This window comes from Cryptomeria japonica, chromosome 2 (assembly GCF_030272615.1).
Source record: "Cryptomeria japonica chromosome 2, Sugi_1.0, whole genome shotgun sequence".
Lineage (NCBI taxonomy): Eukaryota > Viridiplantae > Streptophyta > Pinopsida > Cupressales > Cupressaceae > Cryptomeria > Cryptomeria japonica.
This window is the reverse complement of record NC_081406.1, coordinates 177,389,580-177,461,668: the sequence shown is the minus strand read 5'-3', so window position 1 is coordinate 177,461,668 and position 72,089 is coordinate 177,389,580. Positions and strand designations below refer to the sequence as shown.

Here is a 72,089-nt window from a genome sequence, read left to right as displayed (position 1 = left end):
TTACTTTAAGTATAAAAACGTTGGATCCTAAAAGGTGAGTGAGTAATGAACCAATCTGTCCTTTGGTTTATGAGAAGCCTCTTATTTCTCAAAATATTGGTCAGTGGGAGGGCAATGAGGTATTTAAAGTGACATTTTTAGAGGAGCGAGTTTCAAGATATCTCTCATAGCTTCAAAGCAGGGCTCTTATTGGTAAGATCTGGAATTTCTCTCCAAATATTAATAAGCTTTCAAATTGGGGTTAATGATATTTTTTATAACGATAATGGTAATGGATTTTTTATTATGATATTTTCTATTAAGTCTGATCAAGATTGTACTCATAGATGCAAATCTTGGTTTTTTGAGGGTCTTGGCTTGTTTACTCAATCATGGGTACCTAATTTTAACCCCCATTTAACCATAATAAATTTTTCCCTCTTCTGGGTATTTTGGCACTCTCTCCCATCGGAATATTGAGATTTGGACATCAATCAAACATTAGGAAATCAGATGGGAATTTTTCTGAGATGCGATCTCCATCAGTTAGAACACGCAAATATTCTACTCTTGTTTTGTCTTCTTCTTGATCTATATAAAATTCTTTTCAATCTATTGTTATTAAATCTAAATATGATTGTTGGGTTCAACAAATTGTGATAGAAATAAGTTAACTATAGTGGATGAGCATATGGATAATCTGGGTCATTTCACCTTAGCCTATCATGCCACCCACAATGAAGAAATAAGGATGTTTAACGATTCGTTCTGTAACTCTAATCTATGTTCATTTGCATCAAATTTAGCCTGTTTCTCTATAATGAAATACATAAATATGTCTCTTGTAATGTTTGAAGAAGCTCCTTCTTAGAGGCCAACCAAGAATTCTCAATTGGTAGTCTTCACAGTGTCCTTTTTCGATTCCCCTTCCCTCAAATCTAATCTTAGAAGGTTTCTTTCAAGCCAAAGCCTTCTTCTAGGGTCTTCAATTCAAGTAACTGTTCCAAATTTTTCTTGTAACCAAGCTGTTACTTTGACCTAATCTCAGTCATGCTTCTGAGATAGAGTTCTCAGCAAGGATGGCTTTCCCCCATATTGTTTTGATTAATAAAGGTGGGATAGGCCTGTACCAATGCATAACCACAAAGCGACACCAAGAGTGGATGAAGGATGCACAACCAACCAAAAAAAACACTACCAAACACAACAAAAAACCTAGTAGGGAGAACAGACAACCAACACCTAAACTAAAAAACCAACATGTAGAAGAAAAAAATTAAAAAAATGTAGGTCCACCAAAACACAAAACATCTCTCTCGCACAGGCACCAAGTGATGGCCTACTACTTGGGGGTATCCTTGTCCTGCCAATCTTGACACAAACTAAGCACTTTATCTGAAAAAATAATTTTTTCACTTGAACTAATCCCAGAACCATTTAGGAGAGCAACGCAGAGTCACGGCTAGCCTTAATCATCAATGCAATGGGGCCGGATCCCATGGGAAAGGAATCCATGTGCCATCACTCTTTCACCCTTCTCATTTCTATCTCATCATGGATAGCCTATAGGGAGGCATTGTCCTTGCTAGCCACATCTCTGCAAGCATAGTTGACCTCCTCAATTTTGTTTTTAAGTCCCCCCTAGGTTTTGTTGACCTCTTCAAGCTCATGCTTGCTACTCGGATTCTTTATCGTAGAGTCCGTGTCAGTAAAATTTCCACCCACCATTTCCCACTACCCCATAATGCCCATAAGATCATTACCAATTTTCCAAACTCTATCCCCATCCAACTCATCAACCCATGTGTTGTCCCTAGCCTCAACCTTGGCTGTCGCCTCAAGCCCATTGTTCTTATTCATGGCCACATTCATTTGCACGAAGAGACATTCAATCAACTCTTCCTAAATTTGAGCGTCCTCATGCAGGTGCTTCACAATTTTTTCTACAGTTGAAGTGGTGCTCTTAAGGTTGGAATTACTAAGGAAGGTTTAAGGGGGAGGACTAGGGTTTCCTTCAATATTAGCAAGGGACGAATCTGCCCTTAAGCTATCCGAGGAGCCTAAATCCTCCGAGGATAGAGACTTAAAGCAAGAATGAACAATCCCATTAACCACATCTCGTTGTATCTGAAACTGGACACCCACATCTTGGTAGTAACAATGCCCCTAAATTTGGAAGTAACAATGCCCCTAAATTTGGCTATTATAGCAGGGTTTTTACTATTGGGAAACTTAGAACTAGAGTGAGGCATAATCTACTCTACAAAATTAGAGGGGGTAACAATAAGGTAAATATCCAGATTCGGATCAGAGGTAGACCCGGCCGCAATGGAAGGGACCCCAATAGAGGGGGATAAAGGCAAGTAGAAACTATACACACTCCATATACCACCATCGTGGAGAGGGGGTTTGCCCTTTTTCATGGATTTACAAATAGATTGAGAAAAATAGGACATAACCCAGAAGGGGAAATTCATTCATACCCAATACTAGAGATGATAGCATCAAAAAAGTCTACATATGGAAGCTTCTTTTCTTACCGTCCAAGGTGAAGTAATTCATTACCATCAAAGCCACATCCTTCCTAATGTAGAGGAGATCGTCCCTGTTGTAGCCACTTTGTTGCTTGGAAACTCCCTCTCTCCGTTCAAAAAGCTAATCAAAGTCATTCTCATAATTCCCTTTGGGATTCTTTGGGAAGGACACATCGTCAAGGTCCAACCTTGTCACCTTCCTAGAAGTCCTTGTCAAAACCACAAAAGTAACACTACCATTGTTCACGTTTCTATTGTCCCAAGCATTAACAAAATTAGGAGAGAGCTTAGACTCATGGCTAGTCATCCATTCAACATAGTTATATAGGTTCCTTTTAATCACCCTATCGCACGCCTCCTCATTATTTTTGAATTTGGAGCAATTGTCAGGTTCAGTCTAAATCAAATAGCCACCCATAGTTGTAAGATATAAAACCAAGTTGAGGAATTGGCAAGCTTGGGGAATATAGTGGTAGGTAGTACCATCAATGATTTTTAAATCTCACCAACTTAACCAACAAGGAAAGGAAATGGCAAGGTGGAAAAGTTCAAAAAATCCAACTTTGAGATTATGCATCATTAATTGATGAGTCCTTCAAGATCATGGCACGAGCCTCCACCGATATTTTGTGCAAGTGGATGCATATTTTAAAATTATTAACATGCGCGCCCATCCCCTAACACTTATCTTCCACACAGTTGCCTTCCCACCTCATGTCACAAAACCTGACGTCTCCCAGAAAGGGAAGGAGCTCGTGACACTTGGCAATGAGAGAATTAATTTTCCAATCCGGTTTTGTTTCCTTTCTAAGCATCATGATGGTATTTCTTAAGTCACCTTCAATAATGGCACACTTAAGTCCCTTTTTCCAGGCCATGATCAACCCATAATAAACAACTGCCACTTTAGCCATATTGTTGCAACTAAATTTTTGAAGTGTTTATGGAATTGTAGATCCCTAAATGTGGTTTGTTATTATGGTAAATTCCTATATCTCTTTTTTACGAAAAAACCAATGAAACGTGAGTCATGTGAGACACAAACAACACTTTATCACGAAAACGTAAAGTATTAAAATTTGGGGTTATTAAAAAATAATTATTTGGCAGCATTTAAAACATATATAGAAGGCCCAAACCTATACGAGTGAGATACACAAATGGCCATAAACATATATAATTTCAAGAAAAGCGCAAGCTAAGAGTGTCAAATTAAAATAGATTTTTTAATATCTCTTGCTTCCCAAAAACCAACGAAATCTAAGCCATGTGAGACCAAAAAAATGCTTTTTCATGAAAATATGAAGTATTACAAATTGAGGTTATTCTCCCCAACCTGATCGACGAGAGACTTGTCCCTAGAAAGTTTTGTTCATCAAATCTGAGAAGACACGGACCCATCAGTATCTTTACTGAGTAAGCTTTTCTTTTGAGAAGGTGATTAATGACATAAAAGACATCTGAGATCTTATCCGCCGCAACTGGGGATATTATTTATGAAGACAAACCTAATTCTCCTTCAAAATATTTATGATTACCATTTTCCAAATTAATTTTCATGGTGTCAACAACTTTGTGTGAAGGTTAAGGCAATGCATTTAACATTTATTCCTTAAAACTACAACAATGAGTGCCACCAGGTGATAAGTGCTCCCAACAGAAAGGTGGATGCCATCTACAATCCTCCTATATGAACATTTTTGACATCATCTATGAAAGCACGGGATAATGGAATGAAGAGCAAAATCCAACAAATCTGCAAAAACAAGAAAGCTAGATAATAATTAATTTGACATGTCCCGAGCCAAAGCCAAAGCTAGGTCGATTTCCTCATTAGCTTCAATATGATTGAAGAAAATATAACCTTCAAGAAGTCTACAACCCTTATTCACCAAGGCATCTACCACGGTTTTGACTTCTCTAAAATAATGTGATATAGTTTATGCTTCAAACACTAGTAATAAACTCTAGGACTCGTACTTAATACACCTAATTTTCCAGCTTGGAGCGTCTAGCTTTTTAAGTGCAAAGATCATATACATAAAGTCCCCCTCTATGTTAAGATTCCTAACTCTGTATTTGATTGCCAATCTTCTCCCAAACACTAAATCAAGAGCCTTCGCCCCGTTGTTAACATTATTTTGGGTTTCTTAAATGTGTAGAAAATTTGTATCTCTTAAGCTACCTCGGAAGTCAATTCTAATAGGGGGTAAATTGAGAAAATTAAGGTTGTTAGGCAATTTTCGATATCCCAACCAATGTGCCTTTGGTTGCATTTAGGACACTTGAGGTAAAGGTTAAAAGGGGTGTTTTAATTTTTTTGAGGGGTTGGATGGATGCTTTGTTACAAAGTGAAGGAAGAAAGAAGGATAAAAAGAGGGTTGCATACCTTTTTTATAGCTACGCAGCACACTCTTAGAGGTAAACCCTATTAATTTTATTTTGTTGATCTTCAATTTATTAGTTCTATTAACAATCGTGTGGCTATTCAAAATTAATCTAAATACAAGTACTTAATTCTACAATGTTCCAACAACTAAATGTATATTTAAATTCGATGAACATCATATATATATATATATATATATATATATATATATATATATATATATATTTCGTGCAAGTGGATGCATATTTTAAAATTATTAACATGCGCGCCCATCCCCTACAACTTATCTTCCACACAGTTGCCTTCCCATCTCATGTCACAAAACCTGACGTCTCCCAGAAAGGGAAGGAGCTCGTGACACTTGGCAATGAGAGAATTAATTTTCCAATCCGGTTTTGTTTCCTTTCTAAGCATCGTGATGGTATTTCTTAAGTCAACTTCAATAATGGCACACTTAAGTCCCTTTTTCCTGGCCATGATCAACCCATAATAAACAACTGCCACTTTAGCCATATTGTTGCAACTCAATTTTTGAAGTGTTTGTGGAATTGTAGATCCCTAAATGTGGTTTGTTATTATGGTAAATTCCTATATCTCTTTTTTACGAAAAAACCAATGAAACGTGAGTCATGTGAGACACAAACAACACTTTATCACGAAAACGTAAAGTATTAAAATTTGGGGTTATTAAAAAATAATTATTTGGCAACATTTAAAACATATATAGAAGGCCCAAACCTATACGAGTGAGATACACAAATGGCCATAAACATATATAATTTCAAGAAAAGCGCAAGCTAAGAGTGTCAAATTAAAATAGATTTTTTAATATCTCTTGCTTCCCAAAAACCAACGAAATCTAAGCCATGTGAGACCAAAAAAATGCTTTTTCATGAAAATATGAAGTATTAAAAATTGAGGTTATTCTCCCCAACCTGATCGACGAGAGACTTGTCCCTAGAAAGTTTTGTTCATCAAATCTGAGAAGACACGGACCCATCAGTATCTTTACTGAGTAAGCTTTTCTTTTGAGAAGGTGATTAATGACATAAAAGACATCTGAGATCTTATCCGCCGCAACTGGGGATATTATTTATGAAGACAAACCTAATTCTCCTTCAAAATATTTATGATTACCATTTTCCAAATTAATTTTCATGGTGTCAACAACTTTGTGTGAAGGTTAAGGCAATGCATTTAACATTTATTCCTTAAAACTACAACAATGAGTGCCACCAGGTGATAAGTGCTCCCAACAGAAAGGTGGATGCCATCTACAATCCTCCTATATGAACATTTTTGACATCATCTATGAAAGCACGGGATAATGGAATGAAGAGCAAAATCCAACAAATCTGCAAAAACAAGAAAGCTAGATAATAATTAATTTGACATGTCCCGAGCCAAAGCCAAAGCTAGGTCGATTTCCTCATTAGCTTCAATATGATTGAAGAAAATATAACCTTCAAGAAGTCTACAACCCTTATTCACCAAGGCATCTACCACGGTTTTGACTTCTCTAAAATAATGTGATATAGTTTATGCTTCAAACACTAGTAATAAACTCTAGGACTCGTACTTAATACACCTAATTTTCCAGCTTGGAGCGTCTAGCTTTTTAAGTGCAAAGATCATATACATAAAGTCCCCCTCTATGTTAAGATTCCTAACTCTGTATTTGATTGCCAATCTTCTCCCAAACACTAAATCAAGAGCCTTCGCCCCGTTGTTAACATTATTTTGGGTTTCTTAAATGTGTAGAAAATTTGTATCTCTTAAGCTACCTCGGAAGTCAATTCTAATAGGGGGTAAATTGAGAAAATTAAGGTTGTTAGGCAATTTTCGATATCCCAACCAATGTGCCTTTGGTTGCATTTAGGACACTTGAGGTAAAGGTTAAAAGGGGTGTTTTAATTTTTTTGAGGGGTTGGATGGATGCTTTGTTACAAAGTGAAGGAAGAAAGAAGGATAAAAAGAGGGTTGCATACCTTTTTTATAGCTACGCAGCACACTCTTAGAGGTAAACCCTATTAATTTTATTTTGTTGATCTTCAATTTATTAGTTCTATTAACAATCGTGTGGCTATTCAAAATTAATCTAAATACAAGTACTTAATTCTACAATGTTCCAACAACTAAATGTATATTTAAATTCGATGAACATCATATATATATATATATATATATATATATATATATATTTCGTGCAAGTGGATGCATATTTTAAAATTATTAACATGCGCGCCCATCCCCTACAACTTATCTTCCACACAGTTGCCTTCCCATCTCATGTCACAAAACCTGACGTCTCCCAGAAAGGGAAGGAGCTCGTGACACTTGGCAATGAGAGAATTAATTTTCCAATCCGGTTTTGTTTCCTTTCTAAGCATCGTGATGGTATTTCTTAAGTCAACTTCAATAATGGCACACTTAAGTCCCTTTTTCCTGGCCATGATCAACCCATAATAAACAACTGCCACTTTAGCCATATTGTTGCAACTCAATTTTTGAAGTGTTTGTGGAATTGTAGATCCCTAAATGTGGTTTGTTATTATGGTAAATTCCTATATCTCTTTTTTACGAAAAAACCAATGAAACGTGAGTCATGTGAGACACAAACAACACTTTATCACGAAAACGTAAAGTATTAAAATTTGGGGTTATTAAAAAATAATTATTTGGTAGCATTTAAAACATATATAGAAGGCCCAAACCTATACGAGTGAGATACACAAATGGCCATAAACATATATAATTTCAAGAAAAGCGCAAGCTAAGAGTGTCAAATTAAAATAGATTTTTTAATATCTCTTGCTTCCCAAAAACCAACGAAATCTAAGCCATGTGAGACCAAAAAAATGCTTTTTCATGAAAATATGAAGTATTAAAAATTGAGGTTATTCTCCCCAACCTGATCGACGAGAGACTTGTCCCTAGAAAGTTTTGTTCATCAAATCTGAGAAGACACGGACCCATCAGTATCTTTACTGAGTAAGCTTTTCTTTTGAGAAGGTGATTAATGACATAAAAGACATCTGAGATCTTATCCGCCGCAACTGGGGATATTATTTATGAAGACAAACCTAATTCTCCTTCAAAATATTTATGATTACCATTTTCCAAATTAATTTTCATGGTGTCAACAACTTTGTGTGAAGGTTAAGGCAATGCATTTAACATTTATTCCTTAAAACTACAACAATGAGTGCCACCAGGTGATAAGTGCTCCCAACAGAAAGGTGGATGCCATCTACAATCCTCCTATATGAACATTTTTGACATCATCTATGAAAGCACGGGATAATGGAATGAAGAGCAAAATCCAACAAATCTGCAAAAACAAGAAAGCTAGATAATAATTAATTTGACATGTCCCGAGCCAAAGCCAAAGCTAGGTCGATTTCCTCATTAGCTTCAATATGATTGAAGAAAATATAACCTTCAAGAAGTCTACAACCCTTATTCACCAAGGCATCTACCACGGTTTTGACTTCTCTAAAATAATGTGATATAGTTTATGCTTCAAACACTAGTAATAAACTCTAGGACTCGTACTTAATACACCTAATTTTCCAGCTTGGAGCGTCTAGCTTTTTAAGTGCAAAGATCATATACATAAAGTCCCCCTCTATGTTAAGATTCCTAACTCTGTATTTGATTGCCAATCTTCTCCCAAACACTAAATCAAGAGCCTTCGCCCCGTTGTTAACATTATTTTGGGTTTCTTAAATGTGTAGAAAATTTGTATCTCTTAAGCTACCTCGGAAGTCAATTCTAATAGGGGGTAAATTGAGAAAATTAAGGTTGTTAGGCAATTTTCGATATCCCAACCAATGTGCCTTTGGTTGCATTTAGGACACTTGAGGTAAAGGTTAAAAGGGGTGTTTTAATTTTTTTGAGGGGTTGGATGGATGCTTTGTTACAAAGTGAAGGAAGAAAGAAGGATAAAAAGAGGGTTGCATACCTTTTTTATAGCTACGCAGCACACTCTTAGAGGTAAACCCTATTAATTTTATTTTGTTGATCTTCAATTTATTAGTTCTATTAACAATCGTGTGGCTATTCAAAATTAATCTAAATACAAGTACTTAATTCTACAATGTTCCAACAACTAAATGTATATTTAAATTCGATGAACATCATATATATATATATATATATATATATATATATTTCGTGCAAGTGGATGCATATTTTAAAATTATTAACATGCGCGCCCATCCCCTACAACTTATCTTCCACACAGTTGCCTTCCCATCTCATGTCACAAAACCTGACGTCTCCCAGAAAGGGAAGGAGCTCGTGACACTTGGCAATGAGAGAATTAATTTTCCAATCCGGTTTTGTTTCCTTTCTAAGCATCGTGATGGTATTTCTTAAGTCAACTTCAATAATGGCACACTTAAGTCCCTTTTTCCTGGCCATGATCAACCCATAATAAACAACTGCCACTTTAGCCATATTGTTGCAACTCAATTTTTGAAGTGTTTGTGGAATTGTAGATCCCTAAATGTGGTTTGTTATTATGGTAAATTCCTATATCTCTTTTTTACGAAAAAACCAATGAAACGTGAGTCATGTGAGACACAAACAACACTTTATCACGAAAACGTAAAGTATTAAAATTTGGGGTTATTAAAAAATAATTATTTGGCAGCATTTAAAACATATATAGAAGGCCCAAACCTATACGAGTGAGATACACAAATGGCCATAAACATATATAATTTCAAGAAAAGCGCAAGCTAAGAGTGTCAAATTAAAATAGATTTTTTAATATCTCTTGCTTCCCAAAAACCAACGAAATCTAAGCCATGTGAGACCAAAAAAATGCTTTTTCATGAAAATATGAAGTATTAAAAATTGAGGTTATTCTCCCCAACCTGATCGACGAGAGACTTGTCCCTAGAAAGTTTTGTTCATCAAATCTGAGAAGACACGGACCCATCAGTATCTTTACTGAGTAAGCTTTTCTTTTGAGAAGGTGATTAATGACATAAAAGACATCTGAGATCTTATCCGCCGCAACTGGGGATATTATTTATGAAGACAAACCTAATTCTCCTTCAAAATATTTATGATTACCATTTTCCAAATTAATTTTCATGGTGTCAACAACTTTGTGTGAAGGTTAAGGCAATGCATTTAACATTTATTCCTTAAAACTACAACAATGAGTGCCACCAGGTGATAAGTGCTCCCAACAGAAAGGTGGATGCCATCTACAATCCTCCTATATGAACATTTTTGACATCATCTATGAAAGCACGGGATAATGGAATGAAGAGCAAAATCCAACAAATCTGCAAAAACAAGAAAGCTAGATAATAATTAATTTGACATGTCCCGAGCCAAAGCCAAAGCTAGGTCGATTTCCTCATTAGCTTCAATATGATTGAAGAAAATATAACCTTCAAGAAGTCTACAACCCTTATTCACCAAGGCATCTACCACGGTTTTGACTTCTCTAAAATAATGTGATATAGTTTATGCTTCAAACACTAGTAATAAACTCTAGGACTCGTACTTAATACACCTAATTTTCCAGCTTGGAGCGTCTAGCTTTTTAAGTGCAAAGATCATATACATAAAGTCCCCCTCTATGTTAAGATTCCTAACTCTGTATTTGATTGCCAATCTTCTCCCAAACACTAAATCAAGAGCCTTCGCCCCGTTGTTAACATTATTTTGGGTTTCTTAAATGTGTAGAAAATTTGTATCTCTTAAGCTACCTCGGAAGTCAATTCTAATAGGGGGTAAATTGAGAAAATTAAGGTTGTTAGGCAATTTTCGATATCCCAACCAATGTGCCTTTGGTTGCATTTAGGACACTTGAGGTAAAGGTTAAAAGGGGTGTTTTAATTTTTTTGAGGGGTTGGATGGATGCTTTGTTACAAAGTGAAGGAAGAAAGAAGGATAAAAAGAGGGTTGCATACCTTTTTTATAGCTACGCAGCACACTCTTAGAGGTAAACCCTATTAATTTTATTTTGTTGATCTTCAATTTATTAGTTCTATTAACAATCGTGTGGCTATTCAAAATTAATCTAAATACAAGTACTTAATTCTACAATGTTCCAACAACTAAATGTATATTTAAATTCGATGAACATCATATATATATATATATATATATATATATATATATATTTCGTGCAAGTGGATGCATATTTTAAAATTATTAACATGCGCGCCCATCCCCTACAACTTATCTTCCACACAGTTGCCTTCCCATCTCATGTCACAAAACCTGACGTCTCCCAGAAAGGGAAGGAGCTCGTGACACTTGGCAATGAGAGAATTAATTTTCCAATCCGGTTTTGTTTCCTTTCTAAGCATCGTGATGGTATTTCTTAAGTCAACTTCAATAATGGCACACTTAAGTCCCTTTTTCCTGGCCATGATCAACCCATAATAAACAACTGCCACTTTAGCCATATTGTTGCAACTCAATTTTTGAAGTGTTTGTGGAATTGTAGATCCCTAAATGTGGTTTGTTATTATGGTAAATTCCTATATCTCTTTTTTACGAAAAAACCAATGAAACGTGAGTCATGTGAGACACAAACAACACTTTATCACGAAAACGTAAAGTATTAAAATTTGGGGTTATTAAAAAATAATTATTTGGCAGCATTTAAAACATATATAGAAGGCCCAAACCTATACGAGTGAGATACACAAATGGCCATAAACATATATAATTTCAAGAAAAGCGCAAGCTAAGAGTGTCAAATTAAAATAGATTTTTTAATATCTCTTGCTTCCCAAAAACCAACGAAATCTAAGCCATGTGAGACCAAAAAAATGCTTTTTCATGAAAATATGAAGTATTAAAAATTGAGGTTATTCTCCCCAACCTGATCGACGAGAGACTTGTCCCTAGAAAGTTTTGTTCATCAAATCTGAGAAGACACGGACCCATCAGTATCTTTACTGAGTAAGCTTTTCTTTTGAGAAGGTGATTAATGACATAAAAGACATCTGAGATCTTATCCGCCGCAACTGGGGATATTATTTATGAAGACAAACCTAATTCTCCTTCAAAATATTTATGATTACCATTTTCCAAATTAATTTTCATGGTGTCAACAACTTTGTGTGAAGGTTAAGGCAATGCATTTAACATTTATTCCTTAAAACTACAACAATGAGTGCCACCAGGTGATAAGTGCTCCCAACAGAAAGGTGGATGCCATCTACAATCCTCCTATATGAACATTTTTGACATCATCTATGAAAGCACGGGATAATGGAATGAAGAGCAAAATCCAACAAATCTGCAAAAACAAGAAAGCTAGATAATAATTAATTTGACATGTCCCGAGCCAAAGCCAAAGCTAGGTCGATTTCCTCATTAGCTTCAATATGATTGAAGAAAATATAACCTTCAAGAAGTCTACAACCCTTATTCACCAAGGCATCTACCACGGTTTTGACTTCTCTAAAATAATGTGATATAGTTTATGCTTCAAACACTAGTAATAAACTCTAGGACTCGTACTTAATACACCTAATTTTCCAGCTTGGAGCGTCTAGCTTTTTAAGTGCAAAGATCATATACATAAAGTCCCCCTCTATGTTAAGATTCCTAACTCTGTATTTGATTGCCAATCTTCTCCCAAACACTAAATCAAGAGCCTTCGCCCCGTTGTTAACATTATTTTGGGTTTCTTAAATGTGTAGAAAATTTGTATCTCTTAAGCTACCTCGGAAGTCAATTCTAATAGGGGGTAAATTGAGAAAATTAAGGTTGTTAGGCAATTTTCGATATCCCAACCAATGTGCCTTTGGTTGCATTTAGGACACTTGAGGTAAAGGTTAAAAGGGGTGTTTTAATTTTTTTGAGGGGTTGGATGGATGCTTTGTTACAAAGTGAAGGAAGAAAGAAGGATAAAAAGAGGGTTGCATACCTTTTTTATAGCTACGCAGCACACTCTTAGAGGTAAACCCTATTAATTTTATTTTGTTGATCTTCAATTTATTAGTTCTATTAACAATCGTGTGGCTATTCAAAATTAATCTAAATACAAGTACTTAATTCTACAATGTTCCAACAACTAAATGTATATTTAAATTCGATGAACATCATATATATATATATATATATATATATATATTTCGTGCAAGTGGATGCATATTTTAAAATTATTAACATGCGCGCCCATCCCCTACAACTTATCTTCCACACAGTTGCCTTCCCATCTCATGTCACAAAACCTGACGTCTCCCAGAAAGGGAAGGAGCTCGTGACACTTGGCAATGAGAGAATTAAGTTTCCAATCCGGTTTTGTTTCCTTTCTAAGCATCGTGATGGTATTTCTTAAGTCACCTTCAATAATGGCACACTTAAGTCCCTTTTTCCTGGCCATGATCAACCCATAATAAACAACTGCCACTTTAGCCATATTGTTGCAACTCAATTTTTGAAGTGTTTGTGGAATTGTAGATCCCTAAATGTGGTTTGTTATTATGGTAAATTCCTATATCTCTTTTTTACGAAAAAACCAATGAAACGTGAGTCATGTGAGACACAAACAACACTTTATCACGAAAACGTAAAGTATTAAAATTTGGGGTTATTAAAAAATAATTATTTGGCAGCATTTAAAACATATATAGAAGGCCCAAACCTATACGAGTGAGATACACAAATGGCCATAAACATATATAATTTCAAGAAAAGCGCAAGCTAAGAGTGTCAAATTAAAATAGATTTTTTAATATCTCTTGCTTCCCAAAAACCAACGAAATCTAAGCCATGTGAGACCAAAAAAATGCTTTTTCATGAAAATATGAAGTATTAAAAATTGAGGTTATTCTCCCCAACCTGATCGACGAGAGACTTGTCACTAGAAAGTTTTGTTCATCAAATCTGAGAAGACACGGACCCATCAGTATCTTTACTGAGTAAGCTTTTCTTTTGAGAAGGTGATTAATGACATAAAAGACATCTGAGATCTTATCCGCCGCAACTGGGGATATTATTTATGAAGACAAACCTAATTCTCCTTAAAAATATTTATGATTACCATTTTCCAAATTAATTTATATGGCGTCAACAACTTTGTGTGAAGGTTAAGGAAGTGCATTTAACATTTATTCCTTAAAAGTACAACAATGAGTGCCACGAGGTGATAAGTGCTCCCAACAGAAAGGTGGATGCCATCTACAATCCTCCTATATGAACATTGTTGACATCATCTATGAAAGCACGGGATAATGGAATGAAGAGCAAAATCCAACAAATCTACAAAAACAAGAAAGCTAAATAATAATTAATTTGACATGTCCCGAGCCAAAGCCAAAGCTAGGTCGATTTCCTCATTAGCTTCAATATGATTGAAGAAAATATAACCTTCAAGAAGTCTACAACCCTTATTCACCAAGGCATCTACCACGGTTTTGACTTCTCTAAAATAATGTGATATAGTTTATGCTTCAAACACTAGTAATAAACTCTAGGACTCGTACTTAATACACCTAATTTTCCAGCTTGGAGCGTCTAGCTTTTTAAGTGCAAAGATCATATACATAAAGTCCCCCTCCATGTTAAGATTCCTAACTCTGTATTTCATTGCCAATCTTCTCCCAAACACTAAAGCAAGAGCCTTCGCCCCGTTGTTAACATTATTTTGGGTTTCTTAAATGTGTAGAAAATTTGTATCTCTTAAGCTACCTCGGAAGTCAATTCTAATAGGGGGTAAATTGAGAAAATTAAGGTTGTTAGGCAATTTTTGATATCCCAACCAATGTGCCTTTGGTTGCATTTAGGACACTTGAGGTAAAGGTTAAAAGGGGTGTTTTAATATTTTTGAGGGGTCGGTTGGATGGTTTGTTACAAAGTGAAGGAAGAAAGAAGGATAAAAAGAGGGTTGCATACCTTTTTTATAGCTACGCAGCACACTCTTAGAGGTAAACCCTATTAATTTTATTTTGTTGATCTTCAATTTATTAGTTCTATTAACAATCGTGTGGCTATTCAAAATTAATCTAAATACAAGTACTTAATTCTACAATGTTCCAACAACTAAATGTATATTTAAATTCGATGAACATCATATATATATATATATATATATATATATATATATATATATATATATATATATATATATATATATATATATATATATTTCGTGCAAGTGGATGCATATTTTAAAATTATTAACATGTGCGCCCATCCCCTACAACTTATCTTCCACACAGTTGCCTTCCCATCTCATGTCACAAAACCTGACATCTCCCAGAAAGGGAAGGAGCTTGTGACACTTGGCAATGAGAGAATTAATTTTCCAATCTGGTTTTCTTTCCTTTCTAAGCATCGTGATGGTATTTCTTAAGTCACCTTCAATAATGGCACACTTAAGTCCCTTTTTCCTGGCCATGATCAACCCATAATAAACAACTGCCACTTTAGCCATATTGTTGCAACTCAATTTTTGAAGTGTTTGTGGAATTGTAGATCCCTATAGGTGGTTTGTTATTACGGTAGATTCCTATATCTCTTTTTTATGGAAAAACCAACGAAGCCTGAGTCATGTGAGACACAAACAACACTTTATCATGAAAACGTAAAGAATTAAAATTTGGGGTTATTAAAAAATAATTATTTGGCAGCATTTAAAACATATATAGAAGGCCCAAACCTATACGAGTGAGATACACAAATGGCCATAAACATATATAATTTCAAGAAAAGGGCAAGCTAAGAGTGTCAAATTAAAATAGATTTATTAATATCTCTTGCTTCCCAAAAACCAACGAAATCTAAGCCATGTGAGACCAAAAAAATTCTTTTTCATGAAAATATGAAGTATTAAAAATTGAGGTTATTCTCCCCAACCTGATCGACGAGAGACTTGTCCCTAGAAAGTTTTGTTCATCAAATCTGAGAAGACACAGACCCATCAGTATCTTTAATGAGTAAGCTTTTCATTTGAGAATGTGATTAATGACATAAAAGACATCTGAGATCTTATCCGCTGCAACTGGGGATATTATTTATGAAGACAAACCTAATTCTCCTTCAAAATATTTATGATTACCATTTTCCAAATTAATTTTCATCGCGTCAACAACTTTGTGTGAAGGTTAAGGCAGTGCATTTAACATTTATTCCTTAAAAGTACAACAATGAGTGCCACCAGGTGATAAGTGCTCCCAACAGAAAGGTGGATGCCATCTACAATCCTCCTATATGAACATTGTTGACATCATCTATGAAAGCACAGCATAATGGAATGAAGAGCAAAATCCAACAAATCTGCAAAAACAAGAAAGCTAGATAATAATTAATTTGACATGTCCCGAGCCAAAGCCAAAGCTAGGTTGATTTCCTCATTAGCTTCAATATGATTGAAGAAAATATAACCTTCAAGAAGTCTACAACCCTTATTCACCAAGGCATCTACCACGGTTTTGTCTTCTCTAAAATAATGTGATATAGTTTATGCTTCAAACACTAGTAATAAACTCCAAGACTCGTACTTAATACACCTAATTTTCCAGCTTGGAGCGTCTAGCTTTTTAAGTGCAAAGATCATATACATAAAGTCCCCCTCTATGTTAAGATTCCTAACTCTGTATTTGATTGCCAATCTTCTCCCAAACACTAAAGCAAGAGCCTTCGCCCCGTTTTTAACATTATTTTGGGTTTCTTAAATGTGTAGAAAATTTGTATCTCTTAAGCTACCTCGGAAGTCAATTCTAATAGGGGGTAAATTGAGAAAATTAAGGTTGTTAGGCAATTTTTGATATCCCAACCAATGTGCCTTTGGTTGCATTTAGGACACTTGAGGTAAAGGTTAAAAGGGGTGTTTTAATTTTTTGGAGGGGTCGGATGGATGGTTTATTACAAAGTGAAGGAAGAAAGAAGGATAAAAAGAGGGTTGCATGCCTTTTTTATAGCTACGCAGCACACTCTTAGAGGTAAACCCTATTAATTTTATTTTGTTGATCTTCAATTTGTTAGTTCTATTAACAATCGTGTGGCTATTCAAAATTAATCTAAATACAAGTACTTAATTCTACAACATTCCAACAACTAAATGTATATTCAAATTCGATGAACATCATATATATATATATATATATATATATATATATATATATATATATAGAGTTGGATCAAAATTTCATGATAGTTTACTAGTGTATACATATAGAGAACTTCTTGTAAATAGAAATTTTCTTGTATTACTATATTGTGAAATTAGGAGAAGCTACAAAATAATTTCATTTATCCTAAAGACTAAAATAGGCATCATTAACCATGTTTATATCAATTTACTCGACTTCAAATGCTAAAGACTAAAATATATAGTGCGCATGATTCATCTTAATAGGAATACCTGGCATCAAGGTAATTTTTAAGGAAACACGTAACTGTCCCACTTTATCCGTCAAATAAAATTGAAACACGACACATAGTGTAATTCGGCAAAATATTTTTTACCAGATAGCCGACGGCTAGGAAACGAAAAAGACCCGAGAACAGTGTAATGTCACATTAAACATACTTTAATTTAAATTCTCGATGATGATAAGGTGGAGACGTGAAAAGAAAGGTTTGTTTATGGCATTTTCGGGCTGCTCGCAGACCGATGGATAATGATTGTTTAACATGTTTTTATATAGAGCCATGTACCATGTGCTCGTAAGCTCCATCTATCCTCTATATATGCATAGTTATTGTAGGGGCAAATTCAATATAGCTAATTCCTTGTAAGTCTGTCCATACATTCTTCCAATTCTTGCAATCGATGTCGAATCAGGAGCTTCTTCCAATCGATGTCTCGGGGGACGTGGGTGCTAGAATCCTGAGTGTCGATGGAGGAGGAGTACGGGGTCTTATTCCTGTGCAATTGCTCAAATTCTTAGAGCACCAGTTGCAGGTACAGTTTATAAATTGTATTCTTTAGCTGCACAATTCATATAGTTTTATTTGCACAAATGTATTACTTACTGAAATGCTTCGTTTTTATCAGAAATTGGATGGGGAAGATGCCAGACTAGCAGATTATTTCAATATAATGGCAGTTACCAGCACTGGAGGTCTCATCACCACAATGTTAGCCACTATAGACCCGAATGACCACAAACACAATCGTCCTTTTAGTACCCAGAAAATTGAAGATTTCTACTTGAAGAATGCGAGTTTGATATTTCCTCAACCAAGGTTAGTAGCAAGTGATTGCAATATTTGGAGTAAAATTCTCTTGCAATAAGTATTTGTTGTGTTTACGCAAAACTTCTCTTGTTGTTGGACTCGTAGCAAATGGAATATTTTTCACGGCATTTTTGGTCCCAAATACAATGGCAAACATCTGGTCGATATCTTAGAACAAGAGAAATTTCACGAAAGACGGCTGTGTGATACGGCTACTAACCTGGTGATACCCACCTTCGATATCAAGACGCAGTTTCCTACAATTTTCGCCAGTCATGAGGTATTTCATTTTATTTTATAGGATGATCTTGAGTTATGAAGATGAAGAATAGACGAGGATGATTCTTACGATGATATGTGCAGGCGAAAGTAGATCCGCTGAAGAATCCACATCTAATGGACGTATGCCTCTCCACAACTGCAGCTCCTACCTATTTTCCATCTCACCAGTTTACAACAAATTCCAGTGACGGAAAGACCCAAGTTTTTAACTTAGTAGATGGAGGAGTAGCGGCTAATAATCCTGTAATGCCTGCTTGTATTATGAGTAGAGATTTTGATCAGATTTTTATTTCACATCAATAAACTATTATAAGGTTCTCACAACAATTTTCTAATTATGCAGACCTTGATAGCAATGAACTTAGTCACTCGAGCAGTTCATCAGGATACAAGAATAGTAGACAAAAAGGTATTGTATTGTATTGTATTTTGATACTATTTAGAATAAACATCTCATATAAAACGAATGCTTGATGCTGGGAAATATTAATTAGAAGCTCAACTATGTTAACCAGAGGTTGTTATTTACAGGAGCACCTTGACCACTTTATTGTACTTTCTCTTGGAACGGGATTAGAAGAGGGTATTGAATGGGGCGCAAAAAAGGCTGCCACATGGGGAAGCTTGAAGTGGATTACTCACGATGGAAGAACGCCTCTCATAGAATCTATCATGAATGCAAGTTCAGACATGGTCAACATTCATACAGCTTTGATGCTCCATCATGTCAAAGAAAACTATCTTAGACTCCAGGTCTTTTTCATAGTTTCCAATAATGTTCCTTGAAACGATAAGGCCTCTAGATCTATAATTCTACAGACCATGTTTCTGCTGTAATTTTCTGTATGGTTAACATGTGCGCTTTCATACTGTAGGAATGGCAACTAAAAGGAAGCGAAGCAAAGATGGACCTCAGTACGGATGAGAACCTGAGGAATCTTGTGAAGAAAGGCCAGGAACTATTGGATAAGCCTGTTAGAAGTTTAAATTTGGAGACTGGGCGTCCTGAGACAGTGAAGAACGACTACACAAACAGGATGGCATTGACTAAGTATTTCCCATAACTCTCTAACTCTTCCTTGTATTTTCAGATCCTAGTTTCCTTTCATTTTGTTCTCACCATAACTATCATTTCCACTTGCCAGAATGGCTGAACGACTCTCCAAGGAGAAGAAGTTGACGGATAAACGGAGCGCATCTTCTGCACTTTCTATGAATGGCCATAGTGTTGGAATAAACATCTGAACTTCTTTCTTCCATTCCAATCACACCTTACGCTAGAATTTTGTGTAGACTTTTTAATTAAAAAACATATCCGGGTGTTGGTGAGCCACACAGCTGATTTATGTAGTGGTAAACACAGCAATTCAAGATTTAGCTGTGTTTTTGCCAACTAATAGATTTCATTTCGTTGTGTTTTTTTTTTATAGCTAAATTATTATTTTATGTTCTCCAAATATTAATAGCATTGCAGTTGTGGACAACAAGGCAATGTAAGTTTTATATTCATTCCAAAAGTGCTTGGAGTGGATGCATAAACGTTCCCTACAGCACTTAGTTGGGCATCTTCAAGGAATTGTCTTATTATTGTATTCTTTACTGATAACACTGTATTCGTGGAATGGTTTGTATTATCGTTGGATTAAAGAGTATAGATGTTATTATGATTTTTGTTTGGTTTTTAATAGTATTTTTAATTATAGAAGATTTGAAGTCAGTATTATTTGGATGCCTAAAACATTTAATACTTGATCAATCAATTATGATAAGAAATCAGAAATTGAGGGTATCCAGTCTTATCCTTATTATGTTCATTCAACTAGTTTTATAAATAATAGATTCATTTAAAACGATTCAAATTTGACAAACAAAAAAATTAAAATTTCTTATTTTATCCAAATTTTTTAATCAACAGAAAGCTTAATGTCAATCACTTAACATCAGATCATTCATGTTCAGTCCGCAGTGCAGAGCTATTGAATAGTGATGATTCCCCTCTACCATCTTGGAAACATATTTGTTTGCTTGCAAATTCCTTTCGTAAAATCTCGGAAGCAAAGTGGCGGGAACAACAATAATGGGGAGAAATATTTCGAGATGAGAATGTTAAGAAAACAGAAAAAAATTAAGCTTACAGCAGATTAAACAGAAAATACAAATTGCATAGAGATAACGAATCACATAATGAAGAAGTTGAGGGATAAACAGAGCGCATCTTTTGTACTTTCCGTGAATGACCATTCCAATGGCCATGGTGTTGGAATAAACATCTGAACTTCTTTCTTCCATTCCAGTCACACCTTATGCTAGAATTTTTGTGTAGAGCTTTTAATAAAAAAACATTTCGGGGTGTTGGTGAGCCACACAGCTAATTAGTGTAGCAGCAAACAGCACAATTCATGCCATGTCGCTCTGTCTTCTTTTCAGCTAAATGATAACTTTATGTTCCCAAAATATTAATAACGTTGATTAATTAGAGATTGACCAGCCAATATGGTAAGGTTTATGTTCATTCCAAAAGTGCTTGGAGTGGATGCATAAACGTCCCCTACAGCACTTAGTTGGGCCTCTTCAAAGAATTCTGTCTTATTATTGCATTATTCAGTGACAACATCGTACAAGGGGACTGGTTTGTATCGTCGTTGCATTGATTGAATGTGTGACATGATTCTTCCATTTATAATGCTCCTTACAAGCTACTCATGGCATAGATGTTACTATTGTATTTAAAATCATTTTAATAGTTGATCAACCTATCTTGTTCGATTAATTGAAATGAATTATTGTTTGACTTTAGTAATGCTTAGATTTTACTCTATCTCATTTATTTTTATAATATTTAAATTTTTTAATTTTATGGAATCAAAATTAATGAGGATTAAAATTAAGATGAGGCATAATTAGGTAGAATAAAGATTAAGAGCAAAGTTGAAAATAGTTCAAATATATTTATAATCTTTTTAGATAATTATAATAAAATATTATATTTAAGAATAAATTTATTGTTATAATTATAGTTAGAGAGATTAAGTTGGAATCATAATTATTTTATATTTTTAATTAAGATATGATTATAAAAATAATTAATTAGAAAGCATTAAATTAATTTAAGAGCTATTTATTTTTTTATAACCAAAATTATATAATCTTATTTTAACTATATAATGATTCAATTTAGGATTGAAAATATATAAAATACAATACATATAATATTTATTACTAATCAAAATTTTAAAAAACTATAAACTAGCTTTAAATATTTCAATTAATCATAATATAACTTGAATTTTAATTAATATTTAATTTAAGTATAAAAACGTTGGATCTTAAAAGGTGAGTGAGTAATGAACCAATCTGTCCTTTGGTTTATGAGAAGCCTCTTATTTCTCAAAATATTGGTCAGTGGGAGGGCATTGAGGTATTTAAAGTGTCATTTTTAGAGGAGCGAGTTTCAAGATATCTCTCATAGCTTCAAAGAAGGGCTCTTATTGGTAAGATCTGGAATTTCTCTCCAAATATTAATAAGCTTTCAAATTGGGGTTAATGATTTTTTTTATAACGATAATGGTAATGGATTTTTTATTATGATATTTTCTATTAAGTCTGATCAAGATTGTACTCATAGATGCAAATCTTGGTTTTTTGAGGGTCTTGGCTTGTTTACTCAATCATGGGTACCTAATTTTAACCCCCATTTAACCATAATAAATTTTTCCCTCTTCTGGGTATTTTGGCACTCTCTCCCATCGGAATATTGAGATTTGGACATCATTCAAACATTAGGAAATCAGATGGGAATTTTTCTGAGGTGCGATCTCCATCCGTTAGAACACGCAAATATTCTACTCTTGTTTTGTCTTCTTCTTGATCTATATAAAATTCTTTTCAATCTATTGTTATTAAATCTAAATATGATTGTTGGGTTCAACAAATTGTTATAGAAATAAGTTAACCATAGTGGATGAGCATATGGATAATCTGGGTCATTTCACCTCAGCCTATCACGCCACCCACAATGAAGAAATAAGGGTGTTTAATGATTCGTTCTGTAACTCTAATCTATGTTCATTTGCATCAAATTTAGCCTCTTTCTCTATAATGAAATACATAAATATGTCTCTTGTAATGTTTGAAGAAGCTCCTTCTTAGAGGCCAACCAAGAATTCTCAATTGGTAGTCTTCACAGTGTCCTTTTTCGATTCCCCTTCCCTCAAATCTAATCTCGGAAGGTTTCTTTCAAGCCAAAGCCTTCTTCTAGGGTCTTCAATTCAAGTAACTGTTCCAAATTTTTCTTCTAACCAAGCTGTTACTTTGACCTAATCTCAGTCATGCTTCTGAGATAGAGTTCTCAGCAAGGATGGTTTTCCCCCATATTGTTTTCATTAATAAAGGTGGGATAGGCCTGTACCAATGCATAACCACAAAGCGACACCAAGAGTGGCTGAGGGATGCACAACCAACCAAAAAAAACCCTACCAAACACAACAAAAAACCTAGCAGGGAGAACAGACAACCAACACCTAAACTAAAAAACCAACATGTAGAAAAAAAATATTAAAAAAATGTAGGTCCACCAAAACACAAAACATCTCTCGCGCACAGGCACCAAGTGATGGCCTACTACTTGGGGGTATCCTTGTCCTGCCAATCTTGACACAAACTAAGCACTTTATCTGAAAAAATAATTTTTTCACTTGAACTAATCCCAGAACCATTTAGGAGAGCAACGCAGAGTCACGGCTAGCCTTAATCATCAATGCAATGGGGCCGGATTCCATGGGAAAGGAATCCATGTGCCATCACTCTTTCACCCTTCTCATTTCTATCTCATCATGGATAGCCTATAGGGAGGCATTGTCCTTGCTAGCCACATCTCTGCAAGCATAGTTGACCTCCTCAATTTTGTTTTTAAGGCCCCCCTAGGTTTTGTTGACCTCTTCAAGCTCATGCTTGCTACCCGGATTCTTTATCATAGAGTCCGTGTCAGTAAAATTTCCACCCACCATTTCCCACTACCCCATAATGCCCATAAGATCATTACCAATTTTCCAAACTCTATCCCCATCCAACTCATCAACCCAAGGCTGTCGCCTCAAGCCCATTGTTCTTATTCATGGCCACATTCATTTGCAAGAAGAGACATTCAATCAACTCTTCCTAAATTTGAGCGTCCTCATGCAGGTGCTTCACAATTTTTTCTAAAGTTGAACTGGTGCTCTTAAGGTTGGAATTACTAAGGAAGGTTTAAGGGGGAGGACTAGGGTTTCCTTCAATATTAGCAAGGGACGAATCTGCCCTTAAGCTATCCGAGGAGCCTAAATCCTCTGAGGATAGAGACTTAAAGCAAGAATGAACAATCCCATTAACCACATCTTGTTGTATCTGAAACTGGACACCCACATCTTGGTAGTAACAATGCCCCTAAATTTGGAAGTAACAATGCCCCTAAATTTGGCTATTATAGCAGGGTTTTTACTATTGGGAAACTTAGAACTAGAGTGAGGCATAATCTACTCTACAAAATTAGAGGGGGTAACAATAAGGTAAATATTCAGATTCGGATCAGAGGTAGACCCGTCCGCAATGGAAGGGACCCCAATAGAGGGGGATAAAGGAAAGTAGAAACTATACACACTCCATATACAACCATCGTGGAGAGGGGGTTTGCCCTTTTTCATGGATTTACAAATAGATTGAGAAAAATAGGACATAATCCAAGAGGGGAAATTCATTCATACCCAATACTAGAGATGATAGTATCGGAAAAGTCTACATATGGAAGCTTCTTTTCTTACCGTCCAAGGTGAAGTAATTCATTACCATCAAAGCCACATCCTTCCTAATGTAGAGGAGATCGTCCCTGTTGTAGCCACTTTGTTGCTTGGAAACTCCCTCTCTCCGTTCAAAAAGCTGGTCAAAGTCATCCTCGTAATTCCCTTCGGGATTTTTTGGGAAGGACACATCATCAAGGTCCAACCTTGTCACCTTCCTAGAAGTCCTTGTCAAAACCACAAAAGTAACACTGCCATTGTTCACGTTCCTATTGTCCCAAGCATTAAAAAAATTAAGAGAGAGCTTAGACTCATGGCTAGTCATCCATTCAACATAGTTATATAGGTTCCCTTTAATCACCCTGTCCCACGCCTCCTCATTATTTTTGAATTTGGAGCAATTGTCAGGTTCAGTCTAAATCAAATAGCCACCCATAGTTGCAAGATATAAAACCAAGTTGAGGAACTGGCAGGCTTGGGGAATATAGTGGTAGGTAGTACCATCAATGATTTTTAAATCTCACCAACTTAACCAACAAGGAAAGGAAATGGCAAGGTGGAAAAGTTCAAAAAATCCAACTTTGAGATTATGCATCATTAATTGATGAGTCCTTCAAGATCATGGCACGAGCCTCCACCGGTATTTCGTGCAAGTGGATGCATATTTTAAAATTATTAACATGCGCGCCCATCCCCTACAACTTATCTTCCACACAGTTGCCTTCCCATCTCATGTCACAAAACCTGACGTCTCCCAGAAAGGAAGGAGCTCGTGACAATTGGCAATGAGAGAATTAATTTTCCAATCCGGTTTTGTTTCCTTTCTAAGCATCCTGATGGTATTTCTTAAGTCACCTTCAATAATGGCACACTTAAGTCCCTTTTTCCAAGCCATGATCAACCCATAATAAACAACTGCCACTTTAGCCATATTGTTGCAACTCAATTTTTGAAGTGTTTGTGGAATTGTAGATCCCTATAGGTGGTTTGTTATTATGGTAGATTCCTATATCTCTTTTTTACGAAAAAACCAACGAAACGTGAGTCATGTGAGACACAAACAACACTTTATCACGAAAACGTAAAGTATTAAAATTTGGGGTTATTAAAAAATAATTATTTGGCAGCATTTAAAACATATATAGAAGGCCCAAACCTATACGAGTGAGATACACAAATGGCCATAAACATATATAATTTCAAGAAAAGGGCACGCTAAGAGTGTCAAATTAAAATAGATTTTTTAGTATCTCTTGCTTCCCAAAAACCAACGAAATCTAAGCCATGTGAGACCAAAAAAATGCTTTTTCATGAAAATATGAAGTATTAAAAATTGAGGTTATTCTCCCCAACCTGATCGACAAGAGACTTGTCCCTAGAAAGTTTTGTTCATCAAATCTGAGAAGACACGGACCCATCAATATCTTTACTGAGTAAGCTTTTCTTTTGAGAAGGTGATTAATGACATAAAAGACATCTGAGATCTTATCCGCCGCAACTGGGGATATTATTTATGAAGACAAACCTAATTCTCCTTCAAAATATTTATGATTACCATTTTCCAAATTAATTTTCATCGCGTCAACAACTTTGTGTGAAGGTTAAGGCAGTGCATTTAACATTTATTCCTTAAAAGTACAACAATGAGTGCCACGAGGTGATAAGTGCTCCCAACAGAAAGGTGGATGCCATCTACAATCCTCCTATATGAACATTGTTGACATCATCTATGAAAGCACGGGATAATGGAATGAAGAGCAAAATCCAACAAATCTGCAAAAACAAGAAAGCTAGATAATAATTAATTTGACATGTCCCGAGCCAAAGCCATAGCTAGGTCGATTTCCTCATTAGCTTCAATATGATTGAAGAAAATATAACCTTCAAGAAGTCTACAACCCTTATTCACCAAGGCATCTACCACGGTTTTGACTTCTCTAAAATAATGTGATATAGTTTATGCTTCAAACACTAGTAATAAACTCTAGGACTCGTACTTAATACACCTAATTTTCCAGCTTGGAGCGTCTAGCTTTTTAAGTGCAAAGATCATATACATAAAATCCCCCTCTATGTTAAGATTCCTAACTCTGTATTTGATTGCCAATCTTCTCCCAAACACTAAAGCAAGAGCCTTCGCCCCGTTGTTAACATTATTTTGGGTTTCTTAAATGTGTAGAAAATTTGTATCTCTTAAGCTACCTCGGAAGTCAATTCTAATAGGGGGTAAATTGAGAAAATTAAGGTTGTTAGGCAATTTTTGATATCCCAACCAATGTGCCTTTGGTTGCATTTAGGACACTTGAGGTAAAGGTTAAAAGGGGTGTTTTAATTTTTTTGAGGGGTCGGATGGATGGTTTGTTACAAAGTGAAGGAAGAAAGAAGGATAAAAAGAGGGTTGCATACCGTTTTTATAGCTACGCAGCACACTCTTAGAGGTAAACCCTATTAATTTTATTTTGTTGATCTTCAATTTATTAGTTCTATTAACAATCGTGTGGCTATTCAAAATTAATCTAAATACAAGTACTTAATTCTACAATGTTCCAACAACTAAATGTATATTTAAATTCGATGAACATCATATATATATATATATATATATATATATATATATATATATATATATATATATATATATATATATATATATATATATATATATATATATATATATATATTTCGTGCAAGTGGATGCATATTTTAAAATTATTAACATGTCCGCCCGTCCCCTACAACTTATCTTCCACACAGTTGCCTTCCCATCTCATGTCACAAAACCTGACATCTCCCAGAAAGAGAAGGAGCTTGTGACACTTGGCAATGAGAGAATTAATTTTCCAATCTGGTTTTGTTTCCTTTCTAAGCATCGTGATGGTATTTCTTAAGTCACCTTCAATAATGGCACACTTAAGTCCCTTTTTCCTAGCCATGATCAACCCATAATAAACAACTGCCACTTTAGCCATATTGTTGCAACTCAATTTTTGAAGTGTTTGTGGAATTGTAGATCCCTATAGGTGGTTTGTTATTATGGTAGATTCCTATATCTCTTTTTTATGAAAAAACCAACGAAACGTGAGTCATGTGAGACACAAACAAAACTTTATCATGAAAACGTAAAGAATTAAAATTTACGGTTATTAAAAAATAATTATTTGGCAGCACTTAAAACATATATAGAAGGCCCAAACCTATACGAGTGAGATACACAAATGGCCATAAACATATATAATTTCAAGAAAAGGGCAAGCTAAGAGTGTCAAATTAAAATAGATTTATTAATATCTCTTGCTTCCCAAAAACCAACGAAATCTAAGCCATGTGAGACCAAAAAAATTCTTTTTCATGAAAATATGAAGTATTAAAAATTGAGGTTATTCTCCCCAACCTGATCGACGAGAGACTTGTCCCTAGAAAGTTTTGTTCATCAAATCTGAGAAGACACAGACCCATCAGTATCTTTAATGAGTAAGCTTTTCTTTTGAGAATGTGATTAATGACATAAAAGACATCTGAGATCTTATCCGCTGCAACTGGGGATATTATTTATGAAGACAAACCTAATTCTCCTTCAAAATATTTATGATTACCATTTTCCAAATTAATTTTCATCGCGTCAACAACTTTGTGTGAAGGTTAAGGCAGTGCATTTAACATTTATTCCTTAAAAGTACAACAATGAGTGCCACCAGGTGATAAGTGCTCCCAACAGAAAGGTGGATGCCATCTACAATCCTCCTATATGAACATTGTTGACATCATCTATGAAAGCACAGCATAATGGAATGAAGAGCAAAATCCAACAAATCTGCAAAAACAAGAAAGCTAGATAATAATTAATTTGACATGTCCCGAGCCAAAGCCAAAGCTAGGTTGATTTCCTCATTAGCTTCAATATGATTGAAGAAAATATAACCTTCAAGAAGTCTACAACCCTTATTCACCAAGGCATCTACCACGGTTTTGACTTCTCTAAAATAATGTGATATAGTTTATGCTTCAAACACTAGTAATAAACTCCAAGACTCGTACTTAATACACCTAATTTTCCAGCTTGGAGCGTCTAGCTTTTTAAGTGCAAAGATCATATACATAAAGTCCCCCTCTATGTTAAGATTCCTAACTCTGTATTTGATTGCCAATCTTCTCCCAAACACTAAAGCAAGAGCCTTCGCCCCGTTGTTAACATTATTTTGGGTTTCTTAAATGTGTAGAAAATTTGTATCTCTTAAGCTACCTCGGAAGTCAATTCTAATAGGGGGTAAATTGAGAAAATTAAGGTTGTTAGGCAATTTTTGATATCCCAACCAATGTGCCTTTGGTTGCATTTAGGACACTTGAGGTAAAGGTTAAAAGGGGTGTTTTAATTTTTTTGAGGGGTCGGATGGATGGTTTGTTACAAAGTGAAGGAAGAAAGAAGGATAAAAAGAGGGTTGCATGCCTTTTTTATAGCTACGCAGCACACTCTTAGAGGTAAACCCTATTAATTTTATTTTGTTGATCTTCAATTTGTTAGTTCTATTAACAATCGTGTGGCTATTCAAAATTAATCTAAATACAAGTACTTAATTCTACAATGTTCCAACAACTAAATGTATATTCAAATTCAATGAACATCATATATATATATATATATATATAGAGTTGGATCAAAATTTCATGATAGTTTACTAGTGTATACATATAGAGAACTTCTTGTAAATAAAAATTTTCTTGTATTACTATATTGTGAAATTAGGAGAAGCTACAAAATAATTTCATTTATCCTAAAGACTAAAATAGGCATCATTAATCATGTTTATATCAATTTACTCGACTTCAAATGCTAAAGACTAAAATATATAGTGCGCATGATTCATCTTAATAGGAATACATGGCATCAAGGTAATTTTTAAGGAAACACGTAACTGTCCCACTTTATACGTCAAATAAAATTGAAACACGACACATCGTGTAATTCGGCAAAATATTTTTTACCAGATAGCCGACGGCTAGGAAACGAAAAAGACCCGAGAACAGTGTAATGTCACATTAAACATACTTTAATTTAAATTCTCGATGATGATAAGGTGGAGACGTGAAAAGAAAGGTTTGTTTATGGCATTTTCGGGCTGCTCGCAGACCGATGGATAATGATTGTTTAACATGTTTTTATATAGAGCCATGTACCATGTGCTCGTAAGCTCCATCTATCCTCTATATATGCATAGTTATTGTAGGGGCAAATTCAATATAGCTAATTCCTTGTAAGTCTGTCCATACATTCTTCCAATTCTTGCAATCGATGTCGAATCAGGAGCTTCTTCCAATCGATGTCTCGGGGGACGTGGGTGCTAGAATCCTGAGTGTCGATGGAGGAGGAGTACGGGGTCTTATTCCTGTGCAATTACTCAAATTCTTAGAGCACCAGTTGCAGGTACAGTTTATAAATTGTATTCTTTTGCTGCACAATTCATATAGTTTTATTTGCACAAATGTATTACTTACTGAAATGCTTCGTTTTTATCAGAAATTGGATGGGGAAGATGCCAGACTAGCAGATTATTTCAATATAATGGCAGGTACCAGCACTGGAGGTCTCATCACCACAATGTTAGCCAATGAAGATGAAGAATAGACGAGGATGATTCTTACGATGATATGTGCAGGCGAAAGTAGATCCGCTGAAGAATCCACATCTAATGGACGTATGCCTCTCCACAACTGCAGCTCCTACCTATTTTCCATCTCACCAGTTTACAACAAATTCCAGTGACGGAAAGACCCAAGTTTTTAACTTAGTAGATGGAGGAGTAGCGGCTAATAATCCTGTAATGCCTGCTTGTATTATGAGTAGAGATTTTGATCAGATTTTTATTTCACATCAATAAACTATTATAAGGTTCTCACAATAATTTTCTAATTATGCAGACCTTGATAGCAATGAACTTAGTCACTCGAGCAGTTCATCAGGATACAAGAATAGTCGACAAAAAGGTATTGTATTGTATTGTATTTTGATACTATTTAGAATAAACATCTCATATAAAATGAATGCTTGATGCTGGGAAATATTAATTAGAAGCTCAACTATGTTAACCAGAGGTTGTTATTTACAGGAGCACCTTGACCACTTTGTTGTACTTTCTCTTGGAACGGGATTAGAAGAGGGTATTGAATGGGACGCAAAAAAGGCTGCCACATGGGGAAGCTTGAAGTGGATTACTCACGATGGAAGAACACCTCTCATAGAATCTATCATGAATGCAAGTTCAGACATGGTCAACATTCATACAGCTTTGATGCTCCATCATGTCAAAGAAAACTATCTTAGAATCCAGGTCTTTTTCATAGTTTCCAATAATGTTCCTTGAAACGATAAGGCCTCTAGATCTATAATTCTACAGACCATGTTTCTGCTGTAATTTTCTGTATGGTTAACATGTGGGCTTTCATACTATAGGAATGGCAACTAAAAGGAAGCGAAGCAAAGATGGACCTCAGTACGGATGAGAACCTGAGGAATCTTGTGAAGAAAGGCCAGGAACTATTGGATAAGCGTGTTAGAAGTTTAAATTTGGAGACTGGGCGTCCTGAGACAGTGAAGAACGACTACACAAACAGGATGGCATTGACTAAGTATCTCCCATAACTCTCTAACTCTTCCTTGTATTTTCAGATCCTAGTTTCCTATCATTTTGTTCTCACCATAACTATCATTTCCACTTGCCAGAATGGCTGAACAACTCTCCAAGGAGAAGAAGTTGAGGGATAAACGGAGCGCATCTTCTGCACTTTCTATGAATGGCCATAGTGTTGGAATAAACATCTGAACTTCTTTCTTCCATTCCAATCACACCTTACGCTAGAATTTTGTGTAGACTTTTTAATTATAAAACATATCCGGGTGTTGGTGAGCCACACAGCTGATTTATGTAGTGGTAAATACAGCAATTCAAGATTTAGCTGTGTTTTTGCCAACTAATAGATGTCATTTCACTGTGTTTTTTTTTTATAGCTAAATTATTATTTTATGTTCTCCAAATATTAATAGCATTGCAGTTGTGGACAACAAGGCAATGTAAGTTTTATATTCATTCCAAAAGTGCTTGGAGTGGATGCATAAACGTTCCCTACAACACTTAGTTGGGCATCTTCAAGGAATTGTCTTATTATTGTATTCTTTACTGATAACACTGTATTCGGGGAATGGTTTGTATTATCGTTGGATTAAAGAGTATAGATGTTATTATGATTTTTGTTTGGTTTTTAATAGTATTTTTAATTATAGAAGATTTGAAGTCAGTATTATTTGGATGCCTAAAACATTTAATACTTGATCAATCAATTATGATAAGAAATCAGAAATTGAGGGTATCCAGTCTTATCCTTATTATGTTTGTTCAACTAGTTTTATAAATAATAGATTCATTTAAAACGATTCAAATTTGACAAAAAAAAAAATTAAAATTTCTTATTTTATCCAAATTTTTTAATCAACAGAAAGCTTAATGTCAATCACTTAACATCAGATCATTCATGTTCAGTCCGCAGTGCAGAGCTATTGAATAGTGATGATTCCCCTCTACCATCTTGGAAACATATTTGTGTGCTTGCAAATTCCTTTTGTAAAATCTCGGAAGCAAAGTGGCGGGAACAACAATAATGGGGAGAAATATTTCGAGATGAGAATGTTAAGAAAACAGAAAAAAATTAAGCTTACAGCAGATTAAACAGAAAATACAAATTGCATAGAGATAACGAATCACATAATGAAGAAGTTGAGGGATAAACAGAGCGCATCTTTTGTACTTTCCGTGAATGACCATTCCAATGGCCATGGTGTTGGAATAAACATCTGAACTTCTTTCTTCCATTCCAGTCACACCTTATGCTAGAACTTTTGTGTAGAGCTTTTAATAAAAAAACATTTCAGGGTGTTGGTGAGCCACACAGCTAATTAGTGTAGCAGCAAACAACGCAATTCATGCCATGTCGCTCTGTCTTCTTTTCAGCTAAATGATAACTTTATGTTCTCAAAACATTAATTACATTGAATAATTAGAGATTGACCAGCCAATATTGTAAGGTTTATGTTCATTCCAAAAGTGCTTGGAGTGGATGCATAAACGTCCCTTACAGCACTTAGTTGGGCCTCTTCAAAGAATTCTGTCTTATTATTGCATTATTCAGTGACAACATTGTACATGGGACTGGTTTGTATCGTCGTTGCATTGAATGTGTGACATGATTCTTCCATTTATAATGCTCCTGACAAGCTACTCATGGCATAGATGTTACTATTGTATTTAAAATCATTTTAATAGTTGATCAGCCTATCTTGTTCCATTAATTGAAATGAATTATTGTTTGACTTTAGTAATGCTTAGATTTTACTCTATCTCATTTATTTTTATAATATTAAATTTTTTAATTTTATGGAATCAAAATTAATGAGGATTAAAATTAAGATGAGGCATAATTAGGTAGAATAAAGATTAAGATCAAAGTTGAAAATAGTTCAAATATATTTATAATCTTTTTAGATAATTATAATAAAAAATTATATTTAAGAATAAATTTATTGTTATAATTATAGTTAGAGAGATTAAGTTGAAATCACAATTATATTATATTTTTAATTAAGATATGATTATAAAAATAATTAATTAGAAAGCATTAAATTAATTTAAGAGGGATTTTTTTTTTATAACTAAAATTATATAATCTTATTTTAACTATATAATGATTCAATTTAGGATTGAAAATATATAAAATACAATACATATAATATTTATTATTAATCAAAATTTTAAAAAACTATAAACTAGCTTTAAATATTTCAATTAATCATATTATAACTTGAATTTTAATTAATATTTACTTTAAGTATAAAAAAGTTGGATCTTAAAAGGTGAGTGAGTAAGGAACCAATCTGTCGTTTGGTTTATGAGAAGCCTCTTATTTCTCAAAATATTGGTCAGTGGGAGGGCAATGAGGTATTTAAAGTGTCATTTTTAGAGGAGCGAGTTTCAAGATATCTCTCATAGCTTCAAAGCAGGGCTCTTATTGGTAAGATCTGGAATTTCTCTCCAAATATTAATAAGCTTTCAAATTGGGGTCAATGAATTTTTTTATAACGATAATGGTAGTGGATTTTTTATTATGATATTTTCTATTAAGTCTGATCAAGATTGTGCTCATAGATGCAAATCTTGGTTTTTTGAGGGTCTTGGCTTGTTTACTCAATCATGGGTACCTAATTTTAACCCCCATTTAACCATAATAAATTTTTCCCTCTTTTGGGTATTTTGGCACTCTCTCCCATTGGAATATTGAGATTTGGACATCATTCAAACATTAGGAAATCAGATGGGCATTTTTCTGAGGTGCGATCTCCATTCGTTAGAACATGCAAATATTCTACTCTTGTTTTGTCTTCTTCTTGATCTGTATAAAATTCTTGTCAATCTATTGTTATTCAACCTAAATATGATTGTTGGGTTCAACAAAATGTGATAGAAATAAGTTAACTATAGTGGATGAGCATATCGACAATCTAGGTCATTTCACCTTAGCCTATCATGCCACCCACAATGAAGAAATAAGGGTGTTTAAGGATTCGGTCTGTAACTCTAATCTATGTTCATTTGCATCAAATTTAGCCTCTTTCTCTATAATGAAATACATAAATATGTCTCTTGCAATGTTTGAAGAAGCTCCTTCTTAGAGGCCAACCAAGAATTCTCAATTGGTAGTCTTCACAGTGTCCTTTTTCAATTCCCCTTCCCTCAAATCTAATCTTAGAAGGTTTCTTTCAAGCCAAAGCCTTCTTCTGGGGTCTTCAATTCAAGTAACTGTTCCAAATTTTTCTTCTAACCAAGCTGTTACTTTGACCTAATCTCAGTCATGCTTCTGAGATAGAGTTCTCAGCAAGGATGGTTTTGTGTTTACCCCCATATTGTTTTGATTAATAAAGGTGGGATAGGCCTGTACCAATGCATAACCACAAAGTGACACCAAGAGTGGATGAGGGATGCACAACCAACCAAAAAAAACCCTACCAAACACAACAAAAACCCTAACAGGGAGAACAGATAGCCAACACCTAAACTAAAAAACCAACATGCAGAAGAAAAAAATTAAAAAAATGTAGGTCCACCAAAACACAAAACATCTCTCTCACACAGGCACCAAGTGATGGCCTACTACTTGGGGGTATCCTTGTCCTGCCAATCTTGACACAAACTAAGCACTTTATCAGAAAAAATAATTTTTTCACTTGAACTAATCCCAGAACCATTTAGGAGACCAACGCAGAGTCAGGGCTAGCCTTAATCATCAACGCACTGGGGCCGGATCTCGTGGGAAAGGAATCCATGCGCCATCATTCTTTCACCCTTCTCATTTCTATCTCATCATGGATAGCCTATAGGGAGGCATTGTTCTTGCTAGCCACATCTCTGCAAGCATAGTTGACCTCCTCAATTTTGTTTTTAAGGGCCCCCTAGGTTTTATTGACCTCTTCAAGCTCATGCTTGCTGCTCGGATTCTTTATCGTAGAGTCCATGTCTATAAAATTTCCACCCACCATTTCCCACTACCCCATAATGTCCACAAGATCATTAGCAATTTTCCAAACTCTATCCCCATCCAACTCATCAACCCATGTGTTGTCCCTAGCCTCAACCTTGGCTGTCGCCTCAAGCCCATTGTTCTTATTCATCGCCACATTCATTTGCATGAAGAGACATTCAATCAACTCTTCCGGAATTTGAGCGTCCTCATGCAGGTGCTTCACAATTTTTTCTACAGTTGAAGTGGTGCTCTTAACGTTGGAATTACTAAGGGAGGTTTAAGGGGGAGGACTAGGGTTTCCTTCAATCTTAGCAAGGGACGAATCCACCCTTAAGCTATCCGAGGAGCCTAAATCCTCCGAGGATAGAGACTTAGAGCCAGAATGAACAATCTCGTTAACCACATCTTGTTGTATCTGAAACTGGACACCCACATCTTGGTAGTAACAATGCCCCTAAATTTGGAAGTAACAATGCCCCTAAATTTGGAAGTAACAATGCCCCTAAATTTGGCAATTATAGCAGGGTTTTTCCTATTGGGAAACTTAGAACTAGAGTGAGGCATAATCTATTCTACAAAATTAGACGGGGTAACAATAAGGTAAATATTCAGATTTGGATCAGAGGTAGACCCAGCCGCAATGGAAGGGACCCCAATAGAGGGGGACAAAGGCAAGTAGAAACTATACACTCTCCATATACAACCGTCGTGGAGAGGGGGTTTGCCCTTTTCCATGGATTTACAAATAGATTGAGAAAAATAAGACATAATCCAGAAGGGGAAATTCATTCATACCCCATACTGGAGATGATAGCATCGGAAAAGTCTACATATGGAAGCTTCTTTTCTTACCATCCAAGGTGAAGTAATTCATTACCATCAAAGCCACATCCTTCCTAATGCAGAGGAGATCATCCCTGTTGTAGCCACTTTGATGCTTGAAAACTCCCTCTCTCCATTCAAAAAGCTGATCAAAGTAATCCTCGTAATTCCCTTCGGGATTTTTTGGGAAGGACACATCATCAAGGTCCAACCTTGTCACCTTCCTAGAAGTCCTTATCAAAACCACAAAAGTAACACTGCCATTGTTCACATTCCTATTGTCCCAAGCATTAACAAAATTAAGAGAGAGCTTAGACTCATGGCTAGTCATCCATTTAACATAATTATATAGGTTCCCTTTAATCACCCTATCCCACACCTCCTCATTATTTTTGAATTTGGAGTAATTATAAGGTTTAGTCTAAATCAAATAGCCACCCATAGTTGCAAGATATAAAACCAAGTTGAGGAACTGACAAGCTTGGGGAATATAGTGGTAGGTAGTACCATCAATGATTTTTAAATCTCACCAACTTAACCAACAAGGAAAGTAAATGGCAAGGTGGAAAATTTCAAAAAATCCAACTTTGAGATTATGCATCATTAATTGATGAGTCCTTCAAGATCGTGGGACGAGCGTCCACCGATATTTCATGCAAGTGGATGCATATTTTAAAATTATTAACATGCATGCCCATCCCCACCAACTTATCTTCCACACAGTTGCCTTCCCATCTCATGCCACAAAACCTGACGTCTCCTAGAAAGGGAAGGAGCTCGTGACACTTGGCAATGAGAGAATTAATTTTCCAATCCGGTTTTGTTTCCTTCCTAAGCATCGTGATGGTATTTCTTAAGTCACCTTCAATAGTGGCACACTTAAGTCCGTTTTTCCTGGCCATGATCAACCCATAATAAACAACTGCCACTTTAGCCATATTGTTGCATTGTTTGTGGAATTGTAGATCCCTATAGGTCATTTTTTATTATGGTAGATTCCTATATCTCTTTTTTCCCAAAAATCCAACGAAACGTGAGTCATGTGAGACACAAACAACACTTTATCATGAAAACGTAAAGTATTAAAAATTGGGGTTATTAAAAAATAATTATTTGACAGCATTCAAAACATATATAGAAGGCCCAAACCTATACGAGTGAGATACACAAATGGCCATAAACATATATAATTTCAAGAAAAGGGCAAGCTAAGAGTGTCAAATTAAAATAGATTTTTTAATATTTCTTGCTTCCCAAAAACCAACGAAATCTAAGCCATGTGAGACCAAAAAAATGATTTTTCATGAAAGTATAAAGTATTCAAAATTGAGGTTACTCTCCCCAACCTGATCGACGAGAGACTTGTCCCTAGAAAGTTTTGTTCATCGAATTTGAGAAGACACAGACCCATCAGTATCTTTACTGAGTAAGCTTTTCTTTTGAGAAGGTGATTAATGACATAAAAGACATCTGAGATCTTATCCGCTGCAACTGGGGATATTATTTCTGAAGACAAACCTAATTCTCCTTCAAAATATTTACGATTACCATTTTCCAAATTAATTTTCATGGCGTCAACAACTTTGTGTGAAGGTTAAGGCAGTGCATTTAACATTTATTCCTTAAAAGTACAACAATGAGTGCCACCAGGTGATAAGTGCTACCAACAGAAAGGTGGATGCCATCTACAATCCTCCTATATGAACATTGTTGACATCATCTATGAAAGCATGGGATAATGGAATGAAGAGCTAAATCCAACAAATATGCAAAAACAAGAAAGCTAGATAATAATTAATTTGACATGTCCCGAGCCAAAGCCAAAGCTAGGTTGATTTCCTCATTAGCTTCAATATGATTGAAGAAAATGTAACCTTCAAGAAGTCTACAACCCTTATTCACCAAGGCATCTACCACGGTTTTGACTTCTCTAAAACAATGTGATATAGTTTATGCTTCAAACACTAGTAATAAACTCCAGGACTCGTACTTAATACACCTAATTTTCCAGCTTGGAGCATCTAGCTTTTTAAGTGCAGAGATCATATACATAAATTCCCCCTCTATGTTAAGATTCCTAACTCTTTATTTGATTGCCAATCTTCTCCCAAACACTAAAGCAAGAGCCTTCGCCCCGTTGTTAACATTATTTTGGGTTTCTTAAATGTGTAGAAAATTTGTATCTCTTAAGCTACCTCGGAAGTCAATTCTAATAGGGGGTAAATTGAGAAAATTAAGGTTGTTAGGCAATTTTTGATATCCCAACCAATGTGCCTTTGGTTGCATTTAGGACACTTGAGGTAAAGGTTAAAAGGGGTGTTTTAATTTTTTTGAGGGGTCGGATGGATGGTTTGTTACAAAGTGAAGGAAGAAAGAAGGATAAAAAGAGGGTTGCATACCTTTTTTATAGCTACGTAGCACACTCTTAGAGGTAAACCCTATTAATTTTATTTTGTTGATCTTCAATTTGTTAGTGTTATTAACAATCGCGTGGCTATTCAAAATTAATCTAAATACAAGTACTTAATTCTACAATGTTCCAACAACTAAATATATATTCGAATTCGATGAACATCATATATATATTTGGATCAAAATTTCATGATAGTTTACTAGTGTATACATATAGAGAACTTCTTGTAATTAAGAAATTTTTTGTATTACTATATTGTGAAATTAGGAGAAGCTACAAAATAATTTCATTTATCCTAAAGACTAAAATAGGCATCATTAATCATGTTTATATCAATTTACTCGACTTCAAATGCTAAAGACAAAAATATATAGTGCGCATGATTCATCTTAATAGGAATACATGGCATCAAGGTAATTTTTAAGGAAACACGTAACTGTCCCACTTTATAAGTCAAATAAAATTGAAACACGACACATAGTGTAATTCGGCAAAATATTTTTTACCAGATAGGCGGCGGCTATGAAACGAAAAAGACCCGAGAACAGTGTAATGTCACATTAAACATAATTTAATTTAAATTCTCGATGATGACAAGGTGGAGACGTGAAAAGAAAGGTTTGTTTATGGCATTTTCGGGCTGCTCGCAGACCGATGGATAATGATTATTTAACATGTGTTTATATATCCTCATAATGATTATTTAACATGTTTTTATATAGAGCCATGTACCATGTGCTTGTAACCTCCATCCATCCTCTATATATGCATAGTTATTGTAGGGGCAAATTCAATATAGCTAATTCCTTGTAAGTCTGTCCATACATTCTTCCAATTCTTGCAATCGATGTCGAATCAGGAGCTTCTTCCAATCGATGTCTCGGGGGACGTGGGTGCTAGAATCCTGAGTGTCGATGGAGGAGGAGTACGGGGTCTTATTCCTGTGCAATTGCTCAAATTCTTAGAGAAGCAGTTGCAGGTACAGTTTATAAATTGTATTCTTTAGCTGCACAATTCATATAGTTTTATTTGCACAAATGTATTACTTACTGAAATGCTTCGTTTTTATCAGAAATTGGATGGGGAAGATGCCAGACTAGCAGATTATTTCAATATAATGGCAGGTACCAGCACTGGAGGTCTCATCACCACAATGTTAGCCACTCCAGACCCGAATGACCACAAACACAATCGTCCTTTTAGTACCCAGAAAATTGAAGATTTCTACTTGAAGAATGCGAGTTTGATATTTCCTCAACCAAGGTTAGTAGCAAGTGATTGCAATATTTGTGGTAAAATTCTCTAGCACCAAATATTTGTTGTGTTTACGAAAACTTCTCGTGTTGTTGGACTTGTAGCAAATGGAATATTTTTCACGGCATTTTTGGTCCCAAATACAATGGCAAACATCTGGTCGATATCTTAGAACAAGAGAAATTTCACGAAAGACGGCTGTGTGATACGGCTACTAACCTAGTGATACCCACCTTCGATATCAAGACACAGTTTCCTACAATTTTCGCCAGTCATGAGGTATTTCATTTTATTTTATAGGATGATCTTGAGTTATGAAGATGAAGAATAGACGAGGATGATTCTTACGATGATATGTGCAGGCGAAAGTAGATCCGCTGAAGAATCCACATCTAATGGACGTATGCCTCTCCACAACTGCAGCTCCTACCTATTTTCCATCTCACCAGTTTACAACAAATTCCAGTGACGGAAAGACCCAAGTTTTTAACTTAGTAGATGGAGGAGTAGCGGCTAATAATCCTGTAATGCCTGCTTGTATTATGAGTAGAGATTTTGATCAGATTTTTATTTCACATCAATAAACTATTATAAGGGTCTCACAACAATTTTCTAATTATGCAGACCTTGATAGCAATGAACTTAGTCACTCGAGCAGTTCATCAGGATACAAGAATAGTCGACAAAAAGGTATTGTATTGTATCGTATTTTGATACTATTTAGAATAAACATCTCATATAAAACGAATGCTTGATGCTGGGAAATATTAATTAGAAGCTCAACTATGTTAACCAGAGGTTGTTATTTACAGGAGCACCTTGACCACTTTATTGTACTTTCTCTTGGAACGGGATTAGAAGAGGGTATTGAATGGGACGCAAAAAAGGCTGCCACATGGGGAAGCTTGAAGTGGATTACTCACGATGGAAGAACGCCTCTCATAGAATCTATCATGAATGCAAGTTCAGACATGGTCAACATTCATACAGCTTTGATGCTCCATCATGTCAAAGAAAACTATCTTAGAATCCAGGTCTTTTTCATAGTTTCCAATAATGTTCCTTGAAACGATAAGGCCTCTAGATCTATAATTCTACAGACCATGTTTCTGCTATAATTTTTTGTATGGTTAACATGTGGGCTTTCATACTGTAGGAATGGCAACTAAAAGGAAGCGAAGCCAAGATGGACCTCAGTACGGACGAGAACCTGAGGAATCTTGTGAAGAAAGGCCAGGAACTATTGGATAAGCCTGTTAGAAGTTTAAATTTGGAGACTGGGCGTCCTGAGACAGTGAAGAACGACTGCACAAACAGGATGGCATTGACTAAGTATCTCCTATAACTCTCTAACTCTTCCTTGTATTTTCAGATCCTAGTTTCCTATCCTTTTGTTCTCACCATAACTATCATTTCCACTTGCCAGAATGGCTGAACGACTCTCCAAGGAGAAGAAGTTGAGGGATAAACGGAGCGCATCTTCTGCACTTTCTATGAATGGCCATAGTGTTGGAATAAACATCTGAACTTCTTTCTTCCATTCCAATCACACCTTACGCTAGAATTTTGTGTATAATTTTTAATTAAAAAACATATCAGGGTGTTGGTGAGCCACACAGCTGATTTGTGTAATGGTAAACACAGCAATTCAAGATTTAGCTGTGTTTTTGCCAACTAATAGATGCCATTTCATTCTGTTTTTTTTTATAGCTAAATTATTATTTTATGTTCTCCAAATATTAATAGCGTTGCAGTTGTGGACAACAAGGCAATGTAAGTTTTATATTCGTTCCAAAAGTGCTTGGAGTGGATGCATAAACGTTCCCTACAGCACTTAGTTGGGCCTCTTCAAGGAATTGTCTTATTATTGTATTCTTTACTGATAACATTGTATTCGGGGAATGGTTTGTATTATCGTTGGATTAAAAAATATAGATGTTATTATGATATTTGTTTGGTTTTTAATAGTATTTTTAATTATAGAAGATTTGAAGTCAGTATTATTTGGATGCCTAAAACATTTAATACTTGATCAATCAATTATGATAAGAAATCAAAAATTGAGGGTATCCAGTCTTATCCTTATTATGTTCATTCAACTAGTTTTATAAATAATAGATTCATTTAAAACAATTCAAATTTGAAAAAAAAAAATTTAAAATTTCTTATTTTATCCAAATTTTTTAATCAACAGAAAGCTTAAAGTCAATCACTTAACATCAGATCATTCATGTTCAGTCTGCAGTGCAGAGCTATTAAATAGTGATGATTCCCCTCTACCATCTTGGAAACATATTTGTGTGCTTGCAAATTCCTTTCGTAAAATCTCGGAAGCAAAGTGGCGGGAACAGCAATAATGTGGAGAAATATTTCGAGATGAGAATGTTAAGAAAACAGAAAAAAATTAAGCTTACAGCAGATTAAACAGAAAATACAAATTGCATAGAGATAACGAATCACATAATGAAGTAGTTGAGGGATAAACACAGCGCATCTTCTGTACTTTCTGTGAATGACCATTCCACTGGCCATGGTGTTGGAATAAACATCTGAACTTCTTTCTTCCATTCCAGTCACACCTTATGCTAGAATTTTTGTGTAGAGCTTTTAATAAAAAAACATTTCAGGGTTTTGGTGAGCCACACAGCTAATGTGTGCTTAAATATTCCTTTCGTAAAATCTGGGAAGCAATGTGGCCGGAGCAGTAATAATGGGGAGAAATATTTCAAGATGAGAATGTTAAGCAAACAAAAAAATTTAAACTTACAGCAGATTAAACAGAAAATACAAATTGCATAGAGATAACGAATCACATAACGAAATTAAAGTATCAATTGTCCCTGCAATGATGTCGGTTATGAATAAAATTTGACAAGGGTAAAGATCACATAAAAAATAATTATACATTCCCTTTAGTGGATTTGCACAAATCATTCCAACTTGACCATTCAAAGAGCAGATGAAAAAAGGTCTTTTTGACACCAATGGTACTCTGAACTGAAGGCCTTTATCATGTCTTGTCAAATTTAGCACTTTCCTAGCTTCTCTTAAAAAAATTATCATCACAAGGGTGACTACCACTCAAATTAATAACAGCCAAGGATCTTTCCAATATATCCTTCACATTTAAAACTAGTAGATATTAGTCTTGTTTTTAAACAATGGTAAATAACGTGTTGGCATGACACTTAAGTCATGGAGCTTCTCTGATAAAAGTTGTTTATGCCTTTCTAAGATCCACAAAGCAATAGTATAGGCTTTTGATTAACAGATCTTTAATTTTTCAATGATTGTTTAATGTATTAACAACTATTAGTGGTTTGAAATTTGAGATTGTCTGCCCTCCTCCAAATAATTTAAATTTATTGAAGCGAGGGAGAATTATAGAAGCCAACCTTCAAAAATCAGTCTCTAATTCTCCTCTAAAACAATGCCAAACCTATATATAAGCTGTCTATTAGTTTGCCCCAATCTCCTTGGATTTGAGCTATCTCGAAGTGAAACAAAAAGATAGATCATTGAGCATCTAAAATTATCTTGTTAGAGTCAAGGAACACTGAGAGGGCGGGGGTTAATCAGTGTTATACCAGAAATCAAATTAACAAAATTATTCTTTATTCACCGGTTAGCGATCTATAACAGTAAATAACATAAGCAAGCAATGAATAAACCATAGATCCACAACACCGAAATTTTACATGGAAACCCGGAGAGGAAAAAACATGGTGGGGCTGGAACCCACAATATTCATATACCATGGACAAGAGTACATAAATATTACATAGATGGGGAATGCACTTGCATTCAGGGTCACTGCATAGAGCTCACTACTCAATTAAAATGACCCAGAAGGCTAAAACCTTTAGGGAAGTCTGACTGGCTTATAATTTGATTACAATGAGGAAATACAATTAAAGAACTCTGAAATGGCATCTAACAATGCAAAAATGAGTTCTGGTTAAGCACAATATCTTTGACTATACTCGCTCTGCAATATTCTCTGTTTCTGTCTCAGTCAACTACTGCATCACCTAGGAATCAAATGTGCACATGAAACTACGTTCAATCACACCAAAACGGATCGCCACAATAGGAATACTCTAAAAACCAATCACCAACTCAATCTTATATATCCGGTCATATCAAAAATAATCTCCTCCAAATCGGCTTCCAGAAATGTAATGTGTAGTCACATGTCGGCTTGACCGGAGCCAAAAATATAAGTTCAAATCATCAAAAGAGTAATAAAATGATGTTTCTAAATTGGCCCAATCAACAAGAACATGATTAAATGCACTGTAATTACCGGAAAACTTCCAGACCCAAAAGTGCTCTATGCTACCTAAAATACTGGTTAACACATGCTTCCGGATAGGGAGAATTGCAATCGCCAGATTGGATTTCCATGAGGACTTGCCATCACTGAAAACCCTAAACCAATAATCAAGCATCAAAAATTACCGAATGAGTGTCAATTGCCAACAATATCCCCCTTTGGCATTGATGGCAACACTTGTGAAAAATGACTAAGTGTTGAGCACTGAACACCGGTTCAAAAGAATTAAAATAATCTCTAAGGCTCCCTTTTAGACAAAGAATTCCACTCTCCAATATTGTACATTTTTCATCATCTTTCTCCTCCTTTGACAACAATGCCAAAGATGAGGTGTTGTCCAAAACAGAGATACTTATAAATACTTGAAGATATCAGCATAAGTAGTTTTCAAAAATCCTAGCTGAGTATCTCACCTAGTCTTCAAATTGTCCAAAACTGTGATAAATGCACTAAGTACAATGCCATGAATTTTGAACTCTCTCAGATTAGATGGTATAGGACGGGTCATCTCCTTCATACAATCCACCTTAATGTTTAATATGGTGTCCAACCAGGAGGCAATCAAGTTCTGAAGTTCACCTACTTTTCTCAAAATTTTCTCCTTGCCCGCTTGAAGGCTTGAGATTTGATCATTTAGGGCTATAATCTGCCCTTCAATACTTCTGGTTAGAGTTGCATTAGGATCAAAGGACTGAGAAATGCCAGCAAGCTTTCCTTGGCAAACACCTCTTTGCTTATCAATATCTACAATGAACAAGTAAAATTAGGCAAGATTTGTACAATTTTCTGGCTTCTGACAATGTGTCAGAAATAATCTACAGTCTCTCATTTATTCTGACTCTATCATCTTCAATCATTTTCCAGAATATTTTCTTCCTAACATCCTTGAATTTATTCAAAACTTTATGTGTAGTTGTCTTCTCCAAAGAATCAAAATTGCTATTTACACTATTAATCAATTGTAACAATCTACCGGAGGGGCTGTTATTTGAATCTAACTATACATTAGGGTCCACCTTCTGTAAAACATCTATAGACATCAAAGTTAGTCTTTTATCTTCAATTTCTGACTTCACTTGATCTTGGCTAGCTTGGGCTTGTACTGGCAAGCATGAGCTTTTTTACAGGTGACATCTTTCCAAGATCAACAAAACCATCAAGATAAATAGAAATCTGAGGCGGGGTACTTGTAATTGGAGGAGTGAAAATTGCCGAATTAGCTATGCCTTTGCCTTTGTCAACCTTAGCTTCTATTGTCTCAACATCCTTCTTCTCTCCCTTATCCCCTTTATCTATTGCATAGGTGTTGTCATTTGGTACAGTATCAACTTGTTGGATTTTCGGGGCTGCAAAGCTATCCACCACTGAAGGACCATCAAGAGTCTCAACATTAAGTGGAGTAATATCCTAGTCTTCCAGATGATCCTCAAACTGAGTTTCAACCTTTTGACTTCTGAAAACACTTTGCTTCTCTTCCAGATAAAATGACTTGAATGCATCCTTGTATAGTGAGTCATCCTGAATTATCTTTTTCCATATATCCTTTGTTTCTTTCCTCACCTCCTCCACATTTTCGATCATCAATTTTTTAATCCTATTTTTACTTCTAAATTCCTTCTTCTTTGCCTCTTCAATGAGTCTCTTGACTTCATCATGAGTAATGCAAGTATAGACATTTACAAGTTCTCTTTCCTTCATCTCCCTATCAATCTTACTTGTAGTCATTCTTCTTGCATCAATTAGATTATACAAATCTTTTGGAATGGTCTTTTTCTAATTCAATCAATGTCTTACTAAAGTTGTGTAAATATAGTACAATTGCTTCTTCAACTTTTCTCTTATCACGTTCATCAAAATTCTCAAAGTATGCTCCAAGATTCTTTAAATTGTCATCCACTATTATTTCATCTATCAACTGATATGTTGATAGTGGAGTAACAATTATGTACTTACCTTATATGTTGCCAGACTCAAGGTCTTTGTCGAGTTGACTTTTGACTTGCCTACCTCTTTTGGATCTTCTGGTAGGAGCAGGATCAGATTTTACTTTCTTGGATTGTTGGGCTCCACTGGTCTATAGCTTCCTCACCACTCTCACAAATTCTCCTTTCTTTTTCACCTTTCCTGCTTCCTCCTCAGATTCAGTTTCCGAGGCTACTAGAGATACTGCAACATAGGTTCTTTTAGGCTTCTGCTTTTTCTTCAATACACCCTTTATGGATGGGCTAGATTTTGCAGGTTGGGCTACCAAAGCAGGAGCAGAATTAGTCTCTTTCTACACATGACTTTCCCTTGCTTTCTTCACCACCTCCCAGGTGAAACCCATCTAAACTACCACTTCCTCTACCATCTTAGTAACTTTTCTTTTTAAGGTAGGAGTAGTGAATTGCATGTGCAAATTGAGGTCTTTCCCTTTGAAAGTACCAAATTTTCCTTCCTTTGGATCCACTAGTTAACTCAATAGATGTTGGGCATATGCCTCAAGTGTAACAGAATCAACTTCATATCCCATGGGCATGATCCATACTACTCCATTTCTTCTATTAGACATTGATCCTTATCGATCATGAAATAAATGCTTTGCTCATATTTTTCAACCACCTCCTTTGGGATCCTTTCTTTGTTCTTCATTGCAGCTTGGAAGGTTTTCAAATATCCCTAGAGAGAAGATATCCTCATTGTTGCATCTCAAACACCCCATAATCCTTCTTTTATATACATAGCTATTGGTCTATCATAGGCCCATTGGACCTTACCTTTTATACTGAGTATCTCATTCAATAAGTACAAGGCTAGACAAATAAGAAGTGTACCATATTTAAATGTGTGCTTTTTGTCTTGTTTGACCTTCTTTAGATTGCTCAATAATTCATTCAGGAGGGCAGTGCACAAGCCATATCTTTTGTCATCCTTAAGCATCTGGTATGAAGAGTAAATAATAGTAACGGAGATAGAGTTGTACCTGTTGGATTAGTAAACCTTGTAAGAGACTACTATTGATGCAAACTTAACATCATTCTCCGGGATATCATTAATGATCATTACCCTGCTGTCGAATTTAGATCCTATGATGGCTATGACTATTTCATTTGACACTTTCCTTAGACTGGGCACATCACCGGTTTTAGCTAGGCTGGTTACACCTCGAATCACCTCTTTGGTAATTTTATGTGGCCTATCAAGCCATATAACTCATTATGTACTACAAGAAACCCTTGTCTTGAAGCACCTTGTATTCTAATTTCAAATTTCCCAAACCATCAGCCAAATACTTGTTGTAAAGATCCAACATACCTATGTTTCCAAGCTCCTCAAGATCGCATTGAATGTAAGCCCTAATGTCTTTGTTGTGGAGAACACCATAAGGCGCAGATGAAAAAACACTTTCTAGATCATCCTCAACTGACTTAAAAGGGTGTTTCTTCAAAACTAGTTGATCCCTATCCCTAATCTCAACCACCAATGGGGTAACAACACCAGAAGTTGAAGTCATTTTAAATGCTAGGGTTTGCAGAAAACTAAAAGCCTGAACAGAAAAATACCTTGCTTCACAAAAGGGCGCGGGAATTCACTTTGGAGTTGCTGAAATTGTTGTTGGAACCACCAAATTTCTTTTCTCTTTTCTCTATTCTACTTTCTTGATCGCATTGTAACAAATGAAACTTCAAAATACACTTTAATCCTTCAAAAACCTAATTTTCCACTGTAATAAATGCAGCCACTGGTTATCATGATTTTCATGAAATCGCATATCGGATCACCAAATCTTCTTAGAAAGTTTTGAATATCATCTACACTCATGATTCAAGCCTTCTGCAATCTTCCAAAATCGATTGCAAACCACCAAAGAGGAGGTTCTTAGAATCTGAATGAAAGGCTCCCCCTAAGGCATAAAGTCCTAGTTACTGGATGAAAATCCTACACCGGATTCAGGTGTAGACCCATTGTCAATTCTAGATTCATCTTTTCTTACCACATCTTCTCATTCTTCTCCTTGATCTCTTCTACTTTTGCTTTTCCTTTCTCGTCTAAGTTACTCTTATCTACCAAAGCATTGTTCTTACTTTTGCAGTACTTTGCAATGTGACCGATTTTGTTGCATTCTTAGCAAAAAATATTATTTTTCTTAGGTCTAAAGTTAATTTGATTTGGTCTCATACTGCATTGATTAGAGATATGTCCAAACATCCCACAAGCATAGCATCTTTTGTTTTGGAAGTTATTCATTACTACTCTACACACATTTGACTTGTGACAAAAATTATTGCATATGAAACACTGACCGATAAAGGTAGGAACATTATTCATGTTGTTCATTCTATTATTCATCCTACTTCTGCATTGATTTTCCATATGACCAAACTTATTGCAAGTAAAGCATCTACCATTGAATTTATGAGCATTAGGTTGTCTTACCGGAGGATTCTTTCTCTTCTTTTGATCAGGTTTTGCATTGCCTTGTCCAGATCCGGAGGATTCACCTTTCTCAAATCAAAGTCCTCGTATTTCATTTCCATGCCTCTAACTTTCCATCATCTCATCAAGCCTTGCTGAGATAGCTTTGAATTTGTCTTTGTATTCATAAGTTGTAGCAAGTTCATCCCTTAAGGTAGCAATTTGTCTTTCAAGTTCTTGACCATTATTCCTTGATTGTGTTAGCTCAAGCTTCAATTGATCATTCTCATAGGTAAGCCTGCAGCATTCATCTGCTCTTTCTTTCAATGATTGTGCCGTATTTTCTTCATTTTTCTTCTGGTCCTCTATCTCCTTAGTTAGTCTCATTACAATGGATTGCATATCATTCTTCAAGGTAGAATTCTCTCTTTCAAGCTTGTTGACTCCATCTTCTTTATCCTAATATTCCATGATCTGATCTTCTTTCTCCTTTAGCTTGTTCATTAACTCCTTCCTCTTCTCTCTAGAGATGTTTGCTTAATCCTTCAGGTCATTAATGAAATCATCAACAGCATTCAGGTTCTTCTTCAAGGTATAGATCTTATTTCTAGCTGCATCAAGATCTTCAAGTGCTACACTGAGTTGTCTCTAAAAACTAGAATCCATTGAATCAATCTCCTGGAACTTCCTCAAATGGTTAAGCTTCCTCAGAGGTACTAGGCTCTAATACCAATTGTTAGAATCAAGGAACATTGAGAGGGGGGGTGAATCAGTATTTTGTCAAAAATCAAATTCATAAACTTATTCGTTATCCATCGGTTAGCAATGCATAATAGTAAAGAACTTAAGCAAGCAATAAATAACCACAAATCCACAACACTAGAATTTTTACGTGGAAACCTGGAAAGGGAAAAACCATGGTGGGGCTAGAACCCACAATATTCATATACTATGAACAGGAGACATAAGTATTACATAGATGGGGAATGCACTTGCATTTGGGCTCATTGCCTAGATCTCACTTCTCAATTACAATGACCCAAAAGGCTACAACCTTGAGGGAAGTCTCACTGACTTACAATTTCATTACAATGAGGAAATACAATTAAAGAACTTTGAAATGGCATCTAACAATGCAAAAATAAGTTCCAATTAAGCACAAGATCTCTGACTACACTCACTCTACAATATGCTCTATTTCTATCTCAGTCAGCTACCGAATCACCAAGAACATGATTCAATATACCGCAATCACTAGAAAGATTGCGGACCCAAAACTGCTTTGTTCTACCTGAAATATCTGTTAAAACATGCTTTCAGATAGGAATAATTGCGACCACTGGATCAAATCTCCATGAAAAGTTGCCATCAATGACAACCCTAAACTAATAATCAAGCATTGAAAATTACGGGATGTGTCAATTGCCAACATATCTCTGTAGATGTTTTTTTCATTACAACACAGCCACCAAATCATTAAACTTTACATGATCCCAAAGATCTGTAGCTCAAAGTTGTACAAAGGAAGATATTGATAGAGAGTGGAAACTATTATTGTATAAACAAAGCACCTCTTCCAAATGCAAAAGGGCATGCATTTCTATACTTTATATGTTGGCAATTGACACTCTATTGGTTAGGTTTCACTATGTTGTCATTGATGGCAACATGATTCTGGGTTCCGTCTTCATATGGTCTACCGACAGACACTTCACAGACTCTACATCAGCACTGGCACTGGCACTAGCAGGATAAAAGATTTCTTTGGTCATCGAAAATGCAGACCGACATGGTCTAGTAAAGGTCATCAATATTGGAGGCCAACACATCTTGGATCTGGCACGGAAACTTGTTTTAATGTTTATTCATTTATATTATATGGCCGACATGTAATCTAATATTGTATATATCCTTGTAAGCCGACATAAGGCATAAATTTGTATAGGGTATAGGGCAGATTGATTAGATAATTTTGACATGATGATAGGAATATAATGTAATGGACATGGAAATGTAATATGATGTGAAATCATTCTGAGAGACTATGTATGTGAGGAATTCATTGTAAGGGTTATTTTGGTACAAAGGTTTAGGGTTTTGATTGGAACAGACAGAGCATAACCGGAACTGTATTCTGGCATAGAAGATGCAATATTAGCAGTTCACATTTCTCTGGATTGTTGTCTGGAATTTTATGTAATCAGTAAGGCTCCTATTGTGATTGAGCAGTGTCCTCTAGGTTGTAAGCCTTTCTACAAGTGCAGGCCCATCATATATTGTAATATCTCTTTATATGGCTAGTGGATTGATATTGTGGGTCACAAATCCCACCGTGGTTTTTCCTCATTGACGTTTTATACGTATAAATATGTGTGTTAGGATTCTCATTAATATGTTTGGCTTATTGGTTGCATTACTTCTTTCAATTATTTTTATACTGGTATACCAGTTAGTGTATGAATTTTTTGTTAAGGCTAAAATAATTTATTCCGGTATGAGACCAATTCACACCCCCCCCCCCCTCTTAGTGTTATTGATTTCCAACAATTGGTATCAGAGCCTTGTGCCTTAGAGGAAGTTTAACAGCTTGAGGAAGATCCTAAAACCGCAATATTGAATATGGCTTTGGAGAAGCAGCTTGAGATGGCACTTGAAGATTATGATTCTAAAAGTTTGAAGAACTTAAAGCTACAAGATGAGTTGAATTCTGCTAAAGAATTTATTCTTGTCCTACGAAAGATGCTATCATCTATTCAAGCTAGGAAGAAGGAACTTTTGCAAAATCAGGATGATGAAGAGAAAAATGCACTTAAGGAGAAATGTCAGAAATTGAGTCAGGAGAACATGGTTATGAAAAATGAAATGCAAGATATAGCTATGAGGATGTCTAAGAAGATTGAGGATAGATAGAAAAAGGAAGAAAATCTTGTTGTATCCCTGAAGAACAAATTTGAAGAATGTGGTAGGTTAGTTCATGAAAATGATATGTTGAGAACTGATTTGGTACAATCCCAAAACAATAAGCAAGAGCTTGAGAGACAAATGATAATACTAATAGATTATTTAACTTCTGCAAGTGACTACAAAGAAAAATTCAAGATCAGCTCAGCACAGCTTGATGAGTTAGTGAAGAGACAGAGGCAGATTGGAGATTCTAGTGGACTTGGATTTGAAAAAGGATGGAGTTCCGGTACTCCTAATCAAGATCAAAACCATAAGGCACCGGTAAGGCAATTCAATGCTTATAAATTCAATGGTAGATGTTTTGTTTGCAATAGATTTGGACGCATGGCTAGGCAATGTAGAAACAGAGCAAATCATAACCCTAATTCTGCTCCCAATAAATGTTCTAAATGCAATAAAATTGGTCATAAGATAGAAGATTGAAGAATGAATGTAAAATGCTATGCTTGTGGAAAATTTGGACATATGGCTAATCAGTGCAGGTCAACCAATTTCACCAGTTTTAGCAAGGCAATTCAAAAGAAAAATGTTACATGTTATGCATGCAATGAAGTTGGACATATTGCTAAGTTCTACAGAAGCTGAAATCGACTGGTTGGCAATGGAGGATGAAATGAAAAAGAAAAAGAGAAGGTTAATGAAATCTGGCAAGATCATACTCAGAGATGGGTGAGGAAGACTGAAGAGCAATCATCAGATGGGAATGTCTCAATTACCTATCTGACAGAAGAGGTTTCTCCTACACCGGCAGTGAGCTCATCCGGTAACTAAGGTAGATGCCTTAGAGGTAGGAAAAAATTCATGGAAGATGATGCATATGCCCCTCGAGGAGATTCTGGAAGATGTTCCAAATATTGGAAAGGATTATCCGGCATTGATATGTTCAGACCGAGATCCGATATCTTTCATCGGCAATCATTTACGTAAATGAAAGATTAGGGTTTTCTCTCTATGGATAAAAGGTCGAATACACTTCATTATTATTCACCTAGCATTCAGAGCGATTTTAGAGCAACTTAGTGCAATCAGAGGCAATCAGATTTCTTCTTGAGTGATCACATCGGCGTTTGGAAGGATTTGTTGAAAGTTTTCACCGGCAGCGATCTAAAAGGTATTTTTCTTGAATCATGGAAGTGGGATCATATTCTGTTCCTATTTTTGTTGCAAATCCAACTGTAGTAGAGGTTAAGGACCACCCCGGGCCAATTTTCAAGCAGTATCCACATGTGGCTACCAAGGAAGATTCGGTTGGAGTGTTTTCTCGCATTCCGGAGGGAGTCTTATATGTAGAGGATGTTAGGGAATCCTTCCATTGTCATATAGAGGACTTAGGCACTTCAGAGATCAAAGGGATGTATATGAATGAACTCATGGGAGAATCTGGTAAGATCAAACCGGTATATCAGCACATCAAAGAACTAGGGCTCACAGATATTCTGGATATTCTAGAGTTTGAGGATGAAATAATCATATATGTACTAAGAAGAGTACATGGGGAATTCATATGGATGGATAGACCTTATAAAATCACTAAGGAAGCCTTCCAGGCAATTACTAGCTTATCATCAATAAGGCAACATCCGGATAAGAAAGTATCTAACGACTTCGTGAGGAAGATCACCGATGCCACATCAGATAAGAGATTGATGAAGGTGAGCACTATCACTGACACCGACATCAAGATTGGCAGCATGGTTATAGGCTACAAGGTAACTCAGTCTAATCGACTGAATTCAGTTTCCAGTTCATGTATTTTGGCTGCACATAGGATGATGAGAGAAAATGTAAGGTTGGATTTTTGTGGCTTGATGCTTGAAGGATTATTGATCAACTTAGGAAAAATTAAAGGTGAGAAGAAGGGCACCTTTCCATATGGAAACTTGTTAGTCTGCTTAATGCTATAATTTTTGAATGATACTCCCAATTCTGGTAGGAAGAAATGGGCTTTTGACATCTCGGTAGGAAGACAACTAAAGAAATCAATTACTGCATTGGGAAGTCTGAGAGATGATAAGGTATGGGGTTACTTTAAAGCTTTTCAAAAATCTATGAGGTCTAGAATAAGAGTACTCGAGCATATAGTAGATAAATACTCTAGCGACATATGTTTCATGGTTAAGAAAGATGAGACCCTCATGGAGGCAGTCAAGCCCCAGAAGATTTGGATAGCAGAAACGGTCTATGAGGTAGATGCATTAATTCTTGATGCATATGCAAAAATTCTACTAGATGCAGAAATAGATGAGGCAGAGAAGACCTGTGGAACTGCTCAGCAGAAGAGTCTTGAGGTTGAAACTGAGTTCAACCAAAAGAAAAGGGAAAAACAAGAAGGAAAGGCAAGTTCGTTCATACAGGAGGTTCCAAAGGACATTAAGGCACTCATTAATGTTGTCCTAGAGAAAGGAAGAAAGAGGAAGGATCTAGTAGTTCACATTGAACCTGTGACTACAGATTTTGAGTCTAAAGATAACACGCCATTAGCTTTCAAAAGGGTTGTAAGGAAGAAACCGGAAGAACCTAAAGTGGAAGCAAAGAAACAACTGGTTAGGAAGGTCACCATCAAGTTACCGTCACAAAGGCAGGCACCTAAGGCCACATCAACAGCTACATCTGGTACTGCCAGGAGGAAGATGAGTGACATTGATTTGGCACTAGAGACTGGTAGTGTGACTATTATACAACCTATGACTTGTTCTGAAATTGTTGATGAAATTACTAAGGATGGGATGCTGAAAAATGTTAAGTCTTATTATGATACATCAGAAGTTGATAAATAGAGAGAGGTAGAGGAAGCAATTCTATTGTATTTGGATATCTATAAGAAATCATTAATAGAAATAGAAAATCAAATACCGCCAGATTTATATAACATGATAAATGCTAGAAGGTTATCTTCTATGCAAGAAGACAAACACATTAAGATGCAAGAACTTTTAGCTATCTGTGTTGCTATAACTCCAAATGAAATGGATAACACAATTGAGGTTGCAGATAGGAAGGCATTCAATAGAAAACATAGAATAACTAGCCTGATGTTAGGAAGGATGAATCAGCTAATAAAAGAAGCACACAAGGCTTGGATAAAATTTTTGGGAGAACACAGAGGATTGTTTACTTCATCGGAGACCAAAACAGACACTGTAGATACACCAGTTGAAGGGAAAGGTAAAGGGATCATGGGTACTCCACCCTTAGTTTTGAAGAATATCAAGATAGTGGAAATTGAGCCACCCGTAAACACAAAGTACAGACAAATACTGAAACACCGATTAATACTGAGAATATTGTACAGGATACTAACATTGAGGACAATTGTCCTCTAGATACTAATATACAGGTTGAGGATATTGTTCCTAGAAAGGAACCAATAGTTGCACAGACTGCACCAAGTGGCGAAGCCACCGGTGCAAGTGAGGAGGTTTTAAAGGATAAATCATCAGAGAAAACAGGGGAATCTGGTAGAGAACCAGTTGCTGGCACATCATTATTGACAATTGAGACTTTATAGTTGAAAAGAAAACCATCACAGAGATGAGTCCCACATAACTAATGATGATGGATTCTCAGAAACTGATGAAGGAGGGATCCACAGACAAGGGGATTATAGATCAATCCATAATTGTTTTGCATAGATTGGTCCCAGAGTGTAAGATTGAAAATGAAGCGAGCCCTTTCGGCAAGCTTAAGGTAATCACTGAGCACATATCAAAAGACTTTCAATCCTTACAACAGATCTCCCACCAGAAAGCACTTGAAAGATTCACTTAGGCTAAGAGAGTCACTTTTGATCAGATCATTGAGAGAGAGAAGAAAAAGATTAAGGAGAAGTTAATTCCAGTTGAAAATTATTTGAAACAGTGTATTAACATTTTCAAGGTATGTTGCAATACTGAAATACTTATAGCAAATGTAGATAAAAAGATAAAAGAGATACATGAGAAAATTGCTAATATTGCTAACTCTTTTGATTGACTAATTTCACTAAAAACATTTATTCATGGACAACTTTTGCCTTTGGAGAACCAAATTTCTTCTCTTGAAAAGGAAAGAGATAAGATCATTCGGAGAGCCAAAAGTCTCAAAGGTTTGGTGAGTCCAAGATTGGATTCACTTTGTGTACATAAGAAGAAATGCATGGATATGTTGGGAAAGCCCACACTGGTAGAAATTAATGAGAAAGAATCACTTGCATATTTACTAAGTGGACTTGTATCTATCTCTGACACATTGAACACTGGCTGGGATACTTATATGGAGTTACTTGAGAAAGCTTATCCAAAAATCTTGAAATTGGTCAAGCTCTAGTAAGACATTTTTGGAGGTATTCAATGTACAGTACTTATTCTTTGACATTGTTTTTACAATTTCTTTTGGGGCATTGATGTCAAGGGGGAGTAGTATACATGTGAAAAGAATGAAGAGTTGCATACATTAGGGGGAGTTATAGAGATTTTCGAGTACTGGAGTACTTTGCATATTCAGCTCAAGGGGAGCAAGGCAAGATGAAACCGGCGGTTGAAACCATGACCATTTTTCACATCAAAGTGGCGGGAACAGTAATAATGGGGAGAAATATTTCAAGATGAGAATGTTAAGAAAACAGAAAAAAATTAAGCTTACAGCAGATTAAACAGAAAATACAAATTGCATAGAGATAACGAATCACATAATGAAGAAGTTGAGGGATAAACAGAGCGCATCTTTTGTACTTTCCGTGAATGACCATTCCAATGGCCATGGTGTTGGAATAAACATCTGAACTTCTTTCTTCCATTCCAGTCACACCTTATGCTAGAATTTTTGTGTAGAGCTTTTAATAAAAAAACATTTCAGGGTGTTGGTGAGCCACACAGCTAATTAGTGTAGCAGCAAACAGCACAATTCATGCCATGTCGCTCTGTCTTCTTTTCAGCTAAATGATAACTTTATGTTCCCAAAATATTAATAACGTTGATTAATTAGAGATTGACCAGCCAATATGGTAAGGTTTATGTTCATTCCAAAAGTGCTTGGAGTGGATGCATAAACGTCCCCTACAGCACTTAGTTGGGCCTCTTCAAAGAATTATGTCTTATTATTCCATTATTCAGTGACAGCATCGTACAAGGGGACTGGTTTGTATCGTCGTTGCATTGATTGAATGTGTGACATGATTCTTCCATTTATAATGCTCCTTACAAGCTACTCATGGCATAGATGTTACTATTGTATTTAAAATCATTTTAATAGTTGATCAACCTATCTTGTTCGATTGATTGAAATGAATTATTGTTTGACTTTAGTAATGCTTAGATTTTACTCTATCTCATTTATTTTTATAATATTTAAATTTTTTAATTTTATGGAATCAAAATTAATGAGGATTAAAATTAAGATGAAGCATAATTAGGTAGAATAAAGATTAAGAGCAAAGTTGAAAATAGTTCAAATATATTTATAATCTTTTTAGATAATTATAATAAAATATTATATTTAAGAATAAATTTATTGTTATAATTATAGTTAGAGAGATTAAGTTGGAATCATAATTATTTTATATTTTTAATTAAGATATGATTATAAAAATAATTAATTAGAAAGCATTAAATTAATTTAAGAGCTATTTATTTTTTTATAACTAAAATTATATAATCTTATTTTAACTATATAAAGATTCAATTTAGGATTGAAAATATATAAAATACAATACATATAATATTTATTACTAATCAAAATTTAAAAAAACTATCAACTAGCTTTAAATATTTCAATTAATCATAAAATAACTTGAATTTTAATTAATATTTACTTTAAGTATAAAAACGTTGGATCCTAAAAGGTGAGTGAGTAATGAACCAATCTGTCCTTTGGTTTATGAGAAGCCTCTTATTTCTCAAAATATTGGTCAGTGGGAGGGCAATGAGGTATTTAAAGTGACATTTTTAGAGGAGCGAGTTTCAAGATATCTCTCATAGCTTCAAAGCAGGGCTCTTATTGGTAAGATCTGGAATTTCTCTCCAAATATTAATAAGCTTTCAAATTGGGGTTAATGATATTTTTTATAACGATAATGGTAATGGATTTTTTATTATGATATTTTCTATTAAGTCTGATCAAGATTGTACTCATAGATGCAAATCTTGGTTTTTTGAGGGTCTTGGCTTGTTTACTCAATCATGGGTACCTAATTTTAACCCCCATTTAACCATAATAAATTTTTCCCTCTTCTGGGTATTTTGGCACTCTCTCCCATCGGAATATTGAGATTTGGACATCATTCAAACATTAGGAAATCAGATGGGAATTTTTCTGAGATGCGATCTCCATCAGTTAGAACACGCAAATATTCTACTCTTGTTTTGTCTTCTGCTTGATCTATATAAAATTCTTTTCAATCTATTGTTATTAAATCTAAATATGATTGTTGGGTTCAACAAATTGTGATAGAAATAAGTTAACTATAGTGGATGAGCATATGGATAATCTGGGTCATTTCACCTTAGCCTATCATGCCACCCACAATGAAGAAATAAGGATGTTTAACGATTCGTTCTGTAACTCTAATCTATGTTCATTTGCATCAAATTTAGCCTGTTTCTCTATAATGAAATACATAAATATGTCTCTTGTAATGTTTGAAGAAGCTCCTTCTTAGAGGCCAACCAAGAATTCTCAATTGGTAGTCTTCACAGTGTCCTTTTTCGATTCCCCTTCCCTCAAATCTAATCTCAGAAGGTTTCTTTCAAGCCAAAGCCTTCTTCTAGGGTCTTCAATTCAAGTAACTGTTCCAAATTTTTCTTGTAACCAAGCTGTTACTTTGACCTAATCTCAGTCATGCTTCTGAGATAGAGTTCTCAGCAAGGATGGCTTTCCCCCATATTGTTTTGATTAATAAAGGTGGGATAGGCCTGTACCAATGCATAACCACAAAGCGACACCAAGAGTGGATGAAGGATGCACAACCAACCAAAAAAAACACTACCAAACACAACAAAAAACCTAGTAGGGAGAACAGACAACCAACACCTAAACTAAAAAACCAACATGTAGAAGAAAAAAATTAAAAAAATGTAGGTCCACCAAAACACAAAACATCTCTCTCGCACAGGCACCAAGTGATGGCCTACTACTTGGGGGTATCCTTGTCCTGCCAATCTTGACACAAACTAAGCACTTTATCTGAAAAAATAATTTTTTCACTTGAACTAATCCCAGAACCATTTAGGAGAGCAACGCAGAGTCACGGCTAGCCTTAATCATCAATGCAATGGGGCCGGATCCCATGGGAAAGGAATCCATGTGCCATCACTCTTTCACCCTTCTCATTTCTATCTCATCATGGATAGCCTATAGGGAGGCATTGTCCTTGCTAGCCACATCTCTGCAAGCATAGTTGACCTCCTCAATTTTGTTTTTAAGTCCCCCCTAGGTTTTGTTGACCTCTTCAAGCTCATCCTTGCTACCCGGATTCTTTATCGTAGAGTCCGTGTCAGTAAAATTTCCACCCACCATTTCCCACTACCCCATAATGCCCATAAGATCATTACCAATTTTCCAAACTCTATCCCCATCCAACTCATCAACCCATGTGTTGTCCCTAGCCTCAACCTTGGCTGTCGCCTCAAGCCCATTGTTCTTATTCATGGCCACATTCATTTGCACGAAGAGACATTCAATCAACTCTTCCTAAATTTGAGCGTCCTCATGCAGGTGCTTCACAATTTTTTCTACAGTTGAAGTGGTGCTCTTAAGGTTGGAATTACTAAGGAAGGTTTAAGGGGGAGGACTAGGGTTTCCTTCAATATTAGCAAGGGACGAATCTGCCCTTAAGCTATCCGAGGAGCCTAAATCCTCCGAGGATAGAGACTTAAAGCAAGAATGAACAATCCCATTAACCACATCTCGTTGTATCTGAAACTGGACACCCACATCTTGGTAGTAACAATGCCCCTAAATTTGGAAGTAACAATGCCCCTAAATTTGGCTATTATAGCAGGGTTTTTACTATTGGGAAACTTAGACCTAGAGTGAGGCATAATCTACTCTACAAAATTAGAGGGGGTAACAATAAGGTAAATATCCAGATTCGGATCAGAGGTAGACCCGGCCGCAATGGAAGGGACCCCAATAGAGGGGGATAAAGGCAAGTAGAAACTATGCACACTCCATATACCACCATCGTGGAGAGGGGGTTTGCCCTTTTTCATGGATTTACAAATAGATTGAGAAAAATAGGACATAACCCAGAAGGGGAAATTCATTCATACCCAATACTAGAGATGATAGCATCAAAAAAGTCTACATATGGAAGCTTCTTTTCTTACCGTCCAAGGTGAAGTAATTCATTACCATCAAAGCCACATCCTTCCTAATGTAGAGGAGATCGTCCCTGTTGTAGCCACTTTGTTGCTTGGAAACTCCCTCTCTCCGTTCAAAAAGCTAATCAAAGTCATTCTCATAATTCCCTTTGGGATTCTTTGGGAAGGACACATCGTCAAGGTCCAACCTTGTCACCTTCCTAGAAGTCCTTGTCAAAACCACAAAAGTAACACTACCATTGTTCACGTTTCTATTGTCCCAAGCATTAACAAAATTAGGAGAGAGCTTAGACTCATGGCTAGTCATCCATTCAACATAGTTATATAGGTTCCTTTTAATCACCCTATCCCACGCCTCCCCATTATTTTTGAATTTGGATCAATTGTCAGGTTCAGTCTAAATCAAATAGCCACCCATAGTTGTAAGATATAAAACCAAGTTGAGGAACTGGCAAGCTTGGGGAATATAGTGGTAGGTATTACCATCAATGATTTTTAAATCTCACCAACTTAACCAACAAGGAAAGGAAATGGCAAGGTGGAAAAGTTCAAAAAATCTAACTTTGAGATTATGCATCATTAATTGATGAGTCCTTCAAGATCATGGCACGAGCCTCCACCGATATTTTGTGCAAGTGGATGCATATTTTAAAATTATTAACATGCGCGCCCATCCCCTACAACTTATCTTCCACACGGTTGCCTTCCCACCTCATGTCACAAAACCTGACGTCTCCCAGAAAGGGAAGGAGCTCGTGACACTTGGCAATGAGAGAATTAATTTTCCAATCCGGTTTTGTTTCCTTTCTAAGCATCATGATGGTATTTCTTAAGTCACCTTCAATAATGGCACACTTAAGTCCCTTTTTCCAGGCCATGATCAACCCATAATAAACAACTGCCACTTTAGCCATATTGTTGCAACTAAATTTTTGAAGTGTTTATGGAATTGTAGATCCCTAAATGTGGTTTGTTATTATGGTAAATTCCTATATCTCTTTTTTACGAAAAAACCAATGAAACGTGAGTCATGTGAGACACAAACAACACTTTATCACGAAAACGTAAAGTATTAAAATTTGGGGTTATTAAAAAATAATTATTTGGCAGCATTTAAAACATATATAGAAGGCCCAAACCTATACGAGTGAGATACACAAATGGCCATAAACATATATAATTTCAAGAAAAGCGCAAGCTAAGAGTGTCAAATTAAAATAGATTTATTAATATCTCTTGCTTCCCAAAAACCAACGAAATCTAAGCCATGTGAGACCAAAAAAATGCTTTTTCATGAAAATATGAAGTATTACAAATTGAGGTTATTCTCCCCAACCTGATCGACGAGAGACTTGTCCCTAGAAAGTTTTGTTCATCAAATCTGAGAAGACACGGACCCATCAGTATCTTTACTGAGTAAGCTTTTCTTTTGAGAAGGTGATTAATGACATAAAAGACATCTGAGATGTTATCCGCCGCAACTGGGGATATTATTTATGAAGACAAACCTAATTCTCCTTCAAAATATTTATGATTACCATTTTCCAAATTAATTTTCATGGTGTCAACAACTTTGTGTGAAGGTTAAGGCAGTGCATTTAACATTTATTCCTTAAAACTACAACAATGAGTGCCACCAGGTGATAAGTGCTCCCAACAGAAAGGTGGATGCCATCTACAATCCTCCTATATGAACATTTTTGACATCATCTATGAAAGCACGGGATAATGGAATGAAGAGCAAAATCCAACAAATCTGCAAAAACAAGAAAGCTAGATAATAATTAATTTGACATGTCCCGAGCCAAAGCCAAAGCTAGGTCGATTTCCTCATTAGCTTCAATATGATTGAAGTAAATATAACCTTCAAGAAGTCTACAACCCTTATTCACCAAGGCATCTACCACGGTTTTGACTTCTCTAAAATAATGTGATATAGTTTATGCTTCAAACACTAGTAATAAACTCTAGGACTCGTACTTAATACACCTAATTTTCCAGCTTGGAGCGTCTAGCTTTTTAAGTGCAAAGATCATATACATAAAGTCCCCCTCTATGTTAAGATTCCTAACTCTGTATTTGATTGCCAATCTTCTCCCAAACACTAAATCAAGAGCCTTCGCCCCGTTGTTAACATTATTTTGGGTTTCTTAAATGTGTAGAAAATTTTTATCTCTTAAGCTACCTCGGAAGTCAATTCTAATAGGGGGTAAATTGAGAAAATTAAGTTTGTTAGGCAATTTTCGATATCCCAACCAATGTGCCTTTGGTTGCATTTAGGACACTTGAGGTAAAGGTTAAAAGGGGTGTTTTAATTTTTTTGAGGGGTTGGATGGATGCTTTGTTACAAAGTGAAGGAAGAAAGAAGGATAAAAAGAGGGTTGCATACCTTTTTTATAGCTACGCAGCACACTCTTAGAGGTAAACCCTATTAATTTTATTTTGTTGATCTTCAATTTATTAGTTCTATTAACAATCGTGTGGCTATTCAAAATTAATCTAAATACAAGTACTTAATTCTACAATGTTCCAACAACTAAATGTATATTTAAATTCGATGAACATCATATATATATATATATATATATATATATATATATATATATATATATCATGCAAGTGGATGCATATTTTAAAATTATTAACATGCGCGCCCATCCCCTACAACTTATCTTCCACACAGTTGCCTTCCCATCTCATGTCACAAAACCTGACGTCTCCCAGAAAGGGAAGGAGCTCGTGACACTTGGCAATGAGAGAATTAATTTTCCAATCCGGTTTTGTTTCCTTTCTAAGCATCGTGATGGTATTTCTTAAGTCACCTTCAATAATGGCACACTTAAGTCCCTTTTTCCTGGCCATGATCAACCCATAATAAACAACTGCCACTTTAGCCATATTGTTGCAACTCAATTTTTGAAGTGTTTGTGGAATTGTAGATCCCTATAGGTGGTTTGTTATTATGGTAGATTCCTATATCTCTTTTTTACGAAAAAACCAACGAAACGTGAGTCATGTGAGACACAAACAACACTTTATCACAAAAACGTAAAGTATTAAAATTTGGGGTTATTAAAAAATAATTATTTGGCAGCATTTAAAACATATATAGAAGGCCCAAACCTATACGAGTGAGATACACAAATGGCTATAAACATATATAATTTCAAGAAAAGGGCAAGCTAAGAGTGTCAAATTAAAATAGATTTTTTAATATCTCTTGCTTCCCAAAAACCAACGAAATCTAAGCCATGTGAGACCAAAAAAATGCTTTTTCATGAAAATATGAAGTATTAAAAATTGAGGTTATTCTCCCCAACCTGATCGACGAGAGACTTGTCACTAGAAAGTTTTGTTCATCAAATCTGAGAAGACACGGACCCATCAGTATCTTTACTGAGTAAGCTTTTCTTTTGAGAAGGTGATTAATGACATAAAAGACATCTGAGATCTTATCCGCCGCAACTGGGGATATTATTTATGAAGACAAACCTAATTCTCCTTCAAAATATTTATGATTACCATTTTCCAAATTAATTTATATGGCGTCAACAACTTTGTGTGAAGGTTAAGGAAGTGCATTTAACATTTATTCCTTAAAAGTACAACAATGAGTGCCACGAGGTGATAAGTGCTCCCAACAGAAAGGTGGATGCCATCTACAATCCTCCTATATGAACATTGTTGACATCATCTATGAAAGCATGGGATAATGGAATGAAGAGCAAAATCCAACAAATCTAAAAAAACAAGAAAGCTAGATAATAATTAATTTGACATGTCCCGAGCCAAAGCCAAAGCTAGGTCGATTTCCTCATTAGCTTCAATATGATTGAAGAAAATATAACCTTCAAGAAGTCTACAACCCTTATTCACCAAGGCATCTACCACGGTTTTGACTTCTCTAAAATAATGTGATATAGTTTATGCTTCAAACACTAGTAATAAACTCTAGGACTCGTACTTAATACACCTAATTTTCCAGCTTGGAGCGTCTAGCTTTTTAAGTGCAAAGATCATATACATAAAGTCCCCCTCCATGTTAAGATTCCTAACTCTGTATTTCATTGCCAATCTTCTCCCAAACACTAAAGCAAGAGCCTTCGCCCCGTTGTTAACATTATTTTGGGTTTCTTAAATGTGTAGAAAATTTGTATCTCTTAAGCTACCTCAGAAGTCAATTCTAATAGGGGGTAAATTGAGAAAATTAAGGTTGTTAGGCAATTTTTGATATCCCAACCAATGTGCCTTTGGTTGCATTTAGGACACTTGAGGTAAAGGTTAAAAGGGGTGTTTTAATTTTTTTGAGGGGTCGGATGGATGGTTTGTTACAAAGTGAAGGAAGAAAGAAGGATAAAAAGAGGGTTGCATACCTTTTTTATAGCTACGCAGCACACTGTTAGAGGTAAACCCTATTAATTTTATTTTGTTGATCTTCAATTTATTAGTTCTATTAACAATCGTGTGGCTATTCAAAATTAATCTAAATACAAGTACTTAATTCTACAATGTTCCAACAACTAAATGTATATTTAAATTCGATGAACATCATATATATATATATATATATATATATATATATATATATATATATATATATATATATATTTCGTGCAAGTGGATGCATATTTTAAAATTATTAACATGTGCGCCCATCCCCTACAACTTATCTTCCACACAGTTGCCTTCCCATCTCATGTCACAAAACCTGACATCTCCCAGAAAGGGAAGGAGCTTGTGACACTTGGCAATGAGAGAATTAATTTTCCAATCTGGTTTTGTTTCCTTTCTAAGCATCGTGATGGTATTTCTTAAGTCACCTTCAATAATGGCACACTTAAGTCCCTTTTCCCTGGCCATGATCAACCCATAATAAACAACTGCCACTTTAGCCATATTGTTGCAAGTCAATTTTTGAAGTGTTTGTGGAATTGTAGATCCCTATAGGTGGTTTGTTATTACGATAGATTCCTATATCTCTTTTTTATGGAAAAACCAACGAAACCTGAGTCATGTGAGACACAAACAACACTTTATCATGAAAACGTAAAGAATTAAAATTTGGGGTTATTAAAAAATAATTATTTGGCAGCATTTAAAACATATATAGAAGGCCCAAACCTATACGAGTGAGATACACAAATGGCCATAAACATATATAATTTCAAGAAAAGGGCAAGCTAAGAGTGTCAAATTAAAATAGATTTATTAATATCTCTTGCTTCCCAAAAACCAACGAAATCTAAGCCATGTGAGACCAAAAAAATTCTTTTTCATGAAAATATGAAGTATTAAAAATTGAGGTTATTCTCCCCAACCTGATCGACGAGAGACTTGTCCCTAGAAAGTTTTGTTCATCAAATCTGAGAAGACACAGACCCATCAGTATCTTTAATGAGTAAGCTTTTCTTTTGAGAATGTAATTAATGACATAAAAGACATCTGAGATCTTATCCGCTGCAACAGGGGATATTATTTATGAAGACAAACCTAATTCTCCTTCAAAATATTTATGATTACCATTTTCCAAATTAATTTTCATCGCGTCAACAACTTTGTGTGAAGGTTAAGGCAGTGCATTTAACATTTATTCCTTAAAAGTACAACAATGAGTGCCACCAGGTGATAAGTGCTCCCAACAGAAAGGTGGATGCCATCTACAATCCTCCTATATGAACATTGTTGACATCATCTATGAAAGCACAGCATAATGGAATGAAGAGCAAAATCCAACAAATCTGCAAAAACAAGAAAGCTAGATAATAATTAATTTGACATGTCCCGAGCCAAAGCCAAAGCTAGGTTGATTTCCTCATTAGCTTCAATATGATTGAAGAAAATATAACCTTCAAGAAGTCTACAACCCTTATTCACCAAGGCATCTACCACGGTTTTGACTTCTCTAAAATAATGTGATATAGTTTATGCTTCAAACACTAGTAATAAACTCCAAGACTCGTACTTAATACACCTAATTTTCCAGCTTGGAGCGTCTAGCTTTTAAAGTGCAAAGATCATATACATAAAGTCCCCCTCTATGTTAAGATTCCTAACTCTGTATTTGATTGCCAATCTTCTCCCAAACACTAAAGCAAGAGCCTTCGCCCCGTTGTTAACATTATTTTGGGTTTCTTAAATGTGTAGAAAATTTGTATCTCTTAAGCTACCTCGGAAGTCAATTCTAATAGGGGGTAAATTGAGAAAATTAAGGTTGTTAGGCAATTTTTGATATCCCAACCAATGTGCCTTTGGTTGCATTTAGGACACTTGAGGTAAAGGTTAAAAGGGGTGTTTTAATTTTTTGGAGGGGTCGGATGGATGGTTTATTACAAAGTGAAGGAAGAAAGAAGGATAAAAAGAGGGTTGCATGCCTTTTTTATAGCTACGCAGCACACTCTTAGAGGTAAACCCTATTAATTTTATTTTGTTGATCTTCAATTTGTTAGTTCTATTAACAATCGTGTGGCTATTCAAAATTAATCTAAATACAAGTACTTAATTCTACAATGTTCCAACAACTAAATGTATATTCAAATTCGATGAACATCATATATATATATATATAGAGAGAGTTGGATCAAAATTTCATGATAGTTTACTAGTGTATACATATAGAGAACTTCTTGTAAATAGAAATTTTCTTGTATTACTATATTGTGAAATTAGGAGAAGCTACAAAATAATTTCATTTATCCTAAAGACTAAAATAGGCATCATTAATCATGTTTATATCAATTTACTCGACTTCAAATGCTAAAGACTAAAATATATAGTGCGCATGATTCATCTTAATAGGAATACCTGGCATCAAGGTAATTTTTAAGGAAACACGTAACTGTCCCACTTTATCCGTCAAATAAAATTGAAACACGACACATCGTGTAATTCGGCAAAATATTTTTTACCAGATAGCCGACGGCTAGGAAACGAAAAAGACCCGAGAACAGTGTAATGTCACATTAAACATACTTTAATTTAAATTCTCGATGATGATAAGGTGGAGACGTGAAAAGAAAGGTTTGTTTATGGCATTTTCGGGCTGCTCGCAGACCGATGGATAATGATTGTTTAACATGTTTTTATATAGAGCCATGTACCATGTGCTCGTAAGCTCCATCTATCCTCTATATATGCATAGTTATTGTAGGGGCAAATTCAATATAGCTAATTCCTTGTAAGTCTGTCCATACATTCTTCCAATTCTTGCAACCGATGTCGAATCAGGAGCTTCTTCCAATCGATGTCTCGGGGGACGTGGGTGCTAGAATCCTGAGTGTCGATGGAGGAGGAGTACGGGGTCTTATTCCTGTGCAATTGCTCAAATTCTTAGAGCACCAGTTGCAGGTACAGTTTATAAATTGTATTCTTTAGCTGCACAATTCATATAGTTTTATTTGCACAAATGTATTACTTACTGAAATGCTTCGTTTTTATCAGAAATTGGATGGGGAAGATGCCAGACTAGCAGATTATTTCAATATAATGGCAGGTACCAGCACTGGAGGTCTCATCACCACAATGTTAGCCACTATAGACCCGAATGACCACAAACACAATCGTCCTTTTAGTACCCAGAAAATTGAAGATTTCTACTTGAAGAATGCGAGTTTGATATTTCCTCAACCAAGGTTAGTAGCAAGTGATTGCAATATTTGGAGTAAAATTCTCTTGCAATAAGTATTTGTTGTGTTTACGCAAAACTTCTCTTGTTGTTGGACTCGTAGCAAATGGAATATTTTTCACGGCATTTTTGGTCCCAAATACAATGGCAAACATCTGGTCGATATCTTAGAACAAGAGAAATTTCACGAAAGACGGCTGTGTGATACGGCTACTAACCTGGTGATACCCACCTTCGATATCAAGACGCAGTTTCCTACAATTTTCGCCAGTCATGAGGTATTTCATTTTATTTTATAGGATGATCTTGAGTTATGAAGATGAAGAATAGACGAGGATGATTCTTACGATGATATGTGCAGGCGAAAGTAGATCCGCTGAAGAATCCACATCTAATGGACGTATGCCTCTCCACAACTGCAGCTCCTACCTATTTTCCATCTCACCAGTTTACAACAAATTCCAGTGACGGAAAGACCCAAGTTTTTAACTTAGTAGATGGAGGAGTAGCGGCTAATAATCCTGTAATGCCTGCTTGTATTATGAGTAGAGATTTTGATCAGATTTTTATTTCACATCAATAAACTATTATAAGGGTCTCACAACAATTTTCTAATTATGCAGACCTTGATAGCAATGAACTTAGTCACTCGAGCAGTTCATCAGGATACAAGAATAGTAACAAAAAGGTATTGTATTGTATTGTATTTTGATACTATTTAGAATAAACATCTCATATAAAACGAATGCTTGATGCTGGGAAATATTAATTAGAAGCTCAACTATGTTAACCAGAGGTTGTTATTTACAGGAGCACCTTGACCACTTTATTGTACTTTCTCTTGGAACGGGATTAGAAGAGGGTATTGAATGGGGCGCAAAAAAGGCTGCCACATGGGGAAGCTTGAAGTGGATTACTCACGATGGAAGAACCCCTCTCATAGAATCTATCATGAATGCAAGTTCAGACATGGTCAACATTCATACAGCTTTGATGCTCCATCATGTCAAAGAAAACTATCTTAGACTCCAGGTCTTTTTCATAGTTTCCAATAATGTTCCTTGAAACGATAAGGCCTCTAGATCTATAATTCTACAGACCATGTTTCTGCTGTAATTTTCGGTATGGTTAACATGTGGGCTTTCATAATGTAGGAATGGCAACTAAAAGGAAGCGAAGCAAAGATGGACCTCAGTACGGATGAGAACCTGAGGAATCTTGTGAAGAAAGGCCAGGAACTATTGGATAAGCCTGTTAGAAGTTTAAATTTGGAGACTGGGCGTCCTGAGACAGTGAAGAACGACTACACAAATAGGATGGCATTGACTAAGTATCTCCCATAACTCTCTAACTCTTCCTTGTATTTTCAGATCCTGGTTTCCTATCATTTTGTTCTCACCATAACTATCATTTCCACTTGCCAGAATGGCTGAACGACTCTCCAAGGAGAAGAAGTTGAGGGATAAACGGAGCGTATCTTCTGCACTTTCTATGAATGGCCATAGTGTTGGAATAAACATCTGAACTTCTTTCTTCCATTCCAATCACACCTTACGCTAGAATTTTGTGTAGACTTTTTAATTAAAAAACATATCCGGGTGTTGGTGAGCCACACAGCTGATTTATGTAGTGGTAAACACAGCAATTCAAGATTTAGCTGTGTTTTTGCCAACTAATAGATTTCATTTCATTGTGTTTTTTTTTTATAGCTAAATTATTATTTTATGTTCTCCAAATATTAATAGCATTGCAGTTGTGGACAACAAGGCAATGTAAGTTTTATATTCATTCCAAAAGTGCTTGGAGTGGATGCATAAACGTTCCCTACAGCACTTAGTTGGGCATCTTCAAGGAATTGTCTTATTATTGTATTCTTTACTGATAACACTGTATTCGTGGAATGGTTTGTATTATCGTTGGATTAAAGAGTATAGATGTTATTATGATTTTTGTTTGGTTTTTAATAGTATTTTTAATTATAGAAGATTTGAAGTCAGTATTATTTGGATGCCTAAAACATTTAATACTTGATCAATCAATTATGATAAGAAATCAGAAATTGAGGGTATCCAGTCTTATCCTTATTATGTTCATTCAACTAGTTTTATAAATAATAGATTCATTTAAAACGATTCAAATTTGACAAAAAAAAAAATTAAAATTTCTTATTTTATCCAAATTTTTTAATCAACAGAAAGCTTAATGTCAATCACTTAACATCAGATCATTCATGTTCAGTCCGCAGTGCAGAGCTATTGAATAGTGATGATTCCCCTCTACCATCTTGGAAACATATTTGTGTGCTTGCAAATTCCTTTCGTAAAATCTCGGAAGCAAAGTGGCGGGAACAACAATAATGGGGAGAAATATTTCGAGATGAGAATGTTAAGAAAACAGAAAAAAATTAAGCTTACAGCAGATTAAACAGAAAATACAAATTGCATAGAGATAACGAATCACATAATGAAGAAGTTGAGGGATAAACAGAGCGCATCTTTTGTACTTTCCGTGAATGACCATTCCAATGGCCATGGTGTTGGAATAAATATCTGAACTTCTTTCTTCCATTCCAGTCACACCTTATGCTAGAATTTTTGTGTAGAGCTTTTAATAAAAAAACATTCCGGGGTGTTGGTGAGCCACACAGCTAATTAGTGTAGCAGCAAACAGCACAATTCATGCCATGTCGCTCTGTCTTCTTTTCAGCTAAATGATAACTTTATGTTCCCAAAATATTAATAACGTTGATTAATTAGAGATTGACCAGCCAATATGGTAAGGTTTATGTTCATTCCAAAAGTGCTTGGAGTGGATGCATAAACGTCCCCTACAGCACTTAGTTGGGCCTCTTCAAAGAATTCTGTCTTATTATTGCATTATTCAGTGACAACATCGTACAAGGGGACTGGTTTGTATCGTCGTTGCATTGATTGAATGTGTGACATGATTCTTCCATTTATAATGCTCCTTACAAGCTACTCATGGCATAGATGTTACTATTGTATTTAAAATCATTTTAATAGTTGATCAACCTATCTTGTTCGATTAATTGAAATGAATTATTGTTTGACTTTAGTAATGCTTAGATTTTACTCTATCTCATTTATTTTTATAATATTTAAATTTTTTAATTTTATGGAATCAAAATTAATGAGGATTAAAATTAAGATGAGGCATAATTAGGTAGAATAAAGATTAAGAGCAAAGTTGAAAATAGTTCAAATATATTTATAATCTTTTTAGATAATTATAATAAAATATTATATTTAAGAATAAATTTATTGTTATAATTATAGTTAGAGAGATTAAGTTGGAATCATAATTATTTTATATTTTTAATTAAGATATGATTATAAAAATAATTAATTAGAAAGCATTAAATTAATTTAAGAGCTATTTATTTTTTTATAACCAAAATTATATAATCTTATTTTAACTATATAATGATTCAATTTAGGATTGAAAATATATAAAATACAATACATATAATATTTATTACTAATCAAAATTTTGAAAAACTATAAACTAGCTTTAAATATTTCAATTAATCATAATATAACTTGAATTTTAATTAATATTTAATTTAAGTATAAAAACGTTGGATCTTAAAAGGTGAGTGAGTAATGAACCAATCTGTCCTTTGGTTTATGAGAAGCCTCTTATTTCTCAAAATATTGGTCAGTGGGAGGGCATTGAGGTATTTAAAGTGTCATTTTTAGAGGAGCGAGTTTCAAGATATCTCTCATAGCTTCAAAGCAGGGCTCTTATTGGTAAGATCTGGAATTTCTCTCCAAATATTAATAAGCTTTCAAATTGGGGTTAATGATTTTTTTTATAACGATAATGGTAATGGATTTTTTATTATGATATTTTCTATTAAGTCTGATCAAGATTGTACTCATAGATGCAAATCTTGGTTTTTTGAGGGTCTTGGCTTGTTTACTCAATCATGGGTACCTAATTTTAACCCCCATTTAACCATAATAAATTTTTCCCTCTTCTGGGTATTTTGGCACTCTCTCCCATCGGAATATTGAGATTTGGACATCATTCAAACATTAGGAAATCAGATGGGAATTTTTCTGAGGTGCGATCTCCATCCATTAGAACACGCAAATATTCTACTCTTGCTTTGTCTTCTTCTTGATCTATATAAAATTCTTTTCAATCTATTGTTATTAAATCTAAATATGATTGTTGGGTTCAACAAATTGTGATAGAAATAAGTTAACTATAGTGGATGAGCATATGGATAATCTGGGTCATTTCACCTCAGCCTATCACGCCACCCACAATGAAGAAATAAGGGTGTTTAATGATTCGTTCTGTAACTCTAATCTATGTTCATTTGCATCAAATTTAGCCTCTTTCTCTATAATGAAATACATAAATATGTCTCTTGTAATGTTTGAAGAAGCTCCTTCTTAGAGGCCAACCAAGAATTCTCAATTGGTAGTCTTCACAGTGTCCTTTTTCGATTCCCCTTCCCTCAAATCTAATCTCGGAAGGTTTCTTTCAAGCCAAAGCCTTCTTCTAGGGTCTTCAATTCAAGTAACTGTTCCAAATTTTTCTTCTAACCAAGCTGTTACTTTGACCTAATCTCAGTCATGCTTCTGAGATAGAGTTCTCAGCAAGGATGGTTTTCCCCCATATTGTTTTCATTAATAAAGGTGGGATAGGCCTGTACCAATGCATAACCACAAAGCGACACCAAGAGTGGCTGAGGGATGCACAACCAACCAAAAAAAACCCTACCAAACACAACAAAAAACCTAGCAGGGAGAACAGACAACCAACACCTAAACTAAAAAACCAACATGTAGAAAAAAAATATTAAAAAAATGTAGGTCCACCAAAACACAAAACATCTCTCGCGCACAGGCACCAACTGATGGCCTACTACTTGGGGGTATCCTTGTCCTGCCAATCTTGACACAAACTAAGCACTTTATCTGAAAAAATAATTTTTTCACTTGAACTAATCCCAGAACCATTTAGGAGAGCAACGCAGAGTCACGGCTAGCCTTAATCATCAATGCAATGGGGCCGGATTCCATGGGAAAGGAATCCATGTGCCATCACTCTTTCACCCTTGTCATTTCTATCTCATCATGGATAGCCTATAGGGAGGCATTGTCCTTGCTAGCCACATCTCTGCAAGCATAGTTGACCTCCTCAATTTTGTTTTTAAGGCCCCCCTAGGTTTTGTTGACCTCTTCAAGCTCATGCTTGCTACCCGGATTCTTTATCATAGAGTCCGTGTCAGTAAAATTTCCACCCACCATTTCCCACTACCCCATAA

At 35.4% G+C, this 72,089-nt stretch overlaps 4 protein-coding genes and 1 long non-coding RNA gene across 5 annotated transcripts; all 5 read left to right on the top strand.

The window, feature by feature from the left end:
- The first annotated feature begins 17,665 nt into the window (after positions 1 to 17,665).
- On the top strand, positions 17,666 to 19,599 carry LOC131051940 (patatin-like protein 2). Its single transcript, XM_059213588.1, has 8 exons — positions 17,666 to 17,797; positions 17,891 to 18,081; positions 18,178 to 18,352; positions 18,436 to 18,597; positions 18,698 to 18,763; positions 18,886 to 19,107; positions 19,230 to 19,405; positions 19,500 to 19,599. The coding sequence occupies exons 1-8, from the start codon at positions 17,666 to 17,668 to the stop codon at positions 19,597 to 19,599; spliced, it is 1,224 nt and encodes a 407-aa protein (XP_059069571.1).
- A 9,813-nt stretch (positions 19,600 to 29,412) lies between these two features.
- Positions 29,413 to 30,940, top strand: LOC131051951 (patatin-like protein 2). The gene is made up of 7 exons (XM_059213586.1): positions 29,413 to 29,544; positions 29,638 to 29,704; positions 29,838 to 29,938; positions 30,039 to 30,104; positions 30,227 to 30,448; positions 30,571 to 30,746; positions 30,841 to 30,940. The coding sequence occupies exons 1-7, from the start codon at positions 29,413 to 29,415 to the stop codon at positions 30,938 to 30,940; spliced, it is 864 nt and encodes a 287-aa protein (XP_059069569.1).
- A 7,827-nt stretch (positions 30,941 to 38,767) lies between these two features.
- On the top strand, positions 38,768 to 40,241 carry LOC131859620 (patatin-like protein 2). The gene is made up of 6 exons (XM_059213583.1): positions 38,768 to 38,899; positions 38,993 to 39,183; positions 39,279 to 39,453; positions 39,537 to 39,698; positions 39,799 to 39,864; positions 39,987 to 40,241. Exons 1-6 carry the CDS (start codon positions 38,768 to 38,770, stop codon positions 40,239 to 40,241), a joined length of 981 nt encoding a protein of 326 aa, XP_059069566.1.
- A 127-nt stretch (positions 40,242 to 40,368) lies between these two features.
- LOC131873714 (uncharacterized) lies at positions 40,369 to 41,076 on the top strand. The gene is made up of 2 exons (XR_009371624.1): positions 40,369 to 40,506; positions 40,601 to 41,076. It is a non-coding gene; the product is annotated as an uncharacterized LOC131873714 (long non-coding RNA).
- A 25,302-nt stretch (positions 41,077 to 66,378) lies between these two features.
- LOC131859618 (patatin-like protein 2) lies at positions 66,379 to 68,311 on the top strand. Its single transcript, XM_059213579.1, has 8 exons — positions 66,379 to 66,510; positions 66,604 to 66,794; positions 66,891 to 67,065; positions 67,149 to 67,323; positions 67,411 to 67,475; positions 67,598 to 67,819; positions 67,942 to 68,117; positions 68,212 to 68,311. The coding sequence occupies exons 1-8, from the start codon at positions 66,379 to 66,381 to the stop codon at positions 68,309 to 68,311; spliced, it is 1,236 nt and encodes a 411-aa protein (XP_059069562.1).
- Positions 68,312 to 72,089: the final 3,778 nt, after the last annotated feature.

Coding starts and splice junctions, on each gene's coding strand:
- LOC131051940 (XM_059213588.1), top strand. CDS start 17,666: ATGTCGAATCAGGAGCTTCTTCCAATCGATGTCTCGGGGGACGTGGGT. Junction 18,082..18,177: donor TTGATATTTCCTCAACCAAG/GTTAGTAGCAAG, acceptor TTGGACTCGTAG/CAAATGGAATATTTTTCACG. Junction 19,406..19,499: donor AACAGGATGGCATTGACTAA/GTATTTCCCATA, acceptor TCCACTTGCCAG/AATGGCTGAACGACTCTCCA.
- LOC131051951 (XM_059213586.1), top strand. CDS start 29,413: ATGTCGAATCAGGAGCTTCTTCCAATCGATGTCTCGGGGGACGTGGGT. Junction 29,705..29,837: donor GGCAGGTACCAGCACTGGAG/GTCTCATCACCA, acceptor CCACAACTGCAG/CTCCTACCTATTTTCCATCT. Junction 30,449..30,570: donor AAAACTATCTTAGAATCCAG/GTCTTTTTCATA, acceptor TTCATACTATAG/GAATGGCAACTAAAAGGAAG.
- LOC131859620 (XM_059213583.1), top strand. CDS start 38,768: ATGTCGAATCAGGAGCTTCTTCCAATCGATGTCTCGGGGGACGTGGGT. Junction 39,454..39,536: donor CAATTTTCGCCAGTCATGAG/GTATTTCATTTT, acceptor TGATATGTGCAG/GCGAAAGTAGATCCGCTGAA. Junction 39,699..39,798: donor GAGTAGCGGCTAATAATCCT/GTAATGCCTGCT, acceptor CTAATTATGCAG/ACCTTGATAGCAATGAACTT.
- LOC131859618 (XM_059213579.1), top strand. CDS start 66,379: ATGTCGAATCAGGAGCTTCTTCCAATCGATGTCTCGGGGGACGTGGGT. Junction 66,795..66,890: donor TTGATATTTCCTCAACCAAG/GTTAGTAGCAAG, acceptor TTGGACTCGTAG/CAAATGGAATATTTTTCACG. Junction 67,066..67,148: donor CAATTTTCGCCAGTCATGAG/GTATTTCATTTT, acceptor TGATATGTGCAG/GCGAAAGTAGATCCGCTGAA.